The sequence below is a fragment of the Homo sapiens genome, chromosome 13, assembly GCF_000001405.40.
Source record: "Homo sapiens chromosome 13, GRCh38.p14 Primary Assembly".
In the NCBI taxonomy this organism is placed as follows: Eukaryota; Metazoa; Chordata; class Mammalia; order Primates; family Hominidae; genus Homo; species Homo sapiens.
Window position 1 is genome coordinate 61,997,469 of NC_000013.11, and position 72,089 is coordinate 62,069,557.

Consider the following 72,089-nt stretch of genomic DNA (forward strand, 5'->3'; position numbering starts at 1 on the left):
ACAAAGTTTAGTGATTAAGTCGATTTCACCAGAAATTACCTTACCACAATACTCACTGGACATTTTAAGATACCACCGTTAAGTACATTCTAGTACATAACCGTATGTAATGTTTTTCAAGCTTAAAAATTTTTTGCTCTATTTATGGAAGAAATTATAGTGTATTTTAGTAGTAAAACTTTTAATTCATCTAAAATTTCTTTCCTATAACCCAGTGGGAATTAAGGCTACTTCCATGAGTATAACTCTTTGTTCCAGGACATTCTTGCCCAGGAAGATACGTTTATAAAGAGTAAGTATTCTTTATGCTTATACAGAAAAGTCTTTCAATCTAATTGATTGGATCAAATAGTTTGCTCATCTGAGTAAATACCTCCATTCTCAGAAAAAATAACTTTCTCATTCAGGCATTCAGCTCATTTATCAACAGTGTTTAAGTTATCAAGACATATTTAAAGACCCTTGGCTTTCTGAGACCATAAGTTCTAACATTATGCCACAATATCAAATTTTCCCAATTTCATTTAGATATTCATACCAAAAGACTCAAATTAAATCTCTTGAACACAGACCCTCCTCCAAGCCTATGAATATCCACCCATGACTTACTTGAGACATTACTAAATCTCTGTCAAGATAGTGTTCTCTCTTCCTGCAATAGGCTTCATAAACAGCTTTATTTAATCAACCGTTGTCATTTTGGTAAGTACGCTGTCAGCCAACCCAGTGGACTCAGGTACAGATTGTCTTCAACTTAACAGTTGTTTGACTTAAGATTTTTTAAAAAATTTATGATGGGTTTATAGAGGCATTTTTGACTTACAATATTTTTTACTTAATTATGGGTCTCTCCCTTATTGTAAGTTGAATGGCAACTGTCCAATTGAAAGCCCATTTCTCTGGGGCTCAAGCAGCTTTACTTAAAACTCAGAATGCTCCTCTGAGATTCCTTTGGCCTTCTTCTTAGGAGTCCTTCAACTGAAACAATTATTGTGACTCTTTTGCTACTGTAGTTTGGTGATTGGAAGGGAGTGGTGCCCAACAACTTCTCCAGTCCCATTGTTTACCAAGTGGGAGGGAGGATTACACCTCTTTTACTTCCACTGCCTGCAGCTTGGTGAGCAGGAGGGGAGTGTTACAGGTCTTTCACCCCAGCAGTTTGGAAAGTTCTGGGTTATTGTCCCATGACCAAGAGAAATAAGGTAGGTGGACACCAGAGAGTGAGAAAGGCAGAGTAGAATTTTACTGAATGACAGAAATAAAGCTCTCAGCAAGGACAGGGGACCTGAAAGCAGATGCCATCTGTGAGGCTGCGTCTGGGGTTTTTATGGGCTTAGAATGGGAAAGGGCATGCTTGTTGGTCCATGAGTGGTCTTGGAAAAAGCACCATTTGATTGATTAAAAGGCATCATTCAGATAAAACCAACAGAGACAGTGGGTAAGATGTAGATAGAAGTTTTCACTCCAGTTGTGGACTCTATCTGGAACTGGCAGCAGCTCAGTTTTCAGGCTTCAAACTGTCATTGGCTTAAACAGCAGGTTTCAGTGGGGACCCATCCCTGTCTGCCTAGGAATTTGTTGGTTTCCTGTCACTATCACGATGAGATAAATCATTCAATGATTTGTGCTCTGATTTCATCTTGCCATGCTCTGAATTTTGACTTTATTTTGATTTATAAGGTTGATTTTTTTTTTTCTTTTTGAGATGGAGTTTCACTCTTGTTGCCCAGATTGGAGTGCAGTGGCACAATCACAGCTCATTGAAAACTCCCCCTTCTGGTTTCAAGTGATTCTCCTGCCCCAGCTTCCCGAGTAGCTGGGATTACAGGCGCCTGCCACCACAGCCAGCTAATTTTTGTATTTTTATTAGAGATGGGGTTTCATCATGCTGGCCAGGCTGATCTTGAACTCGTGACCTTGTGATCCACCCACCTCAGCCTCCCAAAGTACTGGGATTACAGGTGTGAGCCACTGTGCCCAGCCAGGATGAAAATATTTTTTAGTGTTTCTTTCATTAACTCCTCTGATTTGGAAGCTTTTATCCTTGATGCAAATCTACCTAATTACTAACAACACTATTCTTTCATTCTTTGATTGTCCTTATCCATTTTTGTGTGTCTTTAAGCAAATATTCACAGCTAAGAGAACATACATAGGATGGTAGCATCAAAAGTTCTCATCAGATTGGCCACCTTTTAAGACAAATTTTGCCTTGGGTCATCTATTAAAACTTATGAGTATTGAATTCAGACCTGTCTTATAATATCTGTAGGAATATGGCCTTGTAAAAAACCTCCTTGCCATATTTTTTATCTGCCAAGAATAGTAGATTTTTGGATGTTACTAGAAGAAATTATGCACCACTTGTTTCGACCCCAATAAAACCCAAGGTATAAAAGTAATATATCATACAAACTGTTGCCAAATTTTCATGAGTTTAACTGATTCTAAGTTTACTCACTCATGGATAGTCTCCTATGATCCTTTCTTAACCTGTGCTCTACCCGTCTTATATAACTATTTCTCTTCCCTGCAGGCCATTGAAATAATACTTCAAATGTATTACGGTTCATATTAAGCACTTGTCTTTTTCAAAGTGATGAAATACTGTTAGAGACTTTTTAATGGTTAGACAAGATACACAGACATTTAGAGATTATTTAGAATAGTTCCATTAACATATGATCTAAGGCTCTAAAATATTTATCCATTTGTTTATAGGTTAGTAGGGCCCTCAGATTAAAAAAAAATTAATGGAAAAATCAGAATGAAAAAATCCTGATAGTCACTTCAGAGGTCATGAATTCAAGAGACAACATCTTTTGGAGGCCATCCCCAATTCTTTCCTATGAAAACAAAGCTCTAATTCAGTTTTTAAAGTAGTAAAGGATGAATTCACAGGAGAGTTCAAGAGCAAACTCTAATGCCTTAATAGAGATTTGAAATAGATCCCTAAACAAATGATCCAGCTATCTCTTTACTTTTTAAAAAAATAAACTCAAACCAGAAATGTAAGATTTACCATAAGAAACAGTCCCATTCTCAAGTCTCCAAATCCTTGAAGATTCTGGAAGGGCTTTAGGACAAAAGCAGAAGAAACTGATGACCCAAGAGAAACAACTAGATTCTTACACTCCAGTGATCAGACATCAGTGGCGAGATTCACTTGATGAGGCCGTCTTTTGATATTATAAGCAAAAAGTATATTGAAAAAAACAATTGTCTTGCACTAGCTAAGAATCTGAAGAGAAAAACTACAGTAAATGATCAATGAACATCTTCTGAGGGAGAAAAAATGATCCAATTTTTCTTTTTACTTTTAAACTTAAAAAAATAAATTTCTCCAAATATAAAAAGTCAACTGTGATGGTTAAATTATTGTATCAACTTGATTGGGCCACAGGGTACCCGTATATTTAGTTAAACATCATTTCTGGCTATTTTTATGAGGGTGTTTCTGGATGAGATTAATATTTGAATGAATAGACTGAGTATAGCAGATTGCCCTCTCCAATATGGGTGGGCCTTATCTAAGCCATTGAAAGCCTGAATATAATAAAAGGCTGAGTTGGAAAGAATTCTTCCTCTCTTACTTGAACTCTGTCTCATACTTATATCATTGGCTCTCCTGGTCCTCAGGTTTTGGACTTGGACTGAAGCTATATCATCAGTCCTGATGGGTCTCCACCTTGCCAACTGCATATATTGGGGCTTCTCAGCCTCCAGAATTGCATAATCCAAATGCTTATAGCCATCTCTTCCTATATTCTCTATTCTGTATCTATATACCTATATCTATTATTTACCAATTAATCAATTTATCTGTCAGTCTGTTGATAATATATAGTTTTTCTGGAGAACACAGACTGGCAAATAGCTTTTTAAAATTTAATTTTGTAAATGTATAATTTAATTTCTAGGAACACTGCAGTAGTATCCTTAAGCCATAGTACAGTGCACAACATACCCCTCAATAAAATACTCAGTTGGTATCTCTAATAACCCTCAGTCATTACTATGTCCCACACCACAGATATTGTCACTGAATATTTCAACAAAATATATTATTTCATTTTTTTGATAACACTTTCAATAAATTGTAGGATATGATATTTGGAACAATTATAATTTATAAATCAAGTGTTTCTCTTACATATTTTTCCTTGGAATACTGATAATCAGTATTCGTAGCTAAACTGAACATTGTCTTTGATATACCTGTAACCATGTGTCTGACTCAAACCCTAAACAGATTTCTAGGTCACCACGACTTGAACTGTACAAATTATTGTGATATAGGCAAAAATAAGGCAACTGAACCCACTAAGCTTTAGATTGATCCATTTAATTTCTACTCAAATTTAAGCACTATCTCTAAAACCTAAAACTAAAGAAGGACTAAAGCTAATCATTGAAGTCTATGGGGAAAAGTATTCATCATATCTTATACCAGTTATTGTAATACTATTTTCTAAGATACCAAATAGATCTGGATATACATATATTTAGAAGTGATATGCTAAATAGCCATTCTTTGTCTCGCTGTATACAAACATAAATACTCTTTAATTTTGATGTCCCTGTTGTCTTCATGTTTTACAGTCATACATGCATGTTTTGCTTCTTTGTGATCAGTAAATCAAAATAGCCAATATCTGTTTTCCTTTTAGTGGGAAGGCCAACAATCTTCCATCTAGTTATGAATCATGGGTTTAGAGAAGCCTCGTCATATTTTTCAGAATTTATTAACTAGGACTTAAATGACCTTAAGTTTTCTTGTAATTTTTCTTTTAGTCAATATGTGGGTAATCTTTTGCTAGATACCAATAATAGTTGAGCTCTAAGATTGATTCCATTTGTCAGTTTGTATCTTTAGTCCATATAGGACATATATACCCAAAAAAATAAATAGCTTTGTTTAAACAAAGTGAATAATTTAGAAAATGATTTATTCCAGTGTAATTTCTTCATTCCTGACATGCAACTTCCTGCTTAAAACTTTAATGTCAATTATTGAAAGATGCAATTAATGAATTAGGAATTAACAGAATTAATAAATTCATATTAAATAAAAATTAAAATAAGCTTTTAAAATATGCTCAAATAACTAAAGGCATATCTAAATTGAGCCAGTTGAATTAAAGTATAGCAATGATTTCCACTAAAGAGAGAATATCAATAAATATATGTGTGTGTGTGTTCTTGTGTGTGTATACACACAGAACCAAATCGAAGTACAACTGAAAAATGTCTTAAATCTGTAGAAAAACTCAAAAGCATGTTTGCGATGATGAAATAATCAGCATCTGATCTGAGGAGCAGAAAGATAAAAAAGGATAAAGAAAACTTAGAGCCTCAGAGACCAAGAGGAAACCATCAAGCAAAATAACATGTGCATAACAGTAATCCAGTTGTTACTGTGGGAATAGTTTGAGAACTCTCATGACGCTTACTCCTCCAGAAAGAGATTATGTTCCTTTGTGTCATGTGCCCAGTATAACCAGAAATCAAGGCTTGCCTTAATTTAATTTCACAAAATGAGATGATTTTAAGCCTTGCTATAATATAGGCTCTAGTAAGAGCACTACCTACCTGTTACCCTTACTTATGGGGAAGTCTTTTGAGTCCTAACTTAAAATAAATGGAAAATTTACTAGCTGCCTTCAAACTGACAAGACTTGGGATTCCCTTTTTTTTTTTTTTTTTTTTTTTTATAAAAAAAAAAAAGCTCTAGCACCTTGAAGTTGTTAGTGGTGCTAAGCATCTCTGGTTCTTAGTGCCCTTTTCAGAGGATAAGAAAAGCAGTCCCTAATTCTAGGCTCAGTTCTACATGTTTATATCATCTCTTAAGTTTTAGTTCAGTAATTTGTCACTGACTTTTAAATTGTCAGATGCCTTTCAGCAGACATTTTAATGTTTGAAATAGTATGTTTAATGATGTTTACTGGCAAGATCAATAAAACAAACACACACACAAAGAAATAAAAACTAGCGACATTTCAAGGTAAAGTTTCATCATTAAAACAGGAGTAATGTCAAAGGCTAAGATGCAAGCATACAATATGAACTCATTTTATTGTTTAAATTATTTTACTATGCCAAAGTTATATTAAGATTTAAAACTCCTCTAATTTAGTATTGCAGCTTAGTCACTATGATCAATTCTCTCAAAGATAACAACAAAAAAAGGATGGATGAAAACTGCATGTTAAAACGGATCAAAGAGTTAATGATATAACAAGGGATTACTGAAAATCTACAAAAAAAATGCATTTCCAGCTTAGAATAAAGAAAAGTAAGCCTGGTATTTAAAATTGCTTTAGTCTAAAGATCAAAGAAAGTGGTAAATATGTGGATAAATCTGAGAAAATTTAACTTTATTATAGAGTATTATCAATATCATGGAGTCTTGGAATTACACAGCAAAGTAATCCATGCATTTGAATAGAACTAATCCTAAGAGAGGTTAATATTCTAAGATATTTGTAATGTTCAGGAGATGGGTAAACATATCTGTTAATATTAAGCTTGATGGAATGCAGAAAACTATTGTATATGTTTCTATTAGTGACTAATGAAAACAGTGTAAAACTTTTAAACTACTTGAGAGAAAAAAGAAATTATAATACATATTATATCCAAAAGAGTGTGGATTATCTTTTATCCCAGCTCTGGCTGTGACTCCCAAACTGGGTCATCCTCCAGGAAAATGGTCTCTCCAACCAACTGGGATCTGTAACTCCAATTCAGTCCTCATCTTTGTGGGTTGCCCCTTTCATCCTGTTCAGGCTCTGACTTGCTGAACTGAGCTGCCCCTTTAATGGACCCACTGTTCACCTGGCTCAAGCTCCAATCCTCCAGGCTGGAGAGCCATAACCCTCCACCACTGCATGTGAATATCCATCTCCTCCTGTTTGTAGTTCGACACCCACACAAGCTCAGCATTTTGTGAAGATCATCTCTTAACACTTCTTGGTCTCTAATATCCCACAAATGTCCGTTGGAATGGGAAGGCTGCCTCCACTGGACAACGTAGGCTGTCCTGTGAAACATCAAGTAAGGAATATGAAGATTTCACAATTTTTGTGAAGTTGAAAATAAATTATTCCCCAAATTAAGGAAGAATAGAATAAAATACGTAATCAGAGCCCCTTACTATCTGAAAGTATTCTTTTTAAACCTCTGCATGGCATTTGGGACTAGAGTCACGCTTTATTTTTACTGTCTAAAGAAAGCAATAGGCTAAGATACTATCAGTTTGGTTTTAGTTCATTGACCTTTTGAGGTGTGTAATTTACCCTATTTTTTCTAACTAATCATTTTGAGTTATATCAAGTTCATAGATAATTATTCATTTTAATGTTTCCCCTTTTCTTTCTCTGCTACTTTATCTTTCTCTCCCTTATTCTTTCTTACTCCTTTTCTCTCTTTTTTCCCTTCTTTATTTCCTCTGTTTGCCTATCAATTTTAGATTATTTGTTTGTGTTGCATTTAATACAGCTTTGTAAGCCACATTAAAATGTTTCTGGAAGATGATCAACTTTAAGTAAATAGATGAATTAAATAAATAACAGCATAAAGTATGATTTACATTGGAATCCATTTGGTTTCCTGTTTATACACTATATTAAAATTTTACATCAAAATTATATGGCAGTAAGAGGAAAATACCAAAGAGAAAAAAAAAATAAAGTTTGTAAATACATTTGAGAAGCATAAATAAAATAGAAATAAAAAACTGCGAATAGTTAAAGCCACCAGCCTATTGAACTCTATGCCTGGAGACCAATAGAGAGAACCACATCATGTTTTAATTACTACAGAATTAGGAAAGGTAGTCACGTAAAGGATTAGTTGCTTGAAAACAATGACTGGTGTAATCTGCTTGCTCCTAATATAAGGCTAAATATTACATTGTTGATTGCCTCCTTGGGATATAACTTAGATTTAAATGAAGTGATGTGAGAGATTTGAACACAGATTACACACACACACACACACACACACACATGCACACACACAAACACACATTATGAATGTTTATGTCCCCACCTCCCAATTTGTATGTTCAAATTCTACCACATTAGAATGAGGACATAGGGCCTTTGGAGGGATGATTAGATTATGAGGTCAGGGCCCTCAAGAACTGGATTAATATCCTTATAGGAGATCCAAAAGACATCCCTTTTGCCTTCTGCCATGTGAGAACATAACAAGAGAGCACATTTATTTTCTTATACCAGTCCAAAAGGACTAAAATATGTGGAATAATATGTACCTGTGTGTGTTCATTTGTGTTTGTGTATGTTCGTATAGTTCTCAAATCAAGAACTGACATATCCTACTGGCTTTTTGGCAGAATCCAAGATATCTTCACTATCACTCTGGGGCAAGGTATCTGAGTTCATCATACAAGCTTTAGTTCTAGACTGAAGGCCTCAGAGAACTGAGGGGAGACAACTATAAAACCAAAGATAAGCCATCCCACTCAAAATGATACTGCACACCAAAATTCTAAATTAGATATGTTAGAAAAATTATTCAACTCTCCCAAGGCAGCCATCACAAATAAACAACTAGATAATTAACAAATAACTTTAAAGAGTAATATCATAAAATAATTTAAGATACTTAAGTAAAAATATATTGAGATTACCCACAGAAGTAAATAGCAAGAAATAATGGAGCAAAATCACACAGAAATGAAAGAAATGAGGGCATAAAAACATAAATCATAGAATGAAGAACATAGTCATTGAATTAATAATATAATGAAACAAGTATATAATATTAATCCTTAACCAAACGAATTCTTATCTATATCAAAAGCAATCAATCTGGAAATTTAATATATTGAGATTAATATTCTTATTAATAACAAACATTATAGAGTTTATGGAAATAAATTGTGCAAATGTGCAAAACTTTTAGGAAGAAAATGATAAAGCAGCATTAAAAGATAAAAATCCATTAATAAATGGAAACAATATCACAATGAATTAGAAAACCCAACTTCATGAAGACAGGAATTTTACATGTGTTAATGGGTAAATTCAGTGATACTCCATTCAAAAATTTAATAGTTTTCCTTGTTTGTTCATAAAAATTGTCTAACATACTAAAATCCATAAGAAATATTAAATGGGACTTCTATTTCAACCTAAGATTCACTAACAGTGAGTTACGTTCCTTAATGAAACAAACAAAAAAAAATACCAAAACACTTTAACAGCAGATTTCAACACACTGAGCAGCACAAGGAAAGTGATTGTAAGAGATGAAAAGCAAATGAGGTTACACCTCTGATTGTCTAAGCTCCCTTCCTTTAGAGAGTTTCCAGGCCTTGGCACAGAAAGAAGGAATACAGGCAGAGCCGAAGAGACTTCCTAATTTTGAGGAGAGAGCTGAAAGGTCACTGACACCAAGGTGACAACAGTGGTTCACAAATCAGAGTAATAACGAGGAGGTAACATCCAGCAGAAATATGCATAGGGTTCCTCCTGAATAGTCAGCTGAATATTGATCAGTACATATGTGTGAGAAAAACACATGAGGCCAGGGAAAGATCTGCATTAAACAATTAGTGGCAATAATACCAGTGTCCTGAACTCACGGGGCATCTTTTCATTAGCCAGTTTGGAAAACTTCATGATTCACAGGGCACTGAGTGAGTACACAGAAGGGTGCAGTCTCAGTAGTGGGAAATAATTACCCCTAAACTGAGCGCTTCTCGGGTCCTACCTGACAAATCTTACAACTATCAGGTCAATTATCCCTCCAGGATGGTAAAGAAACTAAGAAACCTAAGGTAGCCTCATTTTGGAGGGCTAACCATAGCCACCTGTAAGTTAAATAATGGCATGATGGGTTGTTGTGTTTCCTTAACACTAAAGGTCTCTTATACACTAAGGTACAAGTGGCTATGTTTTCAGAAAAAGGATTTATTTTTATTTTTATTTTTTTACAAATATTAACAAAATCTTTTTTTAATTTTTTATATATATATATTATTATTATTATACTTTAAGTTTTAGGGTACATGTGCACAATGTGCAGGTTAGTTACATAAGTATACATGTGCCATGCTGGTGTGCTGCACCCATTAACTCATCATTTAGCATTAGGTATATCTCCTAATGCTATCCCTCCCCCCTCCCCCCACCCCACAACAGTCCCCAGAGTGTGATGTTCCCCTTCCTGTGTCCATGTGTTCTCATTGTTCAATTCGATGTTTTAATGACTGGCTTAAAATAAGTAATACAACCCAGTGGTCTGATATCCCCAGAAAGAAAAAGTGTTCATTGAAATTATTGGGACTCCCCTGTCCCCACACGCATACAAGGGAAATACATCAGTTAGTAGGTACAGGTTGACAGTGTGTCTAGTATGGTCTCCCAGCCACTTGGTAGGCCATAAGTTTCACAGTCCACTTTGAATAATCAAGTCAAGTTTTGTTTTTCAAGAACTGTCTAAGGGCAATAAGTTCAATCTGTCTTCTTGTCCTTGACATCAGCCAGGCAACAATCATCTATTACGTAGAATGACAAGTGACAGTAACAAGAATGGAGACGGAGAAAACATCCATAGTAGTTGACAGGTGTTTTGTATGAGAAGTGCAGGATCTGGGGACATCTCCTGTTGTTTCTGATAGATGAGAGTCATCTGGCCGACATGACATTTTCAAGATTGAGTCCAATTTAAAGGTCTTGCAATGGTGTGAAGACCTGAACCAGGGTGTCTTCCTTAATGAGAAAGGATTCAGAGGTGGCTTCAAAAGAGAAACACCACTAATGCCTCTCCCAGTCCCAGATGTCCTGTGTTCTAAGGTGATTCTTCTCTAGGGTACTTGAGTTGTTGCTCTCCCTCCACCACTACAAAAATCATGGTGTACCACTACAGTAGCTATACATTTTTCTTTTGCCCAGTAATCTTCTTCTCATACATAGATCTTTCTTCTGGAACATCAGATGTAAGAGGGACCAGGTAATTTTATATAACTTATAAAATCTCATTACATCTCTTACTTTGACTAAGTCTAAGGGGGACTGAGCAAGGAGTGTATTCAACAAATGGTAACTATCACTGTGGTTAGTTACCATGTAACCATAGTGGTTAGGACCATGTAAATCCAATAAGAAAATGCAAGTGATTGAAACAGATAAATTTGAATCACTTAAGTCATCATTTTTTTAAGAGTTTATTTTTAGAGTAGTTTTAGGCTCATAGCAAAGTCCAGAGAAAGATACAGAGATTTCTTTTATATCTCCTCCCCCAAGACTTGCATAGCCATCCCCATTATCAATATTCCCCATAAGAGCAGGTACATGTGTTATAATTGACAAACCTACATTGAACATCATAATCACCCAAAGCTCATTATATCCATTCTTGATATTTTATGTCCTACGAGTTTGTATAAATGTATAAAGACATGTATCACTGGGTGCAGTGGCTCACGCCTGTAATCCCAGCACTCTGGGAGGCCAAAGCGGGAGGATCACCTGAGGTCGGGAGTTCGAGACCAGCCTGACCAACATGGAGAAACCCCATCTCTACTAAAAATATAAAAAATTAGCCAGGCATGGTGGCACATGCCTATAATCCCAGTTACTCTGGAGGCTGAGGCAGGAGAATCGCTGTAACCCAGGAGGCAGAGGTTGCAGTGAGCCAAGATCGTGCCACTGCACTCCAGCCTAGGCAACAAGAGCAAAAGTCCATCTCAAAGAAACAAACAAACAAACAAAACAAACAAACAAGCAAACATGTATCTACTATTATAGTACTATACAGAGAAGTTTTCACTGCCATAAAAATTCTTTGTTTTTTGCTTACTTATCATTTCCCCCTACACAACTCCTGGCAACCGCTTGTTACTGTCTATATTTTGCCTTTTTTCAGAATGTCATACAGTTGGGATCATGCAATATATAGCCTTTTCAGATTAGCCCTAGGCCTTCTTTTAACTGTGTGACATTGTTAGGGCAGGACACGTTGATACCTGAAAGTTTTACTAACCACTTCAGACTTGGTTGCCATAGGTGAAAGAAGAAAATATAATGTCCAGGAGCAGTCAGGATGGAATTCCAAATTTCCAAAAAAGCCTATGTATTACCTATACCTTTATCTTCATCATTATCTAGACTGAGAGGAGATAATCACTTTCTGAAGGTAACACATTTAGAGACCAAATTGCCTTAGTAGGGTCAAAGAAGTCAACAAGATAGTCAGAATATTTGAATGCATTTTTAGGAGACCATTCAAGTGCTCAACAATACCAGTTATAAATGAATGGTGGAAATGTGGAAGTCCCATTAAATAACTTGACATGAGCATTCAGTGGCTTTTGAGATAAAAGGTGCACCACTGTTAGTTGGGAAATGACCTGAAAAGCTGGAATTATGATAAACAATAGTTTCAAGAGTTAATGTGATGCAGCCAAAATCAGCTGATCACCCTGCAGCAGCAGCAGCATCATAACCTGATAACCTGAGAAAGTATCATCACTGGTACCTCTCAGACAGGGCTCAAAAATCATATGCAGTCAATCTTCCAGTAACAGGTGGAACAATGACATCCCAATTAGGTCAACTTTTGTCAAATGTCTATATATATATATATATATATATATATATATATATATATATATGGCAAGCAGTGGTATATATATATGTGTATATATATATATCAAGGTAATTTATATAACTTATAAAATCTCTTGTCAATCTTTTTTATATAGTTTTTATAGATTGGCTTTTTATATATATTTGCTCTCTCTCTCTCTATATATATATAGCAAGCAGTTATAGTTGTACCCTCTGCATTGGAAATGCAGATTTACTTAGAGCCCAATCTGTGTGGACAATGTGTTTCCATGCCTGGTATGATGACGTATATAGGCAGAAATGTTGGGAACTTGGGTGTTATTTAATCAGCAATTTGTTTTCATTCAGCATCTTCAGAGAATGTTCCCTTACAGTTGTCACCTAAATGTGTAGCCCAGATGGTTTGTTCAAAGACTGCAATTTGTTCTATAGTAAGTGGTCCTACAGATGTGTCTTAAATCTACCAGCCTATAGTTTTCTGCATGCCAGATAAAGAGCCAGACCATTAGCAAAGACCCAAGGGTCAGTAGAAGGATAACAAATTTCATTAAGTATTGGGCAGAGCTATGAAAATGACCTTGAGGGAGACAACCATATCAATTTTTGGTTTGTCTTTGAGGATCAACAGCAATAGCAACCTCATGGACACCATCACGTTTCAGATTATGTAAATAATTGTTGAACCAGGCATGGAATTTAGTGGAATCTCTGTTAATTGAGAGTCCAGGTGATTCAACAGCTTTACATTAGGTAGCACAGTCAAGAGTAAATTTTCCTCTAAAGTGACAGCTCCTAAATTTTCATGCAAAGGTGAGATAATCTGTTGTCTGTATTCTTGAATATTTATACCCATTTAACAAGTAAGTCTTGTTGGATACTGCTTGACTTGCTAACTCTTGGGTTTAAGTTGATCCACCTCCAAATGACAGTATCATGTCAGAGAGTCACAGACCTCCATGTGTCAGAAGTTGAGTTTCAACAGGAACAAAATAGCAAGCTAACAGATTATTCTAAAAATTAGTACAATTAGTAACAACAAATGTATGGAAGACTAGCTCAAAACAAAAGGCGTTCCTCTAAACAGAAGCTGTTTCTCTTTGCCAGAAGCCCCAAATATCAGAATCATCATTCATAGAGACATGTGGTTCAAAGAAGTTACAAGTGTTGTGGTGCCCCAAATATAGAGTATATTACAGCTTGCTGGACAGTTTCTATTGGGTTATGTCTACTGATTTGGATGCTAACCAAAAAATTTAATGTGTGAGTTAGCTTAAGGACTAAGGAACAAGTAGAATACCCAAGTGAGGCACAAGCCTTTTCCAATAATAAAGAGCATAGTAGGTGGGAAGCTATTTTTATGTGGAGGGCAGCTGAGAAGTTGTTTCCTGACTGCCAGAGGAATTAATCACTGTGAATACACTGACATATTTCCAAGAAAGTTTACTTGCCAATCAGTGCTCTAACTTTTGTCAGGTTTTATCATTCCAACCTTCTGGAGGAGGTGTGATAGCGCCAAGGTCAGGGGCATTGAATCCGAGTCATTGCCATCCAACAGAACATTATCTGCATAGTCGAAGCTTTGACATCAGAAGGTAGAGGCACTCACACTAAATCTTGGCACACTCAAGGCTGGCTGGAAAGTTTAGATGGTCCTGTAGGAGTACTACAAAAATACATTGGAGCCTTTGTGACATGCATGTTAATGGATCTTGATCCTGATATTTCTGAGTACAATGGAACAGCCAGAGCCGTAGGAGCAACAACTTAATCCATTGCAAGCTTCCTATATCACTGGGAACAGAGGGCATATTGAGATATTGCATCTCATACTACTTTCTACTGCCTTTAAATCTTTAATTAAGCTAGTGATTTCTCCTTTCTCCTCCTGGCATTCTAAACTGATTATGTTGAATCCCCCAGGAGATTATAGGGAGGCATATTGGCTAGCCATGTATTTGTCTCATTAGCACTTCTATACATGTGGCTTTTTCTGATTGAGAGAATGCTCTCTGGCACTATGGGACGGGAGGCACAAGCATATGACATATTCATTTCCAGTAAACTTTATTATATAAAATCAATAATAATAAAATGAATTTACCCAAAGGACCCTGCCCACGGGGTCTTATTAGCTTTCTTACCTCACTGTGAATCCTGCCCAAACACTGATAGTTGAATAAGTGTACCTTTGTCTTCCACAGTTATGGGTAGGATGGCAAGTTTGGGTCTCATATCCAACAGAACTATAATTATTTAAATCTCTTCGTTCAAAATTCTGAAGCATAGTCAGATGGATACATATGGACTTTGATTCTCTTGATGTTAGTGTCTGCTTAGCCCAATCTTTATATCTTTCACCTTTTATCTTTCATCCCCACCTTATATCTTTCACTATAAAGTCCCAGCATTCTGGATATAAGGGAAATGATTGATAAGGGCACACAGAGGGAGTGAAGTCTCCAGTGAAAAGGGCTTTGCATTTACTTTGTGTACTGAGGGCATAGTAACAACTATGGCCTAACCAAATAAATGTTCCCATGTTTTCATCCAATGTTCCATATTAGACAGTGAGAATTTCATTGCTAAGACCATTTTAGCCTTTGGTATCCCTTGTCTCTTCTCCAGAAGAAGCCACTTATTCTACTTCCCAAGGCTGCTCAGTATGCAAACGTCTATGAAAAGATAGTTCAGAATAAAATCACTGCCTCGGTTTGCAAGATATGTAGTAATGTAAGTGATCCAACATGAATTCTCTTTCAGCAGTTGTAATAGCATAATTTTTTGATGTTTTTCTTCTTGTTTTCAGAAATAAAGTAAGAATTAAAACCATATTTAACTCTTTTTATGTTAAACAATTCTCAGCCAAACATGTATACCTGTCCCTGTCTAAATAATAATTTGATAAAGTATACTTAGCTGTGTTTGTACTAACCAACATTGGAATTAAGTAAAAATTGTTTTCATTCTGCAAAATAATTTCTTCTTAAGACTCGACTGTGAATCAACTAAAATAATTTCATTATCAAGACTTATACATGGCTCAACCATCAATACACACACATATCAAACAAGTGCCTCCCTATGCCCATCAATGCAAAATTATTAGATAATAAGCTACATTGAATCCTAAATAGATCCCCATATGGGAAAACCCTTCTTAAATTTATACAGACCAGAGCTAAAATTCATCTGAAACACTGTTTCCTCCTTGAAAGACATGATAGGCTCTGTCAAGGTGGTGTTGTTTTATGGCAGTAATATAATAAAGTTTGCTTTGTTTGATCAACAGGAAGAATGCTCAAGCTATAAATGAGAACAAAATAATTTTATATGGTTAACCTTTGCTATTAATGATTTTGAAACTTGATATTAATTGTCCTTAATGCATCATCACTTGACAAGACAATCTAACAGCATAAGTAGAGAGATATAAATATTCCATATTTGAACAAAGCAACCCTAAGAGTAATTGGACTAATACTGAAAACAGACACATTTCATTTCCAATATGAAATGCACTAATATTTTCTAAGGTAGAATAGTATTAATAGATTTAGATTTTAATTTATCTTGAGTACTGAAATGTACCTGAGCACATTACTAGTGCTCAAGTCCCCTCACGTCCTAGATAGTTATAATACAACTTGCAACTGGGATTCTCGCACTTTCTACCTGGCAAATTTGAATACAATTTTAGTGTGATTTGAGTTTTGCCATTGCTTATTTTTGCAAATCACATATATTTTAGAAAATTAAATATCTAAATAGTTAACCCCCCCAAATGTTGACACCTAAAATTTGTGTTATTTTCAACAAATATTTTAAGCATATATATGTATGCAATTTTATTCCTAGTAAACAAAGAATTTATGTGTTGTTTTCATGTTATCACTAAACAAAATGATTTTATTACATGAGTTTATAAAAAGTGTTGTATAGCAGTTCATTTTTACTTCACTCAAGTAACAAATATTTTAGCTCACAGCACACTTTTTAATTCTTCAAATTTCTACCAGCAAATTGAATAATATTGATCATAAAAAGTATAATTTATGCTATTAGAGTAAAATTGTATATATTGTGGAATAAAATTAAAATAAATTGCTTTGTAAAATCATCTCTTAATTTACCTTTTTATGTTATCGGCATTAATATAAAGAAACACAAGAAAAATAAGCATAACCACAAAATCTATTTTTAAACTTATCTTTGTTTTTTTTTTAATTTTTGAAATGTAAGCTTTTCAACAGTTCTTTAATAAACCCTGGGGATTCTAGGATGTACTTTTTGTTGGATATAACTGAGGCCCTTAATTAGTCCTAATATTATTCCAGTATTGTATTTTGTTTTGTCTTCAACGATCACTGTACAAGAAAAAATAAAAATTTTACCACTTGGTGGTGCTGGTGGATAATATAAAAACCAAACTATTCCTGGAGCATATGTTGAGAGAGCTGGTTACGGTGATTAAATAAAATTAAGGGAAGGACAGCTTCATTCACCTCTGTCATTCCCTAGTTTTCATTTCTCCTTTTGACATAAAGAGTGTAAATTAGACACAATGGTTGCTACCGATGGCTTGGGTCCTTGCTAAGTAGCAAAGAGAAACAAGATCTTTAACACAAATTTCATGGCATTGGAGACTGACGATGAGGCTATTATTTTCATTTTTAAATTATCTCTGCCTCAGTGTAAAAGATTACTTCAATTACACACATTATTTTTATTCTCTCAAAAAAACAAGTTTTTGTATGACCGTTCATGTTTTTACATGGCATGATGACCACTGAATTGTAACATTCTGTTCTTGGTGGAAATGCAAGTATTTTAACATGTAATTGATGTGTTTATACCAAAATTAATAGTAAATGCATCTACAAACATGAGTAACTGTTCAATTATATTTGATGTCACAATATTTTCAGATACTGATAAACAAATAGCTCAATGACATACATTATGTATAATAATTGTTAAAACTTTCCTTCAGAAGTATATTGCTCTCTCAAAAGAAAGCTCGCCTAAAGTGGTCACAGTTTTTCATATTTACTTGGCAGTGTTTTTTACTTAGCTCAGCTTCAGGTTTCCAATTTTAAAAATGTATAAATTATACAATTTTTATGAAGTATCCACCTACATATTTCTTCAGCCACATAAACACAAGAGATTATGTCACTGATATATATATATGTATATTTTATATATTATTTATTAACCGGGGGAAAGTCCATGAATTTCTTATGCCCAGAGTTAACATAGACTGTAGTGCTCTACAGGGGGTGTGATATGGCAAAATTATATGGGAAAGATTTTTAATGATAAAATGAAAGTTTTCAGTGTTTGCTTCAGTTCAAAGAAAATAACCCAGCCAATACATATTCTTTGTCACATTGGTAAGCAGATACATTATTAACATCTTTGACATGGAAGAAAGGCAGCCTAAGGGCCCCAAATTCTGCTTCTATACAGGTAAAAAAATAAGCATTTAATTCTTCTCCTGAACAACAACTGTTTTAAAGATAAGGCAAAGGATGACCCCAAATCCTATTTGTAACTGTACAAGCCCATTCAATCCCAGGGGTCATGTACTGCTTGATTTGAGTTTCCATTAATGCTTTTGATTATTTTAAATACATTTGGTAACAATGAAGGTGGTTAGTGAAAAACCGACCCACTTTGAAATGCATGCAATGATCATTATGAGAACCCGCAGTCTAAAAATTCACTGATAGAACTAAAACTCCATCATTCACCTTCTCTAATATAAAACATAATTACAGTGTGTGGGGTATGTTCATTAGCAGGATCTACTCAGAATCAATTAAAGAAAATTCTACTAGGCTGCCTAGTATAAGAATTTTTATCACAAATCTGTTACCATTAACTATGTTTTAGACCTACTGTACCTTAGGTTTGTTTTCCCAGTAATAAACTTTTGGATTGTTATTCTTATTCTTTGCAGATACAGCAAAAATAATTTCTTTATTTGATAAATTACTGATAGTTAGCTTTTTTATCCAGGTCAATTTTTGACTCTCCACTTCTTCTTCTTCTTAATTATTTTAAGGATAATAAACTAATTAAATAAACAAAACATAACAGATAACATGAAACAATTGAAAACTACTCCAACAGAAGAAGCTGGACATCATTTCTCCCACCTATTGCATACATGCTGTATCATTTTATTTGCCAGAGAGGATAGAAATACTGAATTGATTACATGTCAAAGAAAGTCTAATGCAATCATAGTTCAACCATTTACAATTTGGTCCATCACTTCAATTCTGGAATGCCATTTCTCACTTATAAAATGGCAAGATTTGGCTATCAAGAGCCAAAAATATGATTAGTCTGAACTGAAATGTATGTAAGTTTGAAATATAAAACAGATTTCAAAGAATTAGTATAGAAACAAGAATGTAAAGTACTTCATTAATAGTCATCATATATTGATTCCATGTTAAAAAGATAATATTTTGGATATTTTTGATTAAATGAAACATAATTAAGCCATTTTAATTTATTTCCTTTTGATGTTTTATATGACTATTTTAAAGTTTAAAATTACATTGGTTTACAATTTTGGCTTGCATTAGCTTTCTATGGGATAGTTCTAGGACATAAACTTTAAAAGATTTTTTTGGTTGTTTTTTTTGTTCATGACAGAACAATAGATCTCAATTTTTACCAGTTATTTTGAACATGATATACTTGCTATTTCAGAATAGTCTTTTCAGTTAGTTAGGAGGAATGTGTTCTGATATTCTGTTGCACAACAAGGTAGCTATAATTAATGTCAATATGTTGTATATTTCAAATTAGCTAAAAGGGGATTTTAAATGTTCTCATAAAAATACATAGGACATATTTGAGGTGATAGATATGCTTACTCTGATTTCATCATTTCACAATGTATATATGTATCAAAACATCACATTGTACTCCATAAACATATATAATTATTATTTGTCAATTAAAAATAAAATACAATTTAAAAATATTTATTCATGTTTAATTTATTATTTTTATGGTGGTGTGTTTTCTTAATAAAATTTTTTTTTAAGATTTCAGAACTGTATTATTATTTGTACACTCAAGGTTGACAATCCAACCAGGGTCAGTCTCTCAAAGAAAAAGAAAAAACATTCTTACCTGTGAGTTGATCTTTTTGCTAAAGGACATAATTTTGAGGGTAATTTTGGCAACTGTGAGAGAGGAAGGACACCTACTTGTTCAGTGAAAGCAGCCATCTCAAACCTACTTCTTAATTATCCAAAATCCTTACATGTCGTACTCTTTTCAGTCATGAAAATTAAATTGAGATGCTAATTGTACCATATTCTATCACAGTATTGCAAATTATGTAGTTTAGGCTTAAAAACATACCTAAGTTTTAAGAGATATCCTTTTATAGCTCATTTTGTGTGTGTGTGTGTGTGTGTGTGTGTGTGTATAGATTGATTGATTGATAGATAAAGATAAAAACACTTTCTCAAACATTCAATTTCTTTGTTAGCTTGCATCATTTTCAGAAACATAATCTATTCAACCTGCAGTAAAAGTTATTCTCTCTCTTATAAAAGTATGGTTTTATTTGTTAATGTATGTATTCTTTTAAAATATAATGCCAACTTCCTGCTCTCTGCAAGGCATTGAACGGTCTATGTACAGCACTGGAAAATAAAATAAAACCCACAAGATGGGAAACTATTTTCTTAATGGTAATTGTTTCAGATGATGAGTTTTGGTGCACCAAAGCCCAATTACATTTCTGTTTCTTCTTAAGTAAACAAAAACTACTGAAGAATGCTGATATTAAAAAAATCATTAAGAAACTCTGTAGTTTTCCAATTGAACTCTTTACTATAGAGCCATACTGGTTTATTTGCATATTTTATAATGAAAAAGAAGAATGACAACCAAAAAGAAAGAATTATTTTAATCATGATACAAAACTGAAATACTAGAACATTGTAAATAAACTATTTTTTGAAATATAAGTAAAAATCATATATAGTAAATATATCAAAAGGCATTTCAAAAACATGAATACTAGTTATTATCAATGCATATTATAAATCATTATTTTTCTTTACTTAGTTTTATAATATTAAAGTTCAATAAGGGAGTACAAGTGGAAAATTTACTATATAATATTGAATAATTATTACTGATTTTAGACTCAACTTTTCTGCCTTGTCTTACTTTTTAATAGAGAAGAATTGCTTATGGAGTGAATGAATATACATTTTTGTTTAAATACTATAAATTTAGTGAAAATATATGATGTACTATAATGTGTTTGATATGAGAGGTTCTCAGTGACATCTTAAGCACCATCCCATTAAGAGACCAATTATTATTATTATCATTATTATTGCTTGGTGGTGGTTTTTCATATTCTTTAGTGTAAATTTTTGCAGCACAGAAGTTAAATCATGTTGCTACAGGTATGGTGCATTTAATTGGTGGATTTATCATTCAATATGTGAAAAGGTAATCCATAATTTAACTATAATATTTGAATAACTCTTTATTTATATATTATTTTTTAAATGTCCTGATTAATAAATTTTTACTTTTCTTTGTTTCTTAAAGCAATTCCGATGGGAGTGTTTTTTTACCATGATGTGTAATGGTGAATGAAGAGAAGCATTTATAATCAACACTAATTTCATAGACATAATAATTTCTTTTTGCTTCTCACTGCAAAATTTATATAGTAAAATCTAGTTATGCTAAAAATATCTGGCTAGCTCTCTTTTAATGCTTAAAAGAAAATATAATCAAAATCAACAGGAAGTTACAAATCTAAAATGACCCATTATGTATTAGAAAATATATTTTCTTTCACACATAAAAGGTATCTTTCTTGGCATTGTCCTAAAGCAACTGAGTAGTTTGGAGCCAGAAACAAATTGAATCTGTAACCAATGCAGGCACGTACAATATATGTGACCTTGAACAAGTCTCATTATTGTTAGTGTTCTTTAGGATTTTTAAAGCAACCAAATAATACAACTTTGAAAAGCAAATGTTTTGATATTGTTTTTGCTTTAAAAAGAAATATATATATATTCTTTTTATATATATTTATTCTCTCTCTTACAAAAGAATACTCTCTTTCTCTCTCTCTCTCTCTACCTCTCTCTCTATATATATATATTCATATTAATTCACAATGCGGTAATATCATTCAGGTCTTTCTTACTTGGGCCATATTGTCCTTCTCCTTAGCAGTAATGTTGCCCTAGAATTTTGATGTATACAATTCCTGAAGTCTCTCTCTCTCTCTGTATATATATAATATATAATATATAATATATATAATATATATAATTTTATATATAATGTATATTATATATAATATATGTAATTATATGTAATATATAATTATATAATATAAATTATATATAATATAGAATATATATTCCTGATATATATTCCTGATATATAATATATATAATGTATAATATATAATATATATTCCTGAAGTCTCTCTCTATATATAATTATATATATAAATTATATATATAATATATATTATATATAATATAAATTATATGTAATATATAATTTATATTATATATAATATATAATATATAATTTATATTATATATTATATATAATAATATATAATATGTATAATTATATATATAATTATAAATATATAATAATATATAATATAATATATTATATATAGAGAGACTTCAGGAATATATATTATATATAATTATATATTATATTATATAATTATATATAATATAATATATAATATATAATATTACATATACACAGAGAGAGAGTGGATTTGGAGTACAATGAGCTTATTTATATTGACTGCTTAGTTGCTATTGATATTATAGAATAAGAATATCCAATATAAAGTACAGAGCAAACAGTCTTCCAGATAATGGAAGAATAGCTAATGATCATTATGGAAAACTATCTAAAGCTATTATTTAATGGTTTTAGACTTCAGGAATTGTATACATCAAAATTCTAGGGCAACATTACTGCTAAGGAGAAGGACAATATGGCCCAAGTAAGGAAGATCTGAATGATATTACAGCATTGTGAATGAATATGAATGGGTGAGTTAGTGTTAAAGATGATGCTACCTGCAAGTAGCATCTTGTTCTTCTCTGTGAGGAAAAGCATCTCTGAATACCTGAAATTTTGACTTAGCATTTGCAAAATATCTCTTTTTAATTGGATCACAGTTTTGTTGTTTGTAATTATAATCTTAATGGAAGCTTTTTGATTAATTCTCTTAGTTTCAAGTCCTTATTGTGGCCTCCAAATGAGCTGGCCCCTAGCTGTTTCTCCAACATTCCCAACTATATCCCCTTTCACTGTTCCTTATCCTCAGCAAACTAACACAGGAACAGAAAACCAAACACTGCATGTTCTCACTCATACGTGGGAGCTCAACAATAGACCCCATGGACACAGGGAGGGGAACCCCGCAAACCAGGGTTGGGGGACTGGAAGTGAGGAGAGGGAGAGCATCAGGACAAATAGTTAATGCATGCCGGGCTTAAAACCTAGGTGACAGGTCGTTATGTGCCACAAACCACGGTGGCACACGTAATCCTTATGTAACAAACCTTCACATTCTGCACATGTAAACCAGACCTTAAAGTTAAAAAAAAAAATGTGAATTACAGTTTTGCTTTATAGCATTTGAGGGTGTTTTGTACCTACAAATTTTCTTTTCCCCAAATATTTACATGGTTTCTTTCTTCACCTCTTTGTTCAACCTTCAGCAAAAGACAAAAGCCTTTACTAATTGTTTTATCTAGAATAGCATGGCCTTCCTCTACACAACCTCTTCTCTTAATTTTTACGTATCTATAACTACCTTTCAGTAAGTTACACATTTGCATTAGGGAGTGTAATGAACTCCAGCTTCTGTAACAATCTACACCGCTCCCCTACCCGCAAAAAAAAAAAAAAAAAAAAATCCTGGTTAAGTCCAGTAAAAGTAGATTTCTTGCTGACATTACACTTCTGACTCTTGTTAGAGGGTTCTGCTCCAAGCAGTGACTGTTGGCTCATAAATCCTTCAATTCTGTGCCCTGCCATTGCCATTTTTTAGAGCATCCTCAGCAGTAAGCCAGTAAATTAGTGAGGAGAGAGAGAGAGAGAGAGAGAGAGAGAGAGAGAGAGAGAAACAATGCAGGGCTTGTCATGGCTAGGTTTAGGAGTGGCATATATCAATTCTTTCCATTAGCCAAAATCCAGTCCCATTGTAACTCCCATTGTAACTGAAAGGAAGGCTGGAAAATGTAAGTCTCTATGCTGTGTACTCAGAACAGGGAAATGAAATTTGTGACCCTTTAACAAAGGTCGACCATAACATTTATTTGTCCAAGTGTTTATGTCTCTTGAGTTACTCATATATCTTGAGGGCAGAAACATTATTTGGTTTGTTTCCTGCTCTATTCCCATTATCTAAAACAGAGCTTTGCACATGGCAACTGCTCAATAAATATTTGTTAAATGAAAAAATAAATGCTGTCTTTTATTTTTCTCCAGACTGGCCTACAGGCTGATAACATACACTAGAGCCACAAGAATCTGCTAATATTCAATATTTCTGTGCTAACTGGCACTGATAAGTATAGTTGAAAGATAGCCGGTCTGTTTCACCCTTATGGTGAGCTCAGGTTTTTAATATGATTCATTTGGTAACATATTTGCATCAAGCTGTTTCATATGTGAAGTAACCTGACTTCCCCTAAATATTTAAATAAAACAATAGAATATTTAATTACATATAAAATTATATTACAAAATACAGTTTAAAATTTTGGTTGGAGTTTTAAACAGGAAAGTAGGCTAAATATTGCATTTAATTCATCAAAATACTGGATAATTTTTATAACATCTGCAAAGAACTTAACACTATAACTGTTCTTGATTTCTGTAGCAATATAAGAAAGCTAGTGTCTTAATTACTATATTTTACAGAAAATAAATATGGGGCTCAGAATGTCACTTCTGTAAGATCACAAATAAGTTTTAAACTGGTCATGAACAATTCGGTTTTAAACTGATGCTTATTCCACTGGACTAATACACACAAGCATTTATGAATAAAGCTCTCAGAATCTCCACAGCAATTTGCTCAGAAAAATTATCAGAGTTATTGATTTTTAGGTGCATTCTTTGATACCATTGACCACAGTTTTGTAATCTATTTGCTCTAAAAAAGCATTAATTCAAAGCTCACATGGACCCTTTTGTCTGATGGGATGAGACCTTCATGGTGGTTTATCTACCAGAAATAAGAATCAGCCAGAAAATGGAGAAGGGGAAGAAATGTTCAACTCTACAGAGGAAGATGTAAGCTCCAAAATGTGGTTTTCAAAATTTGGGTTTAATCACTTTGTATAGTTTGGTGACCTTCTGCTCTATGAGAACAGCAGTCTCAGAAGGCATACTCACCAAAGAGTGGTTTGGCAAGAATGTTCATTCATGTTAAATTAGAGTTCATGTTCAAGGCAAGCAATCAAATGCAAATTTTACTGTCCATGAAGGATGTAGAAGTTCACAAAATGAACTGTAGCTCAGGGTGGGTTACAGACACAATAGGAAATTAGATCAAATTGCAAACAAAATCCTAATATTGTAGATGAAAACAAAAATAAAATAAAGAACGGAGTACAGGTGGGATACTGCAGCATATGCCATAATGGGGCCTCTGTAAACTTGATGCTAGCACTTCAGATTACATGGCTAGGCTGCAGAATATTTTCAAGCCTTACCTGTCAGCAAGGATACAAATCTAAATACTTAGAATTTCTTGGTGCTTATTTGTCCAGGTCCTGGGCAAGGCTAAAGCCATGAGCTAATGGCTTCTGGATATCTGCTTTAGGGCAGGGAAGTTCTGAGGAAATCAGAACTAGAGGGATGACCAATGGCAATTTTAAACATCCTAAGAGGGTGTGCTACTGGAAGGCAGGAAGATTGATAAAATTCTATAGTATTATTTTTTAGAATTTGTTTGTTCCATATTTTCAACTCCTTCGTATGTATTTTGAAGAGAGAAATATTATGATGACATATAGAAAATAAATGTTGAAAGTACATGGAACTGTTTCTTTGTTGAGAGTATGTTTGCATAACAGCTATAAAATATTAAACAATGGAAAAGTCTTTCAATTAAGAACTTTTTTTTCTATGTCATATGCCCAGAATTTTTAAATTTCAAAGTCTTATTTGATAATAATTTAAATTTGCTTTAATACAAACTATAGTAAGATATTTATGTTTATGAATTGCCATATTGCAATTTTGTTGTAGACAGAATAAAATAAAAAACTGATAGGTCCATGCTTATTTCCTTTTTCTAAGGCAAAAGTAGATTTTAGTCATTTTGGTTTTGCATTCTTTGTTTTTTTAAATGATGTACTAGAGAAATTTTGTCACTGTCTTGGCTATTATTTGGGAACTGCCTGGGTAACCTTGGCTATGAATCAAAATTTTTGAAGCTGGATACAGTGGCTCACTCCTGTAGTTTCAGTTATTTAGGAGGCAGAGACAGGAGGATGGCTTGTGCCCAGGAGTTTGAGGCTGCAATGAGCTATGATCTTGCCACTGCACTCCAGCCTGGGATACAGAGAAAGACTCCATGTCTTAAAAATAATTGGAAATTTTTCATTCTTAAAAAAAATAATAATAATTGGAAATTTAATGGTTTAAATGAGTTTGATATGTAAACATTTTGGATATTAATATTTGCTAATTTTATGTGTTATACCATCTTCCAGGGTGTGTTTGCTTACAATTTCTTTATGACATTGCCTATTGTATAAAACCATACATTTTTTGTATCCTAATTGATCTAGTTTAACTCTTCCTTAATTACTTATAATACCTCTGCTGCCCTTTATCAAGTTTTCTATATATGGTTGGTCTAATTTAAAATGTAGTTTCTGTTGCATTGACTGATGTTTCTACCCCTCAGCAATACTGAACCATCTTCATTTTTATAATTTTATTGTATATTTCTGCTAGGAAAAGTCTTAACACTTTGGGAGATTAATCTAGGAGATGGGAGACTGTATTATCTCATTGTGTATTCCAGTCCATGAACGATAAGACTGCCTTTTATATCTTTTTATTATTTCGGAACCATCTCCTAAGAAGCTTTGTATGCCTTTTGTTAGGTTTATTCTTAGCTGTTATTGATTTTGTTATCCATTTTGAATGGGATCATTGTCTGTAATCAAAGAGCAATATTTATTTTATTTGATAATTTTTATCTAACAAATATGATTAATATTCTTATTAACTTAAATTGCTTATATATGGGAGTTTCAGGATTTTCTATGTAGTCAATCAAGTCAATTAAAATTAAATGTTTTTATTCATTTTTATGAATTATTGTGATTTTTACATTGTTTTTGATTTTATTGCATAGCCCAGGGCCTCTAATGAAAGTTTGAATATGCATGGTGAAAAGGGCTATTTTCTTCCTATTTTAATTTCAGTTCACTTCGATGCTAAATATACTGTTTATTTTCAATTTATGTCATTTCTTAAGTTAAAGATATTTTATTTCTTTTTCCTACATTCTCCTTAAATCACAAATTAATGTTGACATGTGTTAACTATTTTTAAGCATCTACTTGTGAGGATCATAGTTTTTCACTTTCCAATTAATTGCTCAATATAACATATTTAATTGGTTTTCAGACTGGACCCCTTAAAAATGTTCAAAAACTTTCCAGGGACTGTACAGGCTTGAACGATTTTAAGAGAATCAATTTAAATTGTGTTTTTTCTTAATATAGATGTGTCTGAAAATAGGCACACATTCCCCTTTCCCAATTGTTCTTCTTGCACGTAACCAAAGGAAATCTTAATTTTAATCTTTCTGGAATATAATGAGTTGACACTGGTTATAAAATACCCTAGAACAGAAAATTAGGGGGAAAATTAAACATACTTGTGTCATTTAGTCAAGGTGCCCTTAAGCCAAGAAAGACATTATGTCATTCCTCATCCTATGCATGTTTTGCTTAAGGGTGGGTAATGTGATATAGGAATGTGACATTCTGAATCCAGAAATGGTGTAACAATGTGGGAGAGATGACCACCTTCATTTAATAACCTCATCTATTTACCTCCACTATTATTCTAAAAGAATGCTTCACTGCTAATGGAGAATCCAACAAGAGAAAAGTCCTTAAATAAAAATGAGTGCTATTTAAGTGGCATTTATTTTGTTCAGGTTAAATATTTATGGCAAGCCTTTCTACCGTATCTGTCTTTTAGAGATTATATTATGGTTTCCTACCTTTTACCCCTTTCTTGGAAAATGAATGAACATCCAATGCCTTTGTCATATGGCATTGCTTTGGCTTCCATTAGAGTCACCTGAGTATTTATTGCTGGTCGCTTCACTTGGGGTTTAGCCTTCTTAGACCAATGGAATATGAAAGAAAGAAAAGTGGCAGTATAAGTGTTTCAGGCTTATGTTTTAAGAAACATCAAAAGCTTCTACTGAACTTTTTGAATGCTCACCTTCCACCATGAGAAAAACACATTGCAAAAGTGATACTGCTTCTTAAGTCTGGGTCCCAGAAGGAGAACAGGTAGAGCAGACGTAAATGGCCTAAGGCCTAGCCTACGTTCAAATAAAAACCAAGAAGGCGAACCTGAAAACACTCAACACTGAAAGAGTGAGGGCTGAACAATCATGTTATCTGTGTTACACAAGACAGATATCTAAGATAGTGAGGAAAATTAACAACTAAAATACTTGTATTCACATGTGTATTTGTGTGATGTTTAGTAACTATGAAAAACCCTCCTTTTAATCATTGTGAATAGTGAACACTGTTCTATGTAAAATTAGGAATTACTTTTTTTGCACTTGCTATTCTCTTTGCTCTGTGAGTCAAAACAGGGCAGGCAGCTCTAGATTTTCCCATGAACACACATAGGAACACTTGAAAAAATATAACACAACATAAACCCACAAGGCATGTAGAGTTATTTTATGTGAATAAATGTGGATAAATGTATTATGTTCCATTATTCTTTTAAAGAATAAACTCATCTTCAGTGTTATTATAAACTGTGCCTAAATTTAAGGGACAAAAATCATAACATAGTGAATTCCTAAATGAAGATCTATTCAGTGACAGGGAGAACCATCACACTGTGAAGAATAACAAGATTTTAAAAAAAGGCTTATGTGAAAGCTAATATTTCTCTGCAAAGGACTTGGCTGAAATGGAACACTGAGGATTATATTTAGATACTGGTATTCTTGCACTCAGAGGATGCACAGGAGAAAATAGAAATGATTGAGACTGATGTATGTGTTATAAATTCTAGTTCCGGAATTATAAATATCCAAGGAACAACCTGGATCATATGGAAGGATAAATTTAGGGCAATCAAATATTGCTTCAGGTTTTCATTAAAATTTATTATATACATACAATACAGGAAACCTTACAAACTGTATGAGAACTCACAAAAGAATTAAAGCAGCAGGGCATATGTATACTAAATGCTTTTGTCAACATTTATTTTTTTGAGAACTACAATCCAGGATGCATATTTCTCTAGGTTCATAGATATCCATTGAACATATTTTGTTGTCAAGGAGATTATCACAGAACCTCTTTTACAACTTTGTCTAGCAACGTCTTCAACAGAAATGAGAGAAAAAAAGATTAATTGTTTAAAGATCCAATAGCTACTAATGCTATTTTGGAACTATGTATATATTCAGAATCATACTGGTCATTGCACTGGTCAAAACAAAGCAGTTATTAATTAAGGTAATTAAATAACATTATTGGGTTGGGGGGAAACTAGGAAAAACAGAATTGTAGGCCACAACCCTCAATTATTTAGAAATATCCCTGGGGAGAGAAAAAACAAAATGGTTGGTCACAAAGAAAAGCAAGGTAGCATTTGATAATTTATGATTGTACCTAAAATATCAGTATAAGAAATGGTGGAAAATCAGATAATGCATGGCTTAGATACAAATCTTCCTTAACTTCCTCTTCTCCTCAGCTCACACTCAAAACTAATGATTATCGAAGGCCTGAGAAGGAAATATCTCAGATCACAGGAGAGAATAGAGGGGTCTGCGACCCTCTATCAAAAAAGAGTATAAATCTGGCCAGGCGCCGTGGCTCAGGCTTGTAATCCCAGCATTTTGGGAGGCCGAGGTGGATGGATCACTTGAGGACAGAAGTTCGAGAGCAGCCTGGCCTACATGGTGAAAGCCCTTCTCTGCTAAAAATACAAAACTTAGCCAGCCATGGTGGCACACGCCTGTAATCCCAGCTACTCAAGAGTCTGAGGCATGAGAATCACTTGAACCCGGGAGGTGGAGGTTGCAGTGAGCAGAGATCACACCACTGCACTCCAGCCTGGGTGACAGAGTTAGACTCCTTCTCAAAAAAAAACAAAAACAAAATCATAAGTTCATTTTTCACTTATGAAGTTTGTGAGCAAAAGAGATAAGATTTCATGGGTCAAATTATTTTATAAGGATCCAGATGATGAAGGGGGCACAATGTTTGTTCTAGTCTTCCATTTAGATCAGGGTAAGATAAGAAAATGATAAAGAAAGTAGTGAGTAAGCATAAATGTATGTTTGTCAAAATCATGTTTACTGATGATTTTGATAAATACTCACCTTAAAAAACAACAAAAGAAACAGTGTGCTATTTATTTTCTGAAGGTACTGGAAAGTCAACAGTAACTTGGTATTTCTAGTGTTCTCTGGGACTTTGAAAGGACAAAGAAATAGTTCAGGTCTAATAAGAAGTTGCCAAGAAAATTCATGGCTTCGTAATCATGAATTAATAAAATAAAGATATAAAGAAGACATATGTGATAAAAACCAACATGGTTATAGCAACCATGCTGTAATAGATCACAATAGATGGTTGGTGAAGAAGAGGAGGCTGTCTTTGAATAGAAACACTTAGCAAATAAATGTACATGACTAAAACAAAACATTATGTAAAGGTTAAGCCAAATGTGACTCAAACTTTACAAAATTTTAAGGAAAAATTAATGATTTTAACTATATCCAGAATATATATCTTGACTAGAATAATCTTTAAACCATAAGATAAAGAACAGAAATATTTATGAGACATGAAAGTCCTGTGTCAGGCTGGGCGCTGTGGCTCACGCCTGTAATCCCAGCACTTTGGGAGGCTGAGGCAGGCAGATCACCTGACATGAGGTATTTGAGATCAGCCTGGCCAAACACCTCACTGCAGGCAAAACTCTGTCTCTACCAAAAAAAAAAATACAAAAATCAGCCAGGCGTGGTGGTGAGCACCTGTAGTCCCAGCTACTAGGAAGGCTGAGGCAGGAGAATCACTTGAACCTAGGAGGTGGAGGTTGCAATGAGCCAAGATTGCGCCACTTTGCCTGGGTGACAAAGCAAGACTCAGAGAAAAAAAAGAAGGAAGGACAGAAAGTAGGGAGAGAGAGAGGGAGGGAGGGACGGAGGGAGGGAGGGAGGGAGGAAGGAAGGAAGGAAGTCCTATGTCAGTAAAGAGTTATTCAAATGAAATCAGTTTCTGACAAATATTATCTAAAAACAATAAAAACAAAGGGAGAAAGAGAATCCTTACTTCAAAAAATGTAACCTCCAAAACTTAAGAACTCAAGACAAATTAGAAAAGTGCAGGTAGGGAATATTTTTCTCAACAAGATCATAGTGAGCAGTCAGTAAACTTTTGTGAATGATTATAAGAATCACTGCAATACATCGGCAGAAATGGAATGAGAATGGAAAGCAAGGAGCAGGTACATATGAAAGATATTGTAGGGGTATGGGTACAATTATCAAAATCTGTTCATCGCCCAAATGTCATAGCATTAAAGACTAAGAATTCAACACTTATGTTTCAAGCCTTGATAAGTAGAAACAGTACATATACCTATAAACTAGAATATATTAGAAAACCTGAAGGAGGGTTACTTTAATTTGTGCTCGTGTAAGTTGATTATCATTGTTGTTAAATGCACTGAATTTGCAAAGCTGTAGCTATAATTAGGTACATTATTCATTTTCTTATGAAGCCTTTATATAACATTTACGGAGAACATATTATGTACGAAGAACCCATGTGTATATCAGAGTAGAGAAAATACTGAAGCTATGAGAGTTTAAACACTTACCAAAGGTCACAGGGTTAGCAAGGGTAGAATCAAAACACCTGCCTATTTGACTCTAAATCCCATGTTCTTTTCTTTAACCTAAACATATTTGGAAAATAAAGTAAAAAATAACAAAATGAGAGCAAAATGTCTACTTATTCATTGTTTCATTTCTAAATCCTAAGCTTTTGTCCTGGCAGTCATAGAGTTAACTCAGTTTTTCAAGCAGTTATGTTTTCTGAGCCTTCAAAGCTGTAGGTGGAATTAGATTCAGTCAGATGTGGGTTTGAAGCTAGACTCCCTATTAACTAGGTGTGTGACCTTGAGTGAGTGCCTTAACCTCCCTGAGGTTGAACAAAGCTGTTAATGAGCTCACAAAGCTGGTTGCCTAGAGTAGTCCTCACAAAGTGCAATTAGGAGAAGGAAGCAGGCCAATTAGTAATCCGAAACAGGAATTGATTCAAATACGCATCAGGAATGCATAGTGCTGGGTTATATCAATCAACCGATCGATCAGTCTGGGTTAAGAAAGGAGAAGTGACAGATAGCTTGGAGATATATATACTAATTCTGACTTCTTTTATATCTTAACTCCGTGTCACCTCTTTTTAAAGGGCTATTCATCAGAGAAGCAATGAGCAGTTTGAAAAACTAGAGCACTAAACTCAGACGAAACAATTTAGTTTAAGATTATTATTTGCTCATTGCCAATATTATGGCTTAGATTATAAAAATAAGAACTAAGGAGATTAGATCCCCAGTACTTATTTTTTAGGAATATACTGTTGACCTTTACTGCCAGTCTTTGACTGTATCTCTGAACCCTAATTATCTACCTGTGAAATGAAAGTTAAGGAATAAATAATATGATATGTTTTTGATATGAAAGTTCTCGAATTCTATTGCTTGAATTTTAACAAAAGTAACAGAGAAAGAAAAGAAAGCTACAAAAAATTAAAGCTATGTACATATTAAATATAAACTGTGATTGAAAAGAAAATGTCCCACATTAAGAAAATGTTTTTCAGTTAATGCATCCTGCAATCAATCATACTATTGGATTTAAAGGGTGATTACATATAATATACACATAAGTATATAAAATATATGTATATAAATATACGTAAGTATATAAAATAATATTAATTGGGTAAATATAAGAATATTTGAGTAAAATGTAAATATAAGAATATTTGAGTAAAATGTAAATTTGTAGTAGAAATGGAAGGAGTAAAAGCAACTATTGAATCCTACCAAATAAAAAAAATAATGGAGGATTGCCGTGTTATAATTTAAATTAAAAAAATCTAAATATTACATGTAAAATAATAATATACATGCATATGACCTATCACATTTAATTGAAAAGGAGAAAGCTTTTGTCCATTAAAAGAAGGAAAAACAGTAGGTCAAAGATGTAAAATTTTAGCTAAGTATTTAGTGAAATTTCAATGGGACATTTTATGGTACTAAAAAATTGTCAGTTTCCTCATTTTTATGAGATAACTATAAGAATTAAAAAAAACAAGTGTACTGTCTTTCACCTCATTGTTTTTATCATTTCATGAATCACAGAATGCCCAAACAGTAGGTCAAAGATGTAAAATTTTAGCTAAGTATTTAGTGAAATTTCAATGGGACATTTTATGGTACTAAAAAATTGTCAGTTTCCTCATTTTTATGAGATAACTATAAGAATTAAAAAAAACAAGTGTACTGTCTTTCACCTCATTGTTTTTATCATTTCATGAATCACAGAATGCCCAAACACTGTAGAGGCTTATATTCTACGATCGTAAGATATTGACAATGAACTACCTTGCCGCCTGGTCTGATTCCATTATTCAATGTCTTTTTATTTGCTATACATGGGATTTTTCTATCATCCTTATTTAATTCATCCAGAGAGGGCTGTTAAAAGTGCTGTGCTTGTTGTTCTTGCATCCAACCAGCACGGTTGGCCATGAAACATGGTTTGAAATTGAATTTCATTAATAGCTCAGCAGCCTATTAGTATCCCTTCTGTATGAATGCATGTCAGATTCATAGAGAACAAGCAGGGACCTGTCTTAGTTTGATCTCACAGACATCATCCCTTCTAAAATAAGGTAAAATGCTTAATCAAACCACAGGCCTTGATGCCTCCTCATTTCTGAAGACCCATACCCCAGGCATATGGGTTTGTCTCATTTTTAGATACACATAATAAAATGGTCATTCTGAAAGTTCATTCATGTGGGCCTGATACAACTGCTGACACAGTGGGCTTGTATTCTTTTAGAACATGGGGCACAGTGGGTGTTTGCAACAGGCTCTATTTGCTAGTCAGCTCTCACAATGGATCACAGTCTAAGTCCTTTCACCCCAGGCTTCAAAATTGAAACATGAACCCTCTGAGAAATCTTTCATGTATTTCCTTTAAACTAGGCTGCAAAAATAATGAGCAATTAGCTCTTGTAATGATGCACTGCTGTTTAGATGAACGACTTGTAGATATTTCAAGTAGCCCATTTGGATCCTGGAGAAAAGAAAAGAAGTCTACCTAGGAAGAGCCTTCCTATTTAGTCTTCAAAGTCGTAGGTTGCTCACCACCAAGCTGAGCTTCTGAATAAAATGGTTGCTTTTAGCCTCTATAAAATGTTGGCACCCTGTCAGAATCATGTTTTTCAAGTTTCATTTCCTAGTGCCAAATTTTCATGCTATGTAACTTTTTAGGTAGCCTCCAAGAAAAGTCAAAACTTTAATATCAAAAACTATCTTCCTGTTCTACAGATTTAGTTTGATTAAACAGGTTTGTAGCTTTTAAAGTATGTAGGATTTTCATTAAAAAAAAAAAATTGAAACTCAACCCTTGATCCCTTTCTCTGAAAGCTAGTCAAGGGTACATCTGTTAGCTGATTATTTTTGTTTGTGTGTTTGTTTGTTTTCCTACCAACATGAAAAAAAACCCACAATACATCTAGATCATATTAGATTTAATACATCTGAAATATCTGAAACACGTTTTCCCAGTTCATAGAGTTTGGTTATCCATGATTAATGGATCAAGTTTACTTTGATTTTTTTTTCCATTTTGTAAATGGTGGGAACTCTTCTAGAAAGCTCTAAAATTCCAATATGAGCTTTTAACCAGTATAAAGTCTCAGAGTGGAAATATTTTTCAGGCATAAATAGTCTTATTGCCAGAAACCAATTCCTTATGGTGAGTAAAGATTATTCACCTCTAATGTTGGATAAATAGTGCTTCAAAATAAGGTTTTACGACAAAAGGGCAAAGAGTTAAAAATGCTTTCTCTACTGACTCTGTAACTTCAACACATTACTTAACCTCTTTAAGTTACATAATTAAATAATTAAATTAACTTGGTGAGGCAAACATTGGTACAATTATTTATTAACACCTTGGATCAGATTAGTTTATCAGATCCCTAAGACTATTATAGAAAAAATAAAACGGGACACTGATAAGAAAATCTTAAAGGAAAAAGGGAAAAAAATGCTTAGAACATGGGGCATAAGAGACCAACTCTGAATGATGTACCCTAACAGATTATTAGTAACTAGAAAGCAGAGGCTCTCATGAGGCATCAAGCTTCTTTTCATCAGAATCTATGTGTTTTCAACTTTACCTAACACATGATACATCATTCAATTGCAAGCACCTAGCATTTAGCAAGAACTCAAACTTTACTGAATAAAAATTTATGACATTTTGTCTATGGAGTCATGAGTACACTGAGTAATATTAGGTACAGAAAGTAGAATAAGATGCTATAGACAGAGTTTTCATATATTTTTTCCATCATATTCCTTCACACATTCTGGTTTATGGCTTCCTTTCTGTGAGTGTATAAAAAAGGCCAGTCTTTAGTATCTGCCAAATTCTCCCTAGAATCTTATTCTGCTTGGACCAGAAACCAGTTTAGTACTCGCCGCCCCTAAATTGCTGATGAGAGCAGAACGTCCAGGGTAGAAAGTCCTGTTTGAAGCCCTGTACCACGCCAGGATAGTAGGGAAGGCACAATCTAGAAATGTTAATGGCTCAAAGATACAACATAGGAATTGGAGGAGAGAAGTTCCCTACATACCAGGCTCTATGTTTTTTGTAAATCTATTTTATCCTCTCCAGGGGATGATTCAGTATGAATGACATAATTCTCATTTCTGCAAAGCAGGAATATATTTCTAGTGAAGGATTAAGGACTAAGAAAATTAGAAACACTCCAGGAGCTGAAGAGGGTGGGAAGTTAATAGATGGCTGGTAATGGAGAGATCAGAACAAAAGGCCTGGGGGGATTATGAGTCTAAAGACCACTTCATCAAAAATTTGAAGTGAGGAGAATCTATCAAGTAGGAAGGCAACAGAACCATTTATTCAGCTCATAAAAGAGACTTTAGATGATTCTTGTTGAGATTTTCTAAGCAAAAAACTTGTAGTGAGGGCACAGCAAAAACTGTACACATGGGGAATCAAACAGAATAGTAAATCCACCATTTTTGTGCATGGCAGGGCTTTAATGTTAGCAAATTTCCTGAAAAAGAGGGTACAAGGCCCACAGGCTCCTTTTTCTGCCCCTAGTAATGATCTCATGCATGCCAGAGCTACAGGCGCTTAGAAGCACAGAATGCTTACACCTGGAAAATAAGTTTCTGGGTTCTCTAAGTTTTAAGTAGTGCATATCTTTCTTATTTTAGGTATGTTTGTTGGTGTCAAAATATTCATTTTTAAAGCCAAGTTCCCTGAGCAGTTTCAGTGCTATTTCCGTCCAACTGCTTACAAAATTTTTAATTTTTTTTGTTTTTGTTTGTAATTTCAGCAAAGCAGCCACTTGAATGCCTCATTTTATCTAAACAAAAACTCTTTAGAGTGAGCAGGCGGGAGCTGGACAGCGGCTTGCCCAGCTGTCACAAGCAGGCAGCTTCTCTGTGGAGCTCCGACTCTTCAGTCTCTCTGACAGCCTGTGATCCAAAGCTCTTTCCTGCTCAAATGGAGTTCCAATTCAAAGGGGAGCATATAACACTAAAACTATGGGATTATGGCAGAAAAAATACAAGTGGATAAATCTTCTCACCTGTCTCACAAATTTCTATTGTTTTCTACATTTCCAGAGGATGAAATGAGTAAGACAGAAGCAAACTGAATGCTTTTCCGTTTTTTTCTTTTCCTGAACTACATACGTAGACAATATTTTGGGGGGAATGAAAGTACGAAACTCTTACTCTTTTTTTTCTTTTTTTTTTTTTTTAAGGAGTATCACTCTGTTGCCCAGGCTGGAGTACAATGGTGCAATCTCGGCTCACTGCAACCTCCGCCTCCCGGGTTCAAACGATTCTCCTGCCTCAGCCTCCCGAGTAGCTGGGATTACAGGCATGCGCCACCACGCTGGGCTAATTTTTTTTTTTTTTTAATTTTTAGTAGAGACGGGGTTTCACCATATTGGACAGGCTTGTCTTGAACCCCTGACCTTGTGATCCACCCGCCGCAGCCTCCCAAAATACTGGGATTACAGGCATAAGCCACCGTGCCTGGCCAAAAGTGTGAAACTCTTATACCCTACCCTTGAACCTTGCTCCTGCTGAACTCTGAACATTTAGCTTTCACCCGTCTTTGACCATCTTGCCTAGGACCCTGCATTCCTATTGAATGTCATATGAAAATAAAATGTGTATTTTCCATTTCAAACATGAATACCTTTGACAACTGAGGCACACCAATTTTTTTTTTTCTTGTTTCTTCATATGTAAACAAGAAAACAATAATGGTGATATGAGAAAGGTGATATCTTTGGGGTGATATCTTGAAAATTAAATTCACAGAAGTTACTCTTAAAAGGAAGTTAAGGCACTGTTTTTTTAAAATGAGTGAGAAAGAAGTCTCATTTTATTTCATTAAAATTATATTAGCCTTTCTTCATTTAATTAGAGTCCATCATAAAAGGGAAGCCATCTGACCTCTGAGAGGACTACCTGGAAAGAGAAATCACTTTCCAACTACCATTGAAGACATATTCTATAAGCTCAATTATTGGAAATTTTCTTTAAAAGAGAAAGTCTAAGTCAATCAAATTTCTCTAATTGCCTCCTCAATGGTCTCTACTAGCAACAGATGAAAAAACAGATGAAGTTGACGTATTAAAAAGAGAAATGTCTGTTTTGTCCTTTCAAATCTGCTTTCGACAATTTCACATTGAGTACTGTTTCACTTTGAGAGCAAGTGTCTAAAATGGCAGGTGTGACATTGAGACACCCACCGTAGGAGCTGACTGATGACAAAGACTGTACAACATAGAATTTTTATTTTTTTCATTTTTCTGCCAGTCTGAAGTCAGATTGACCTTTTATCCCTCTGGTTTTTACCCTTAAACTTTTTTGTCTCATTAAAGAAGTTATTCTAATTTTAATGATTAAGCCTTTTTATAAAGTTAAACATGTTTACAGGAAAGGGATCTTGAATTCCAAATGAGAATGTCTCAGACCTAAGGAGAAAGAGGTCAAATTCTGAAATCAGATTAGAATCATCCTATCTATCACAGTGTTCTCTTTATCCTTCTACACTGTTGTCCAGTCTCTAAGCAGAATGAGCTCTGCCTAATAAAAATCCTCCAAGGGGCACTGCAACAGGAACTTGATTAAAAATACAGGCTGAGATTTCAATTACACATGGGCCACTAATTAGTAAAACGTTCTTTACTTTTGTGTTTTAATGTTAATATTTATTAAACCTCTTTAATATTTTAATTTTTTTATTTTTCTCTGTTCTATTGTACTCATGAGGGTCTTATTTATTTGCTAAATCTTGTCCTTTTTATATTTTAGAATACTGGGAAATCCTAAGATATAAAAGTTAAACACTCAGCTCATATGTCATCTTCTTCAGTTGGCTCTCTTCCCTTATCTGCTCACAGACAGGGAACAACAGTCGTTTGGCTTCCTTGATAAGTGCTTTCACTCATGACAAGGAGGTGGTTATTAGCAGAATTTTCAGAGTTCAAGTGCCTAGGCTCAACTTGTAGATTGCCCAATCACAGGTTGCATTGTGTGATAGTGAGCAAATCCATTTATCTCCACCTGTTTTCTTTATTACTAATTTACGTGTAATAATAATAAAGTGTATCTCACAGGGATGTTGTGATAATGAGCTAAGATATTCTAATTAAAGCACTTAGTGTAGTGTGTCACACCTGTGAAGTACTAAAACTGGATTTTGTTAATTAGCTTGAAGTGTGGGTAAATGGTATTGATACAGACTTGGGGATCTCAAGTGCAGTGTGTGCTCTATAAATATGTAATCAATTAAAGGTAATTCAACTCATGCGGTAGAGCAAGCCTAGAAAATGAGGCATTGGGCAACCACCTGGTGCCCAAAGTGTCTGTGTAGGAAGTTTGTATCACGTGCTTTGGAAATAATACACTGTGAAAAATAAGACTCAAAAAGGTGGAAGATAAAAATTATTTACCAAGTTCAGTTTTGTTGTAGGGGTAATGGATGACAATATTTTGTGATACAAATAAATGATTAAACATGCTATAAGAGTAAATTATATTTATTGTTTTCTTATTAGGTTCCAGATATGTTTAAAATACACTATAATTTTAATAAAATTATTACAGGTATTGTGTTAGGGTTCTCTAGAGGGACAGAACTAATAGGATAGATGTATGCATAAACGGGAGTTTATTAAGGAGTATTGACTCTCACAATCAGAAGGTGAAGTCCCACAATAAGCCATCTACAAGCTGAGGAGCAAGGAAGTCAGTCTGAGTCCCAAAACCTCAAAAGCAGGGAAGCTAACAGTGCAGCCTTCAGTCTGTGGTCCAAGGTCCAAGAGCCCTTGGCAAACCTACTTTTCACACTAGTGTAAGTCTCCGCTGAAGAACTTGGAGTCTGATGTTCGACGACAGGAAGCATCCAGCATGGGAGAAAGATGAAGGCCGGAAGACTCAGCCACTCTAGTCCTTCCACATTCCTCTACCTGCTTTTATTCTAGCAGAACTGGCAGTTGATTACATGGTGCCCACCCAGATTGAGGGTGGGTCTGCCTCTCCCAGTCCACTGAATGGAATGTTAATCTCCTTTTGCAACACCGTCACAGACACACCCAGAAACAATACTTTGCATCCCTCAATCCAATCAAGTTGACATTCAATATTAACCATCACAGGTATAAAAATTATTTCTTCACGCACTTAAATAATCTGAGAGAGATATCCTGATTATAGGTAAAGATTCTATGACACAGGGTGTCTAAGGTAGCGAGTCTAATATCATGAAACTAGTGGTTAGTTGTTATTGAAATTTGAGTCAAGGTGGTAGAATGTCTGATTCGATTAATCAGCAAAGCAATGCTTCACCTAACAGGTGATATTTTAAAAATCTATATGAATTGATTTTTTAAATATTTATTTGATATTTACTATTGGTATGTGCACGTTCACCATTTATACACAGGATTATATTCTTAAATAATTTACCATGCAAGGGGAAAATGCTAGGTACATCATTAAGTTTAATGCAAGGTATAGTACACTGAAATAATTAAAATTGCTATGCATGTTAAGAGGGCAAGAAGTTAAAGTGACTAAAATTTTTGGAGTATCTCACTTGGCATAAATTGCATGATCATGTGAATGATCACATCAGTTCTGATGGGTAAATTTTATTATTCTCTTTTCTAGATGAGATCACTGAGAGTGAGAACTGCTAAAGTTGGCCCAAAGTCACACAGCTGGTGTGAGGCAGAGCTGTATCTAAATTTACTGGTCTAACTTAAAAGCTTGGGTTCTTATAAACTTTTGAATCAACTTCCACATCCAGGCACTGGAAGAATTAAAGGGCTGATGACACTGGTAGCATTTATAATGATTTATTAAAAATGGATAGATTTTTTATAGAACCATAGAATTTCATAGATGAACAGGGATTTTTGGTGTTTTCTATTTCCACCCCTTTGTTTTACCAATGAGATCAAGAGAATTTTGACAAGCAGATATTTGTAGAAAGATGAGTCAAAAAGTGTATTTTATGCAGGGGAAGTAGCATAAACAATTGCACAGATCTATTAGAGAAGGTTGGTATTTTGAAGTAAAATTGGGTAGATCAATTTGACTCAAATATGGCCTATATATATGTAATTAGTGGAATATAAGACTGGAAATGATGGTTGTGGCTAGAAATTGAAGAGTCTGAAAATGACTGGCTGAGGAGTTTAGAAATGACTCAGTAGGCAAAAACCACAATTCCTTTTGCACAACCTATTAGGTTGTAATCACTGAGAGTTTAGAATTTAGGAGAAGCGTAAAGCTAAATATATTGTTTTGTGAATTGGTAAATACAGGTGCTATTTGAAGTTCAAGCTGTTGATAAGAAGTGGAAACAGTCCTAGAAGAGAAGAAAGCAAGGAAATGCACTTATAGGAATGCTTTTATTTGAAGAAGAAAAAGAAATTGGAGAAAAAGAATAGAAAGAGGAAGAATAACATAAAATCCTGTGACAAGGTGAGAAAGAGCAACATGAGAAATATATGGGGAATTAGAGAAAAAGAAATTGTCTTACAAAGTAAAAATATGAAAAGTACTATTTGCAAATCTAGATTACTATCATATGCATAGTCTACATCCTTTATTATTATTCTACATTTTGTGATATATTTAAATGAAGTGTTAACAGCTATGTAGCTTGTAAGTTCAACTAAATAAACTAATATAACTTTTAACTTAGCATGTGTCAGAGTCTGTGGTGAAATCTGGAGCTAAGAGGCTGAATATGGCGCAATTTCAAACCTCTACTTATTCACTCTACACTATCTACCTAGGGAAACAGACAATAACGCATCATAGCTGTTCATTTCAAATGGAAATGCTATAGCAGAAGTCTGTAAAGGATTTGTGTAAAAGTGAGATTATCCATGCAGTCTGCAAGACATACGTTCATGGAATGATAACCACAGATACCATTCAGAAGATAGTTCAGAGGAGATCATAATGAAGAGGTGGGCTTTTGAGAAAGTGAATTTTATTGCAGACAGATATAAGTTCTGCAGCGTATTGCAGGAAATTTTATGACTCAAGAATAGGAAAGTAGTAAACGTGAAGCTAGAAAAACAGACAAGAGCTGGAAAATTAGGGAGATTTTGAGTTATATTCAGAATTCAGCTTTAATTCTATATAGAAAAGGGTATTATAGAATGGATTTAAATAGAACTTGACATAAGCAAATTGACATTTTTAGAAAGACCATTTTACAGGTAGAGTTCGGTCAGATTATACACAAATGATACCAGAACTATAGAGGCAGGGCAGCTGCTCAAGCAGTCGTAGTGGTCACTGGGTGAGGGAGGTAGAAATTCAGAACTACAGCAATGACAGTGGAATTTAGAAGCAAAATATTTATCGTAGTTAGAGAACAGAAGTTTTATATTTATAAAAGATAGACTTCTGTCTGAGTCATCCAAACATAATAACTTGCAAGAGTGAGTGTGGTTACATATTCTAGACATTTATATTGTGGGGGAAATATTTGTCAGAAGTGAAGGTTAAATCTCAATCTAGGACATGTATTTAAGATGTTTATCTGTAACACTGTGAACATTATTTTTGGAGAAAATACATCAACTTCTCCAAGAAATGCTATCAAGTGACTTGTAACTCTCTGGACATGTTAGATGTGTTACTGGACCAGAGTGCTGTTTGATCATGGAAGACTGAGCCTCCCTGCCTATAGTTAAATCTGTCTCTCTCTCTCTCTCTCTGAACGGAAGAGAACATAGAATTGATTAAACTAACTTATTGCACAAATACCATATATTGTTATAGTGCATTTAAAATTATTCATAGCAATAGATGGTATCAACATAATATGAATAATGAATGCATGCTAAATGCAAGTCTTTTTTTACTAAAGTTAGCAGCTTCCTGAAGGTCAGTTTTACATACCAAAGTCAGCGCATGTGATTCAATTTAATAAAAACTCATTGATCTCTTTCTATGTGCCAATCATTACACTAATACTGGGACTGTAGAGGGGTCACAGAAAAAGACAGACTCAGCAAATTATGGCCAGGATGTAAACCAATCCATTAAATTAAAACCGATTGGGGAGATATATAGTATACCTCTCTTTACAGGAAAACGATGCCAATTATGAACTCTAGAGATGATTCCAAAATCTAATTATGAATTAGGATTAATAATTGTATTAATATATCAGAACTTCCTAACAGTCAGAGATTCTAATAGAAAATATTCACATTTGTCGAATTAGAAATATATGTTATTTGCTGTGCTGAATGAATGTGGACATATTAACATTCCAAAACATAAGCTTGCTGTGGTATATATATTGAGACTGAATATTACCTTTTAGCCATATTCATGCTCTCATATTTTGCTTTTAATGTTTATAAGTTAAGATTAATTCATCATTCCAATACTCAGAAAGGAGAATAAGTGCAATACATAGAGTTTAGAAGTGTAACCACTGAAATAACCCACGGCTTTACTCTGAGTTGTCAGGTCTCCATGAGTCTTGTTTAGCTTATTTTTTCCCTCTGATTTTAAAGGGATCTAAAAAATCCACAGAAGTACTTACACAAATAGATATAGAATTCTGATTTGCGACACTTTGGCCTGTCAAGGAGATCAAATCCATTCAGTTAACCTGCCATTTCTCAATGATAAAAAGGGGGTAAATATTTGTTTTTAAGTTTTAATTCATGCTAGCACAATGCAAACAAAACAAAACAAAACACAAACATTCTTAGTCCTTAGCAAACAACAGTAAAATTTCAACAGTGTAGAGCGGAGCAGCATGCCCACATCATACTTCAGCAGCAATTACTGTGGATGATGGTGTTGGCTCTCCCCAGGAAATGTCACTAAAGAGACTGGCAAGAACAAGCTTTACCTATTTGTGGCAAAAATAAAACCAGAGGTGGTGGTGGTAATGGGGGAGATTTAAAGCTTCAATCATACTAAAAATACGCTTGCTCATTTTAACTACATTCTTCCTCTGAGTAAAGAAAAATCAATTAACATGTACCTGGTCTTATAAGAATTTGTATTTGTATTTTTCATTAAGGATGGCCATTTAATTTACATTGACTGATATATTGCTGCTGAAAAGAGAAGTCCTTGATTGTTATATACTGAAATGAAAGCATTTTCTTTGTTTTGAAGAGAAGCCATATATATTTATTAAAGCCTCATGGCAAGGGTTTGCTCATGAGGTCTTAAGCATATGATTTTCATGTCTTTATTTCATTGAATATAAAAGAACATATAGAAATTATATAAAATTATAAATATATATTTACTTGGCGAAGCTGAAATTTTAGCTACTCCACTTAATAGATCAAAATCTTTAAAACATGTATAATTCAGATCTATTAAAGAGATTGCAGATTTTAACTTTAAGGTTTCATTCATATTTTGTAAATATTTGAGTTTTATTTAATGTTGACATTAAATATTGTCATGAAAGTAGCATGTGTGCTATTGATTACAATACAATTGTCAGAATCAGATATTATACTTCTGTTTTCCATTATTACAAAATTAATTTTACCTGATCAACTTAATCTTTTTTAAAAATTAGAAACAGCCTCACTGTTCTTTTTAATGTCTCAGAAAATGTTGTTAATTCATTGATACTTAACCAAGTTAGACATATCTAAAGGCAGCTGAATTTTATAAAGTACAAAATTATTTAATGTCATACTATATCTATGTTTTTCAGTACTGTACATCAGCACCTATCATACTGCTTTTAATTTTTTTTATTTTATTATTATTTTTTGAGACAAGGTCTCCTTATGTTGCTTGGCTGGTCTCGAACTCCTGAGCTTAAGTGACCCTCCTGCCTCAGCCTCCCAAAACACTAGGATTACAGGAGTGAGCCACAATGCCCAGCCTGTTATATTGCTTAACGCATGATGTGGGGACTCAGTAAATATTTGTGTATAAAATAAATGAATAAATGAATCAGCTAGAAAATCAGCTTTATGAAAGTTGAAACCCATTAATTTCTGACTCACAATTTTCATATAAGCCAAAGAAAAAAAATATTGTGAAGGAAACGTTTTTTCCAAATAAAATTATTTGCAAAGACAATTATATTGTCTAGGGGAACGCATCACCTCATCTGACTCCTTCATTATTATTCACATCAATTCCTTTTTCAAATGGAGGAAACTAGGCTCAAAGTAACTAATATGAGAAATTTCTTTTGTTAAGCATAAGAAAAATCTTGACAACTTATAAGGATTTTTGTTTTTGTTTTTCATCAATGTAATTATTTTAGATATGAATAAATAATTTGGTATTTAATAAACCCTCTAATGTATCAATATCATGATATAATACTTCATAAGTATATAGTATTCTACAGTGATTAAAAATAACTATTTTCACTAATCAAAAATTATCGGTATGTTATGTTTTTAATTTTATCTCGATAAATTCATATGTATAGGTATCATATATATAAGATAGTATAGCTAAGATGAGATAGAAATTACTGTATCTTTACAGTGAAATTTATTATAGGTGTGCATAGGTGAGTTTAATTTAGGCAACTATGATCATATGTTTTTGGAGACAGAAATATTAAGTGTGTGAAATATCTAAATAGAGCGGACAAGAAAACATATTTAAATAGAGTGCTCAAGCCGGTTTATGCAGGTGAGCTGACGTGAGGTGGAAAACAGAAAATCGTGTTCCATTTATTAAATTCAAATTCTGAAAGCCCTGTAATGGTTTGAGCATTTCACAAAGTAGTGTGCAATTCGCGTTCTAATGTACAATACAGATTTTTCGTATTACTTGGCGGCTAATATTTTTAATCACTTTAAGAAACTTCAATCTGTTTCAATGTCAGATGAAAAACCAACTGTTGAAACTAATAGGTTTCTTAATGGTTGGCTTAAGTGACTTTTAGATAGACTGCTTATGCGAATTCACTTTACCTCCTGTATGTAGAGCTTAATCTCCACATTTTTACTTGGCATCAATGTATTTATAATTTCTAAGAAACTTTCTAAGGTGAATTTTTATAATTATAAGATACTTACAAAATAAGACAGTATGATGCAGTTTTTGTCTTTGAAGAAAATATCACGATTGTGCTGAGATGCAAAAAGAGAAAATTATTCCAAGTAGCATCTTGATTATCAATGAACAAATTACCATAGCACTCTCCAGATTTCTTTTCACCACCCTGACAAATTTGAGAAACGTTCCACAGTGCCCACATGGAAGGGATTTCCAGATAGGAATGAAGTACGCTGAAATTAACATTGGAACATGAAAGAGACAGGGAACTATCACTTGGGAAAAAAGAAAGCATTCACAAGTGATTCTTTTATATTTTCTTGAGAGCTCTCATAAGAATCATTCCCATTAGAGACTGGCGGGCGTGCTACACAATTATAATTCACACTTACATGCACACATGTACACACACATGTTCAGGGAAGAAGAATGTCAGTAAGGAAGAAAAGGGACATGACGCAATTAGAGGCAAGAAAGCCCATAAATCAAATACTGAATATAGGTTTGTCTAGTAGTAACTTGTTTACATCATCTCCCTCATCTTGCTCAGGTACTTCATGAAAATGTCTGGAATGATGAGATTTATGATAGATTCTTAGTTGGAGACCTTAGGCATAAGGATGTAAAATTGACTATGTGGCCCTGGCCTCTTTAGTGCTGTCTCCCAGTAATTGAACTGCCCAGCCAGGCACATTCCATATTAAATACTTTTTAATACATATACTTTTATATGTATATAATGTAATTGCAATAAAATACATGAAAAGCTTCTTACTATTGGGCAAATGGATAAAGACCAAACTAAAAACTCTCCAGACTTAAATGCAGATGATAAATCCATGAATAACAAACAATAAATACAAAACAAAAGACTATGCGTAAGATAATGGTGGCTTTTTCTTTTATTGCTTTAGCATTCAAATCTTAGACATATTTGATGTTACTTTTAAGTTGTATTTATTGACTGCTTTATTCACAATAAAAGATACCAGAATACTATAATAAACAAATCTATAAATTTAAAATTAATTCCAAGAAATAATGTCCAAGACAGCCTTAACATTTCTCTTAGCTTCTTGCTGCCTCTGGGCACCTGACCTTCCTCTCACCCTGGCCCTTACAACATCCAGATTGCCCAATCACAGAGGTCTCTTCCCTCCCTTTTCTTAAAGCATTGACATTAGAAAATTTGTCATTGTCAATTCTTTCTTTGCCTCTTTGAGATGTAGGTAAAACCTTTGTATAAGCCTCTTGTAAGTATTACAACTTAGGAATGTGCCTCTCCAAAACCTGAGAAACATCTCTTCGAAATGTAATCATCAAGGAAGATAGCACCCCTATCTCTCGTGTTTTTCTGAGTGAGTAGGGGCCTTAGGCCCTCTCTCAAAGTAGAAAAACTTTCTCTTGTCATGAGATATAAGGAAATCTACTTTTCGTATGGGTTGGGCCAGTTAGCAAACAGATGGCCCAAAGAACCCTCTACCCCATCTCTTAAAATCTATCCTGCTCCTTGTTTCAATGCAATTCAGTTCACTCTGGTTTCTCTCCACAACTACAATAGCCTTGAATAAAGTCATTACCTGCTTAACTGTTCCAGAGCAATTTTTGACTTGGCAGTCATTATGAAGGATTATAGAATATTTTAACATGTTAAAGGCTGAAAATAAATTTAAAATTATACTGACCTTTGAATTCCACTGAGAAAAATCATTTATTTGAAATTCCTTAATGATGGTCAGGCGCGGTGGCTCATGCCTGTAACATTAGCATTTTGGGAAACCGAAGAAGGCGGATCACCTGAGGCCAGGAGTTCCAGACCAGCCTGGCCAACATGGCAAAACCCCATCTCTACAAAAATTAGCAGGACATGGCGGTGCATGCCTGGAATCCCAACTACATGGAAGGCAAAGGCATAAGAATTGCTTGAACCAGGGAGGCAGAGTTTGCAGTGAGCTGAGATCGCGCCACTGCACTCCAGCCTGAGTGACAAGATTGAGAGCTTGTTTGAAAACCAAAAACAAATAAAAATCCTTAATTTTATGGTATTCATATATTCATATTATAATTATATTCATCCCTGATTATTTAAAAACAAATCTTCTGTGAATCTTCGAATACTATACAGTGTCATTGAATATGAGTGTGTCCGAAACTGGTGAGTTCTTGGTCTCACTGACTTCAAGAATGAAGCCATGGACCGTGGCGGTGTGTGTTACAGTTCTTAAAGGTGGTGTGTCCGTTGTTTGTTCCTTCTGATGTTCAGACCTGTTCAGAGTCTTTTTCCTTCTGTTGGGTTCTTGGTCTTGCCGTCTTCAGGAGTGAAGCTACAGACCTCTGGGGTGAGCGTTACAGCTCTTAAGTCGGTGCGTCTGCAGTTGTTCCCTCCTCCCATTCGGAGTTGTTCATTTCTCCCAGCGGGTTCATGGTCTCGCTGGCCTCAAGAGTGAAACTGCAGACCTTCTCAGTGAGTGTTACAGCTCATAAACGCAGTGTGGACCCAAGCAGTGAACAGCAGCAAGATTTATTGCAAACAGCAAAAGAACAAATCTCCCATGCTATTCAAACACACCTAAGCCGGTTGCTGCTGCTGGCTCCTGCAGTCTACTTTTATTCCCTCATCTGACCCCACCCACATCCTGCTGATTGGCCCATTTTACAGAGAGCTGATTGGTCCGTTTTACAGAGAGCTGATTGGTCCGTTTTACAGAACGCTGATTGGTCCGTTTTGACAGGGTGCTGATTGTGCAGGGATTTACAATCCCTGAGCTAGACACAGAGTGCTGATTGTGCAGGGATTTACAATCCCTGAGCTAGACACAGAGTGCTGATTGGTGTATTTATAATCCTCTAGCTAGAGGTAAAAGTTCTCCAAGTCCCCACTAGATTAGCTAGACACAGAGCACTGATTGGTGCGTTTACAAACCTTGAGCTAGACACAAGGTGCTGATTGGTGCGTTTACCAACCTTGAGCTAGACACAGGGTGCTGATTGGTGCATTTACAATCCTTTAGCTAGACATAAAAGTTCTCCAAGTCCCCACCAGATTAGCTAGATACAGAGTGCTTATTTGGTGCTTCCATGATCCCCGAGCTAGATACAGAGTGATGATTGGTGTATATACAATCCTCCGGCTAGACAGAAAAGTTCTCCAAGTGCCCACCTGACTCAGGGGCCCAGCTGGCTTTGCTTAGTGGATCCCACCCCAGGGCCACAGGCTGAGCTGCCAACCAGTCCCGCACAGTGTGCCTGCACTCATCAGCCCTTGGGCGGTGTATGGGACCAGGTCCTGCAGAGCAGGGGAGGGTGGGTGCCTGACGGGGAGGCTTAGGCCACGTGGGAGCCCACGGCTGGGCTGGGGAGTGCTCAGGCATGGCGGGCTGCAGGTCCTGAGCCCTGCCCGGCAGGGAGGCAGCTGAGGCCAGGTGAGAATTCGAGCATGGTGCAGGCAGGCTGGCAGTGCTGGGGTACCCGGCGCCCCCTCTGCAGCTGCTGGCCCAGGTGCTAAGCCCCTCACTGCCTGTGGCTGGAGGTGCCAGCCAGCCCCTCTGAGTGCAGGGCCCGCTGAGCCTGCTCCCACCTGGAACTCGCACTGGCCTGCCAGCACTGCACGCAGCCCCAGTTCCCACCCATCTCTCTCCCTCCACACCTCCCCACAAGCAGAGGGAGCCAGCTCCAGCCTCTGCCAGCCCAGAGAGGGGCTCCCACAGTGCAGCGGTGGGCTGAAGGGCTCCTCAAGCGAGGCCAAGGAGGTGCTGAGAGCCAGCAAGTGCTGCTAGCACATTATCACCTCTCATGAGTATCTACATAACAAGTGATAATAGGAAATAAGATTTAATAAACAATTTATTCTGCAACAGAAATTGTGATTAATGGTTTCCAAGTATTGCCAAATGGAATCTTTGTATAACCCTCTAAGGGAGATAATGTTATCATTTTTATAGGAAATTGAGGCTTAGAGTAGTTAATTTAACTATTTCTGATTAAAATCATCCAAGTTAAAAACATTTGTAAAGTATGACAGTCTACTTTCCATTTAATCTAGATATATAGTACTGATATTATTTTAATATTTCAATGATATATAATTTTTGAAGTATATAGAATCATTTTTCCTCATGCTAAATGGGTCCAAATTGCTTATCTTGCTTTTGCTGCACAGATTAATGTATTCCATATTTCTTCTTTTGGGGTTTCATAAAAGCCATCAAACACAATGTTCCAGCTTTGAGCTTATCGTTTAAAACTGAAGTAAAATTGAAAAAGCCAAATAGCAATTTTTTTGTGTGTGCAAAGTGTAACCCTAAATTAAACAGAATATTAAGTTAATGCCTCTGGTTTCAAATAATCTATGGATTTTTCTTTGGTAAAAATATATTTTTTCTAGCTCTCAAATTTTTATAAGTTATACCTTTGTGTACTTCACAGTATTATAGATACCATATGAACTTTGGAGTCAGATGGAATTGGGTTTTCATTCAGTCTATTGGGCATAGTTTCACGGATCACATAATTTCTCAGATACAAAAGAATCTTCTGTACTATATAATGGGAATAGTAATAATAAAATGTTTATACAATGAGATTAAGATGAATTTAAAATACAATACTATTTTCTATTTGTTTTTATCTTAACTGAGTTTCTTCTGCTTTTCCTTCACTCTGAATTTATATGATAATCAATTATATCTTGTATAACCAGACCTATTTCAATTCCAATTAATGGAAATCTAAGTAGTTAAAACAACAGAAGAAAATTATATTTCTTAATTTAAAAAATTATGCCAGCCTTAGAAATAGCCAAGGATTTTAATGAAATCAGAGACTTTATCCTCTTATCTCTTTTATTCTTTGATGACTTTATGATCTCAGTCTAGCTGGATTCATGGCTCTCTCTTCATTCAGGCTTGCAAACTTCTACTTCTATGAGCACACAGGAAGAAGCTATGTCATACTCAAAACAATTTGGAAGTTTCTACGAAAGGACACACACAGGCCTGGATCACATCCATTGTCTACACCTTGAACCAATGTCATTGTTGAAGAAGTGGCACTTTTTCACCTCTGTGACAGAGATGAGATATTATGAATGGATGGCTGATGTGTGATTGCAGGTAACTGGTGAGTCAAAAATAATATCGCAGGTTTTTCATGCCCTAGTAACAGAAATAACTGACTAGGGCATATGTCAAACAGCTGAGTTTGAAATTTCCTCTGAAAATTATGCTGTGCTTAATTTCTACGTTTTTAAATCAAGAATTAACATTTTATATACAGCATTGTTAATTGCAAATAAAATAACATATAACACCACTGAGCAATATAAATGCCATAGGCTAGCTTCATTAATGAGCCAATGACTCCAACCTTGATGTCTCTTCTAATTATGCACAATGCACTGTTTCTTTCAAAAGAAAACGTCTAATTAATTAGATACAAATGTCATCTATAGGTCATTAACAGCTAATGCGATCACTGATGATTCAGTTTTGTCCAAGGCAACTTAATACTCCTCTGGGATTTCCAGAAAATGTCACCTTTGAGTCAGAAAGTTCTTCTGCAGCTGAAGGATTACAGAAAAGAAAAATAAATCTCCAAATCCTAAACTTTTTCATATGGAGTAACTCTTGTCTTAACCAAGTGATAACTACAACTTTTTTCAGACACACATATGTGAAGATCTCCTGTTAGTCATATAAAGTAATTAGGTGTTTGAATTAAAGCATGTTCTTGAACAAGAAAATATTTGTCTTTTCCAATATTTAAAATGTCATTCTTCTTCAGGAGAAGAAATATTATCAAATTCATATTTGGACCACCACATCATCATGGCAAAATAATCCTTCACAAATTTTGGTTATGTTCACCCACAAATGTATTAAACATAAAGTAATTTATCACTTGATAACTTGGGGAATACCTGTTAAATATGTATTATTTTAAGTCAAAATCTCAAAATAATTATTTTAAGTCAAAAACTTATTTTAAGTAACAAAATAGTAGTACTTCAAGTGAATGATTGAAAGTGGAATAAAAATTGTTGTGAACAACCCACGGAATATCTAAAAACTTGTATTATTTTAAAGAACTCATGAAAATACTAAAATCAGAAATGGAATGAGTGTTTCATTTTATGCCCAACATTTATACGAATTGTACAAATTGCGTGACTTCAACTTGTAAACATAATTATTAAAATCATAGTTCACTTACAGACTATTAACAAAAGTTTTTACATTCTAGCTTTTATGGCATCTTGCTAGCTTTGAAAAGTAAATGACTCTTTAAAAGTACTCATTTCAGGCCGGGAGCGGTGGCTCATGCCTGTAATCCCAGCACTTTGGGAGGCCGAGACAGGCAGATCACGAGGTCAGGAGATTGAGACCATCCTAGCTAACACGGTGAAAACCCATCTCTACTAAAAATACAAAAAATGTAGCCAGGCATGGTGGTGGAAGCCTGTAGTCCCAGCTACTTGGGAGGCTGAGGCAGGAGAATAGCATGAACCCGGGAGGCGGAGGTTGCAGTGAGCCGAGATCGCGCCACTGCACTCCAGCCTGGGAGAGAGAGTGAGACTTCATCTCAAAAAAAAAAAAAAAAAATCCTACTAATTTCAAAAATGAAATTTAACCCAAATACATTTATTTATAAAAGTCAAACTTCACATATGATATTTGGCATAATATATTGAGTTATGGAAAAGGAAAATTTTTACTTTTTCTCAATGTTTTATAATTCTATAAGAACAAAGTCTTATGCTATTTGTAGACTTAAATTCTTAAAATTAGAAGAAGTAAATTTATACATATATATTTTTATGCTTATTTTAATAATTCTCATTTAATAAAGCTATGATAGAATTACGTATCTGTTTTACTAAAATATAACTAAATTTTGTTGTTCTGGTTATATGTTCATTCAAATGTTCATTCATGTTTCTTCTATATACCTTTATAATGGATGATTTCCAACAAAACATTCCTACAAGAAAACATTGCTACATATGTTAGCTGAGTAGATTCTTCAGGGCTTTGTGGATTCTAGCTACCATTGTCTAGCATTTATTGTTTACACGGATTTTTGTTAAGCATCTACAGGTCTGTATAAAAAAGATTAAGATGATATGTTCTTAAAAGTAATCTGGGATAAATAAGAATATTTTTTGAAAGACTATCAGAGAAGTTATAATCTAAAAGAGGTACTCTGTGATATGATTTGGCTGTGTCACTGCTCACATCTTATCTTGAATTGTGGCTCCCATAATTCCCACGTCATAGGAGGGATCTGGTCGGAAGTCATTGAATCATGGGGGCAGGTCTTTCCGATGCTGTTCTTTGATAGCAAATAAGTCTCATGAGATCCTACGGTTTTATAAAGGGGAGTTCCCCCCAACTCTCCCTTCTACCTGCTGCCATGAAAGACAAGACTTGGCTCTTCCTTTGCTGTCCACCATGATTGTGAGGCCTCACAAACCATGTGGAACTGTGACCCAATTAAACCTCTTTCCTTTACATAAATTGTCCAGTCTTGAATATGTCTTTATTAGCAGTGTGAGAAAAGACTAATACAGTCACTTGGTACCAGTAGAGTTGGGTGCTGCTGTAAAAATACTCAAAATGCGGAAGTGACTTTGGAACTGAGTCACAGGCAGAGGTTGGAACAATTTGGATGGCTCAGAAGAAGACAGGACAATCTGGGAAGATTTGGAACTTCCTAGAGATTGGAGGGCTCAGAAGACTGGAAGATGTGGGAAAGTTTGGAACTTCCTAGAGACTTATTGAATGGCTTTGACCAAAATGCTGATAGTGACATGGACGATAAAGTCTAGGCTGAGGTGGTCTCAGTTGGAGATTAGAAATTTGTTGAGAACTAGACTAAAGGCCACTCTTACTATGCAAAGAGACTGATGGTATTGTGCCCCTGCCCTAGAGACCTGTGTAACTTTGAACTAGAGAGAGATGATTTAGGGTTTCTGGCAGAAGAAATTTCTAACCATCAGCGTGTTCATGAGGAAGCAGGGTATAAAAGTTTGAAAACTTTGCACCCTGATGACGCAGTAGAAAAGAAAAACCCATTTTCTGGGGAGAAATTCAAGCCAGCTGCAGAAATTTATATAAATAACAAGAAGCTGAATGTTAATCACCAAGACAATAGGGAAAGTGTCTCCAGGGCATGTCAGAGATCTTTGCAGCAGCCCTCCCATTATAGGCCTAGAAACCTAGGAGGAAAAAATGATTTTCTGGGCTGGTCCCAGGGCCTCCTTGCTGTATGTAGCCTAGGGACTTGGTGCCCTCCTTCGCAGCTGCTCCAGAGGCCAAGGTACAGCTCGGGCCATGGCTTCAGAGGGTGCAAACCCCAAGCCTTGGCAACTTCCATGTGATGTTGAGCCTGTGGGTGCACAGAAGTCAAGAATTGAGGTTTGGGAACCTCCAACTGGGTTTCAGAGGATATATGGAAACACCTGGATGTCCAGGCAGAAGTTTGCTGTAGGGGCAGGGCTCCCATGAAGAACCTCTGCTAGGGCAGTGCAGAAGGGAAATTTGGGATGTGAGCCCCCACACAGAGTCCTCACTGGGGCATTGTCTAGTGGGCTGTGAGAAGAGGGCCATCGTGCTTCAGATGCATGAATGGTAGCGCCACTGACAGCTTGCACCGTGCACCTGTAAAGGTCGCAGACACTCAACAGCAGCCCATGAATGCAGCCAGAAAGGGGTCTGTACCCAGCAAAGCCACAGGTGCAGAGCTGCCCAAGAACATGGAATCCAACCTCTTGCATCAGCGTGATGTGGATGTGAGACATGGAGTCAAAAGAGAACATTTTGGAGCTTTAAGATTTGACTGCCCCACTGGATTTCAAGACTTACATGGAGCCTGTGGCCCCTTTCTTTTGGCCAATTTCTTACATTTGGAAAAAGGTGTATTTAACCAATGTCTGTACCCCATTGTATCTAGGAAGTAATTAACTTGCTTTTGATTTTATACGCTCTTAGGTAGAAGGGACTTGCCTTGTCTTCGATGAGACTTTGGACTGTGGACTTTTGAGTTAATGCTGAAATGAGTTAAGATTTGGGTGGAGGGGGGCTGCTGGGAAGGCATGATTGGTTTTGAAATGTGAGAATATGAGATTTGTGGGGGTCAGGGCTAGAATCATATGGTTTGGCTGTGTCCCCACCCAAATCTCATCTTGAATTGTAGCTCCCATAATTCCCATGTATTGTAGGAAGGATGTGGTGGGAGGAAACTGAGTCATGTGGCCAGGTCTTTCCAGTGCTCTTCTCTTGATAGTGAATATATCTCACAAGATCTGATGGTTTTACAAAGGGAAGTTCTCCTGCACACGCTCTCTTGCCTGCCCCCATTTAAGACGTGACTTTGCTCCTCCTTCATCATCCACCATGATTGTGAGGCCTCCCCAGCCACGTGGAACTGTGAGTCAACTAAACCTCTTTCTTTTATAAAATTGCCCAGTCTCAAGTATGTCTTTATTAGCAGTGTGAGAACAAATTAATACACTATGCATAAATCTAAATAATTAAAATGCCAGAAAGAAGTGTTTAGTTTAAAAATATTATGAATATTGCTAGCTCCTAGAATCAGGGAAGAAATGATCAAGAAATAAAGTGCAATTTTCATGAGCCTTGATGAGAGGCTATTATCATTGTTACAGCATGGAGAGAATAATTTAGTTAGAGACTTGGAACCTGAAGTAAAGTCATAAAATGCAAATGAGAAGTGACGTTTCTAGTAAATGGCAAGCATTACAGAGTTTCACTGGTATCTAGAATGCATAAATGGGATGATATAAGAGAAAATATTTCAAAATATGTGGGAGCTAAAGTAATAATAATTTAACAGCCCTATAAATGGCTGTTTAAAAGTTTGTCTTTGTTTTGGTCAAATAGTTTTCACAAAGTAAAAAACTCATCCAGAAACTTTCAGAGATTAACCTCACAGCACCTCAGAGAATAAATTAGAGTAAAAAAAACACATGTGGTAATTTTAAACTGTTTAAATGTGTGCTTCTCCATTTTAATTATTATAAACACCCATGGATTTCTTTCTATTATACCACTAAACTTTAATTTATTTGAAATAACAGGAAATGGGCAAAATTGCATATACATAAAAGCTGAACTTTTAACTAATAATTACAGAACTTACTACTCTGTAATAATTGAGATCCCTTTAAAATTCTACTCCAATCTACAAGACTTTTACTTATTTGAACAATTTAACTAGAGTTTTTATAATTTAATTTGCTATATATACTATTTAATATATATGTATATACATATACACATTCGTGTGTGTAAGTTATATCTCAGGATAACAATCTTAGGGAAGATGTTATTCAAAAGGGAGTATAAACAGTAAAATTATTAAATGATGTTCTGTTTATATTTATGCTCAAAAATGTTTAAATTACAAGTTTTGATTTTACTAAGAAATTAATGATTTTGAAATACCACAAATTAAATTCTACTTTGAATTTCATATCAAGAACTATCTAAATAAATTCTGCCCATTCAATTATTGAGCAGTATGTTAATGCATTGGTGGTAATTGATAGCCAGAATTATTGCTTTCTTTGAGATTATAAACTTGGCTGACATTTATTACATAAAAAAACCCTGAACAATATCATTAAAGAGAAAATGTTAAAGAATATTAGAAATACATATCAGAACGCTTTGATCTACTCTAAGAGGCCAGGGAAAACTTCTGTGATAAAGTCCTATTTAAGCCTAAAACTAAAGAAGTGGTTCTCAAAGTGTGGTCCTCTAGGCAGCATCTGGGAACTTGTAAGAAATGTAATTTCTAGAGTCCCTCCTTTCCCAGGCCTACTAAATCAGAAACTCTGAGTGATGAGATCCAGCAACTTGTGCCTTAAGAGGCCATCCAGGCAACTTTAATGTGCAGTTAAGTTTGAGGATGAATGACCCATTGTCCTAGAGGAAGAGAAGGAACTGAGAAGAAGAGGGACAGGAGTAGATTGTTCCAGGCAATATGCATCAAGGATAAAGAGGAGGGTCTGTGGAAGAGATGTTCTGCTCAAAGGACTTGAAGACAAGGGCAAACCCAGTAAAGGTAAATGAGGGGAAATGAGGCTAGGTATGTGGTCAGGAGCTCACTTGTATAGAACTTTATTTGTACTTCATTTTAAAAAGGATTTTATTACACATTCAGTGTATGTTATTTTATAAAATGTCACAAATTTTCATTCCTTACAATATCAATAAAATTAAATAATCTGATTAAGGAGTTTATATATCATTCTTATTATGTCACAAAAAAAGTGGTGTCTTTTTTTTCTTTTGTTAAACTCTCCTTTGGTACTTTCTCACTTTTATGTGTTACTAATAAAAGCAATGAAACCCAGTTGATAAGAGCTACAAAATCACTGGATTTTCAACTGTATTGTAACTTTAAGGAAACAAATATGTATAGAAATAAACTAGAAAATAAAATAATTCTTTCCATACTTATAATACTCTATAATATCAATCACTTTAGACTTCAGAAGGCACTTTTGCACAAATTATTGAATTAACAATTTCTATATCCTTTATAAGATCTATTTTATAACTACAAATTTTTAAACCTTTATCCAAGATTCCATACTAATTAACATCCATACTGAAGCATGAGTGCAACAAAGTTAAATATGTTTAATCTGTTGCCTTTACTGACATACCTCAAGCAAGCATCTAGAAGAGGGCATGAATCATAGTAGGTACTACGTGAATATGTTGGTTCAATGAGTATTTTAAAAAGTAATTGAGTCACTATAGCATTATCAGATATCAGTATTTATCGATTTAATATGTCAAACATTTCTTTGGTCATATAATTTTAAAATTTTCCATTAGATTTTAAATCAATTTGTGGAATGATTTGACATATGCACATTCTTCATTTAAACAGGCATGTGGAACATACATCTGTTTTTTCCATTTCTTATCAACTGACCCTCTACAAGTTTTATCTGGAAGAGATGAAATAGCATTCATTTTTTTCTTAATAGCTACTGTATATATATATAAATCTGGTTTGTTTTGCGCAGTCATGCAAAGTAGAAGAATCATCTGTCTTATGCATAAAATCAAGCAGTGAGTAGTCATTGTGACAATATATAGAAGCAGCTATTTGTTCACCCTTTCAACCATGGCAAAAAGATGGATTAAAAAGAGAAGAGCAAAGATGCACATTTTTCCATTATGTGTTTTTATATAGCCCAAAATAAGATTGTTACAGCTAGAAGTTTACAAAAATGTATTTTCCCAATATGCTTCCCTTATATTAAAATGCATGACAGACTTGGCAACCTTCTACATATTTATATCCCACTTCCACTGGGCTTACAAAATGCAGGTTAAAAGAAATCTCTGTAATGCAATGGATGAAGTTAGTGAACAGGAGTAATTTTCTAAGTTTGTACCACATCAGGTACATTTGCACAATTTATTTCTGTTTTTTTTGTCCTAAAATAAAATGTATATATGTAACTGGAAAGGATGATAAAAAATCAGTATGTAAAACTGATATATAGGAAAATTATTTGATTACTGAAAAACAAATTTATATTTGGTAACATTTTTCATAAATGCTAAACAAATTCAGCCCCTCAAATTATGTAAATACTTCTCCCACCACACACACATACACACACACACTGACACACACATGCACACACATACATACATACATACATCATCTCCACAGGATACCCAAATATTTTTTGTCATGAAATAAGCTTTCAAAAAACAAAAAAGGAAATGTATACACTTATGCAAACTACAACGTGCTTCCATTGTTTTGACTCTCCAATTTAGTACCATGGTGGAAAATGTGTATGGACCATCAGATAGCTTCCATAATAAGCAAATATTATGGAAGCACCTTTACTTATAAGATCTGATTTATTCCTTAGCAGTAGCAATTCTTAAGCCTAATGGTAGAAAGTATGGCTCTAAATCACATTTCCCTTAGTACAATGCTAAACTTTGACATGCTCCCAGCTGACTTAGAGAAAGCAAAAACTTCTTTCAATTTGGAATGTGGTACTCTGAGGAACAAATAAGATATGACATAATGTACTTCGGTCAGGTACGTGTTGAAAAACATGTGCCATCTTTGGCATTAAATATAGAATAAGAACAATATTTAAGGTATACTGTAGTTTAATTTTATTTTTAAAATCCATGAGATCCACCATTATTGTTTTTGTGATCATCTTTAAATTATATCAAATTCATTGTTATTTTTGATAATATGTGAAACATTTATCTCTAAAGTAAAAATAAATTTGTAGGATTTTTATTGTATTAGTGTAGAAAATACCATAGTGTAAATCTCTATAAATTATTTTTTTTGTCTTTTATATCTTGATTCTTCTGTTCTCATTTTACTACCCTCTGGAAAACCATATATTTCAATTATTTTGAAAAATTCAGATTCTTTATATTTTCTAATTCTAGTCCTGATCTTACAAGACTGTGGTCACTGTTGAGCACAATAAGATACAAATTATATAATGTGTTGTCATAATACTGAAAATCTATCTAAATCTTGGTTTTTAATGCTTTAAATTATTCATTTATATTTTTTATTTTTTTATAATCTGTTAGTTGTTTTCCATGTTTTTGTCTGTTTTGTTATGCACATATTTGTTGTCCAAATGAATATTTTTGTATTTATATTCTTTTGTTTCTATTCACCTTGGGGCCCTATTAATGGTAGAACCCATGGCAATTGGCTTTGTGATTCCTCCTTTCTCTGTTTACCTCTGCAGGATAGAGTAATGCCCTAAGTTTCTAAAAGAAAAGTTATTGCTTTGTAAATGTTTAAAATACATATTTCTGATGATATGAAGTAGAAATACTTACTGGAGGTATAAATGGGCTTCTGGTGATCTTTGTGACATTTGCTAAAAATTGAATCATGTTGTGAATTTTATTGATTAGGTTCAAGTGAGATCAGTGAATAAGTTGTAGAAAACTGCACTTTATATTTTGTAATCTTTGAAATGAATGCACTGACCAATTTCAAGGTTTAGAAGAAAAGAATCAGAAACGATGCTGTATTTGTTTAGAAATGTGCAGAATGTGTTAGATAAACCAATCAATATCTAATTACTAGTCTGCAGCCTTCTCTATTTTAATGCTTAGGCTTTCACAGAGATAAACCACCTGCTGTGTGACCTGATGTATTTGTTCTGACAGCACATTTAAAGGGACTGCTCAAAACCTGGCAATAACTACATTATTCCAAGAGAAATAATTTTCCAAGAGACTTATTTCCACGCATGTTCAAATAAACATAGAAAGTCAAAGAAACTCAAGAGCAAATAAATGTACAAAGCCAAAAATCTCCTGTTCTATATAAAATAAGCAAAATACTTTTTTTTAAAAAAAGCATGTCCTTTATACAATAATGAATATACAAAGTTCAAAGATATTAGTTATAATGTACATGTCTATCTGCAACTGTATGTAGGCTGGGTGTTGGAATGAAAAACAATTCTAACTGTTATGGTTTCTCAAACCTCAGTATTTGTTGACACAGCACTGAAGGCTCTTAGTGGTTCTCTCAGTGATTACACCAAAATATAATTTTTTAAAAAAACAAAAATGAAACAGTTTAAAGATCTTATTTAATGTTATTCATACATTATTATTCATCCCAAGAAAGACTCAGTGCTAAACTCTGAAAAGAATCCATGTACTTGTAATCTATGGCCCTTATAATCTATTACACAAGATAAATAGGTAGCCAGAGTATTTGATCACAAGATAGCGTCTTCCTTTGCCTTAAAATCCAAAAAAGGAGGAATCCTCAGCTAAAGAATTCTTAGGAGGAAGGTGAAGATTCATGAGAGGAATGTTTTTTTCTTTTAGAATACTTTAAACATATTTTTATTTAGTTAATGTAATTAAGATGCATTACATGAATAAATTTGAAATTAGAATATATTCCATCTAGATCTTATATCCAAATCTTGAGCTATATCTAATTTTTAAAATTACCCTGAAAATCCAGATGTATTCTTAATGGTTCATGTCACAACTATGTTAGTATTTAATACTGGTTTGTATTTTTTCTTGGTAGTTAATACAATATTTGTTATGCATTTATTTTTAAAAGGAAATGTTATCCACATGTTATATCTTAATAATGTTACCATTTCTAGAATTTTTCCCATTTATTTGTCCTTTACTTCTGAGAGAAGTTTGCATTTCTTAGCAGTAATTACAATTTTCACAATGTTAGTTTTGTCATCAATTGTTCAAATATAAAATTTAATATTAATACATCATTTTGGATTTCCACAGAAAATGTTTTTTTATGAATTCGCATAAGTTCATTTTTAATTCAGTCAATTTCAGCCTGTTTTATGCAGTAGCACCTTGCTCTAGCCCAGAAATTTCACATAGCCTAACGCCTATTAAGGATGTGAATGCTCCTTGAATGCTCATTCTGTTTAGTGGAGCCATTCTATTGAATGGTGACTTTCCTCTGTGTATCCCCTTGTTATAAAGAAATGTTCTATGAAGTCATGTTGCTTTTTTGTTTCATTTTATTTATTTTTGAATGAGGATAGATTTAACTAGACCCAGTGTTTAAAAACTTGCAGATGATGAGGAAGGGGCTTTTTGGTGCTTTTAGAGTTTATTTCTCAGAGTGTAAACCGAAGTGGAGATTGGATTCTTCAGCTTCTGGTGGTTTGCAGGACTTGCAAACTTTGATCTTATGTCAGTTTGGTGGAGCATGGTGAAATGAGCTCTGTCAGCTCCTTTTCTTTGATTAATTTTGAAATTGATATGGAATAGGTAGGTATTTTATTGGAGCAGAATTTACAACACTATTCCAGTCCTATAACCAACACACCAAGATGAATACTCCCTCCGAATTCTTCCCATCACCATCAATATTTGCAATTAATTTTTAAGACAAAAGGGGTGCTTGCCTATTCTAAGTTATCAGAACTAAAACCTACACTTTTCTACTCCACAGCTGTTTTTAAATCTGCAAGCTATAGCTATATATAATCAATAATTAGGAGACTGGTTCTATGAATACAATGTCCTTAACCACTATAGATAATATTTTAATACAGCATGCAGAAATGTTTGTGTGTCAGGTGTGTGTGTGTATGTTTCAGGATGTCATATACTTATTTAATATAACCATGTACTTTTGATAATATGTGTATGTTATTTATGAGTACTCCTATTTAGCTAATACATTTAGTTAGCACACTCATCCATATGTGTGTGCATCTATATGCATATACATGCAGGCATAGTTACATGCACTTTTGCTAAGTGATATATCTGTACATATAATCCATATTATATATGTAGACATGAATTTTGTGCAAATAGTATGTGTGTGCATATATGCGTGTGTGTAAAAATGTATGCCCTATCACAATGATAGAATGCATATTGTGGGTGTGCATACACACATATACACAAGCATATGCTCTTGTATATTATTAGACTTGCAAGATATGTGCATAGAGGTTGTGTTTCTCTGTTATTGCTGTGAATACAGCAAATACAGTTGTCTCTCATTTCTATTTTTTCTATTTTTTTCATAAAACCTATTTCTCTGAATTATAAATATGATATATACTCCATGTTGGAATAAATGTGAGGAATTGATGTTTGTTTTAAATCAAGAATAGGGGTTTCATGGACTATTTTTGTAATTGCTTTCAGTCAGTTTCATATCCCAGTAATCACAATGTAATATATTCCTAAATATACTGCTCAATCCTGATATATTAAATGCTTTGTCACTGTTATGCCTCTCTCTTAATTTAATAGTGGCCATCTCGTTGTCATTAGGATTAGGCAGGAAGGGCAAACCGTTAATCTGAACTTTGTTTCAAGGATGAGTTCTTAATGGGTTTTTGTCACCCAAAGGCTTTTTCAATCATATTTCATTTGGATTCCTGGAGAAGTTATTTGAACAACCAACATCCCATATTCCTGAATTTTCTCTATTCCTATACTTATGCTTGCAAATCACTTAATTTGTCCTTTTCCATCTCCCTTATTATAAAATCCTTCTATAAGCAGCCAATAGTGTCCAACCCATGCAATCAGCCCCATTCTGTCTCGCCACTTCACCTAGAACATCAGGCATAGTTCCACATGGGCCTCCCTTCAAGTAACTGCAGGCCAACAGTTTACAAGTGTTTTTCCATAGGAAATCACAGTTGTCCAGTCTTCCTTCTTTTTGTTTCTGTTGCCTTACTGCCTGTCACCTTAACACTATGCTAAGGACATGTGCTTAATGTATTTGTATGCCAATATTCCCACTTAATAATAAAGTTTTGTATTAAAACAGAGTACTTGAGGCATGCAACATAAAACAGAAATTTATTCCTACCTGTTATGACAATTCAATGAGTGTTCAACAGGCAGCTTCCCAACCCATAATTTGGTTAGCAATCTTCTCTCGATCTTCCAGCTCCACTATCCTCTATGACCTGGGAGTTCTCTCTTTCTCTCTGTGCAAATAGGGAAAGAGAATGTGGATACTATGTGAAAGATTTGTATGGGGCAGCCCCGGAAAGGGCATCAATCATATTGTAACTGTCTTATTGGCTAGAACTCAGTGAGGTGGTCAAGACTCACTGAAAGAGAGTCTTCATCAAAGAGTGGCCTGGTTGCATCCAAGGAGGAAAGAAAAGTATATATACATAAAATTTATCATATATTATATATAATAATATATTATAATATATGATATATTATATTATATATATTATATATAAATATATAATATATAATATAATATATAATATATAATATATAATATATAATATAATATATATTATGTTATAACATATATTATATATTTTATGTATATATATTATAACATATATTATATATTTTATGTATATATATAATATTATAACATATATTATAAATTTTATGTATGTATACTTTTCTAGATCTATATATAAATATATAATATATAATATATGATATATAATATATATCATATATTATATATTATATATTTATATGATATATAATATATTATATATTTATATGATATATAATATATTATATATTTATATGATATATAATATATTATATATTATATTTATATGATATATAATATATTATATATTATATTTATATGATATATAATGTATTTATTATTATTAAAATATGTATTAAAATATATATTAAAAATAATATATATAAATATATAAATATATATTATTATTAATATATAATAATATATTAATTATATCTAATATATATTATATTATAACATATATATTTTATGTATATATTATAAAGTATATTATATATTTTATGTATATATATATTATAACATATATTATAAATGTATTATACATATTATATATAACATATGTTATAACATATATTATAAATGTATTATATATATTATATAAAATGTTATATATAATATATTATATATTTCATCCTCATTGAAATTAGGGAGTCCATTCCATGGAATTATAGCTCTTTCTCTGCTAGCTTACAAACACAAATACAAAATGTTTTTTCAATAATGGTAATGCTCCCCTCACCAATATATACCTCAGTTCTACTATATAAAGTTTATCTATTGTACTTTATTATGAAATAAAGGTTACATTTTATACTTCTTTATAAAATAAATTTATTATGAAATATGTTTTATTATAAACTCATGTCAGAATTAAACATGATAAATCTACTCAAATTTTATATAAACCTAAATGTTTTAATTTTTAACATCAAAAGGGTTTTTTTTAAACCGTGTTTATTCCATGTTTCTATTGAATCCAGGTTTCAACCAATCAAATATATAAGTGGAATAATTTTTAGTAATGCAGCCGTAAATATTACAGTCAGAATCTCTGAAAGTTTCAATTTGGTTGATAGTTATTACTTAGTCACTGAACACAGAATGTGAGAGGAGCTTACAATAATTTGAAAATATCTAGGCCTTTGGAATTCCACAGTAATGGATTTGAATGCAGTCTCTAATACTTATTTGGTCTGTTATATGAGGTAGGTTATTGAATCTTTATTAGCATTATTATCATGAAAAGAAAAATCTTTTGAGAAGTTTGTGTCCATATCATTTGCCCATTTTTTGGTGGGGTTGTTTTTTTCTTGTAAATTTGTTCAAGTTCCTTGTAAATTCTGGTATTAAAACTTTGTCAGATGGGTAGATTGCAAAAATTTTCTCACATTCTGTAAGTTGCCTGTTCATGCTGATGATAGTTTCCTTTGCTGTGCAGAAGCTCTTTAGTTTAATTAGATCCCATTTGTCAATTTTGGCTTTTGTTGCAATTGCTTTTGGCATTTTTTGTCATGAAGTCTTTGCCCAAAGGCCTTCGATAAAATTCAACATCCCTTTATGCTAAAAACTCTCAATAAACTAGGTATTGATGGGACATATCACAAAATAATAGGGGCTATTTATGACAAACCCAAAGCCAATATCTTATTGAATGGGCAAAGCTGAAAGCATTCCCTTTGAAAACCGGTACAAGAGAAGGATGCCCTCTCTCACCACTCCTATTCAACATAGTATTGGAAGTTCTGGCCAGGGCAATCAGGAAAGAGAAAGAATTAAAGGATATTTCAAATAGAAAGAGAGGAAGTCGAATTGTCTCTGTTTGCAGATGACATGATTTTATATGTAGAAAACTCCATCATCTCAGCCCCAAAATTCCTTAAACTGATAAGTAACTTCAGCAAAGTCTCAGGATACAAAATCAATGTGCAAAAATCGCAAGCATTCCTTCACACCAACTATAGACAAGCAGAGAGCCAAATCATGAATGAACTCCCATTCACAATCGCTACAAAGAGAATAAAATACCTAGGAATACAGCTAACAAGGGATGTGAAGGACCTCTTCAAGGAGAACTACAAAACACTTCTCAAGGAAATAAGAGAGGACACAAACAAATGGAAAAATATTCTATCATCATAGATAGGTAGAATCAATATTGTGAAAATGTTCATACTGCCCAAATAAATTTATAGATTCAATGCTACTTCCATCAAACTACCATTGACATTCTTCACGGAATTAGAAAACAATATTTTAAATTTTATATGGAATCAAAGAAGACCTCATATAGCCAAGACAATCCTAAACAAAAAGAAAAAAAAGCTGGAGGCATCATACTACCTGATCCCAAACTATACTACAAGGCTACAGTAACCAAAACATTATGATACTGGTACCAAAACAGACATATAGTCCAGTGGAACAGAACAGAGACCATAGAACTAATTCTGATCTTCAATAAATCTGACAAAAACAAGCAATAGGGAAAGGATCTCCTATTCAGTAAATGGTGCTGGGAAAATTGGCTAGCCACATGCAGAAAAGTGAAACTGGACCCCTTCCTTACACATCATACAAACATTAACTCAAGATGGATTAAATACTTAAATGTAAAACCCAAAACGATAAAAACCCTAGAAAAAAACCTAGGCAATACCATTCGGGACATAGGCATGGGCAAAGACTTCATGACAAAACTCCACAAGACATTTACATGGCCAAAACACATATGAAGAAAAGCTCAACATCACTGATCATCAGAGAAATGCAAATCAAAAACACAATGAGATACCATCTCTCGCCAGTCAGAATGGCAATTATTAAAAAGTTAGGAAACAATAGATGCTAGCAAAGCTATGGAGAAATAAGAACACTTTTACACCGTTGGAGGGAATGCAAATTAGTTCAACCATTGTGGAAGACAGTATGGCAATTCCTCAAGGATCCAGAACCAGAAATAGCATTTGACCCAGCAATCCTATTACTGGGTATATACCCAAAGGAATATAAATCATTCTACTATAAAGACACATGCACACATGTGTTTATTGCAGCACTATTTACAATAGCAAAGACAAGGAGCCAACCCAAATGCCCATCAATGATAGACTGTATAAAAACAAATGTGGTACATATATGCCATGGAATACTATGCAGCCATAAAAAGGAATGAGATCATGTCCTCTGCGGGGACATGGATGAAACTGGAAGCCATTATCTTCAGCAAACTAACTCAGGAACAGAAAACCAAACACCACATGTTCTCACTCATAAGAGGGAGTTGACCAATGAGAACACATGAACACAGAGAGGAACAACACACACCAGGGCCTGTTGGGTGTGGGGAATGAGGGGACAGAACTGAGAGCACCAGTCAAGAGGTGCAGCAAATCACCAGGGCACACGTATACCTGTGTAACAAACCTGCACATTCTGCACATGTATCTTGGTTGTTTTTTTTTTTTCAGAAGAAATAAAAATAAATAAAAGAAAAATCAATATTATATTTATGATACAATTCATAAAACTTTATTTCATAGAAGGTCATTTTGAGGATTAAATGAGATGAGTTTATAATAAATTGTAATGTTACAAAGCAACCAATTGTTAAAATAGGGTAAGAATAAGTAAAATAAAATAGTTTTAGTTCAATTTAAGTTTTCACTTTTTCTACCACATGACTACACAGTGTATAACTAGATGCAATGAAACTGGGCATATGATTTTTTAAAAATTATATGATAGTAAAACTCTCCTGTCTAAACCATGCATGTGCTTTTATTGTTAGTCGTAAGTAGTGGCTTAACTGCTTCTAAAACTGGGTTTAAAAATATATATACTGAAACAGTGCAGGTACACTGGCAATAGAAACAGTACTCTTTAACTTGAATTACTGCACACAAAACCATGTTGAAGGTAACTATTATTTATGAGAAGATGATATATTACTTTTAGTTCTCCTGACAATCTTTATGTATATTTCTTTTACCCAAGACAGTTGCAATTTAACAGTGCATTAAAAGACCATATGCTATACCATTTGTCATATGCTATATTTATATAAACTATGCTATTTCCTGGTTGAATCCTAATTAATCTAGCAAACACCTCATTGCCTTTGAAAAAATCTGACTCTATTTTAAGGTTAATTAATAAACTATTGCAACATTACTGACACATTAAGTACACATATATATTTTTCTTGATATCCAGAAAACTCACAGGGTACTGGGGAAACTTTCTTTATAGTATCACTTTAGTCATGTTTAATTGTAGCCTTTCTTTATGCTTTCAGCATTACATTAAGTTAACACCGTATTTGCTTTTTTAATATAGTATCAACTAGTAATTGAAAGATAAGAATTTGTGGTGCCTAATGAAAGGGCAGCCATATAAAGAATTGTAAAAAGGCAACTGTGTGAGTGTGTGTGTGTGTGTGTGTGTGTTTTCTTTATCACACAAAAGCTCTCAGATCATCCTGACACCAATATCTCGTCGTACATTGAAAAGAGTGTACCCTCCTACCCTCAGGATGTCTTCCTAATATTTCTCACAAATGCATAGACTCTGACTAAGCACTTTCCAGGTTCAAAACACAAAATACAAATTACCCCCCCAGCATATTCCTAATTGTAAACTGCAAGACCGGGTATACCGAAAGTCATTTTCACAAGCATGCTATCTCAAAATTTCACAGAGAAAACAAACATAATCAAAAGCAATCAAATTAATCAACAAACACAACCAATGATTCGATCTAAATCATTGATTCTAACCTTTAGTTAAAAATAATTAACAAATTGTCTGAGTCCTCATTTTATGAAAATGAGACTCTGATGAGACAGTGGGGATAAAGCCCAAAAATCTACATATTCAATAATCTAAGACAGGGGTTCCTTGCATACATATTGAAAAATACAGCACGCTATTCCTTTTTTGGGGGGGGGTATCTATTATAGCAAATAAATGGAAATACTCCTTGTTTTACATATTTATAAAACATATTTGATTTTTACTTAAGAATAACATTTTGGAAACTTACTATTTTATTGCTTCCAATTAACTTTCTTACTACAATTTGGAGGAAACCCAGCACTTTTTTGCCCTTTAGAACAAGTGGATTTCTTTAAAATAAAAAAGATAAAGAATGAATCATTCATTTATCCCATGTGCACAAATGACAGCAAATGACAGTTTGGAAAGTACACACATGTACAACAATAAATAGGGCTGAAAAGAAAGCCACAAAATAGTCAAAAGTAGAATGATTGAATATGTAGTTCCTGGCAATATGAGACTTAGACATATGTTGTCATTTGGGTAATAATTGGTTTCCTGTGCATTAAGAACTAAAACCTGAAATGTCAGTAGCTCATGAATTACCAGCTAGTAGTGTCCTATGATGGGCTTTCTTACTAGAGTTCAATTTTAAGCCGTAATAGAATTTCATAAAAGCACTTCTACTTGTATTTAATTTAGACTTTCAATAAGTGTTTTATTTCAGGTAGAAAAAAAAATGTTTCTAAATGCAGAATCTTAAGGTCGTGTTAGTCCTGCTTGAGACAAAACCCTTTGCTAGCACAACTATCTAGGACACAGAAAAATATAAAGTGTTTCATTGTCAGTTAAGAAAAAAAAAAGCCTAGTGAAATTGGTTGTGTCTCGCTATATAAACAATATTACTTGGTATTTTGGGGGTCTTTACAGTTTGCTTTATTAATACATACAAAAAATATTAAACGAATTCTCATTTGTGCCCAAGAATCATGTAAATTACTAAAGTAATAGGCATAATTAAGCCCTTGATCCATCCTTGCCCTTGATAAAGCAACAGTCTGAAAAGTTATTTTTAGTGAGAATGAGTCTAAAATAATGGATTTACAAAGGTATAAATCAGAGGCTAAAATGATGAATAACAGAGATTACCTACATTTATATATTAACTAAATGAAAACAAGAAAAAAAATCTGAGCTCATTACAAGTACTATACAAATAAAAATTGTATAGATTCCATGGTTGCCACCTGGGGCCTTACATATTAACTAGAAGTAATAAATAAGAAGATAAATTTATAAACATCTCACTCAAAAATATCTCATTGAGAACTGAAAAAGGAAAATAGATTAAACCAGGATCACACGTAAGAGCTAGATTTTTTAACGAACATGTACATTGGGTTTAAAATAAAACATTAATGTATATGGTAACAGGAATAACTAAATTAAAAAAAAATACAAAACTATCTTACTCCCTGTCCATTAAGCAAGGACCATGAAAGAATAGTCAACCCAAATAGCCCTTAGGAAGCAGTAAGAACACAATGAAATCCAAGAGAAAAGTACACATCATAAGTAATCAGCATAAATTGAGATGTGAAGTAAGAATTAATAAAATGTAAGGTAGACATATTAAAAATAATCATGAGGCTAAGATAGAGTATATGATGCTTATTATCTTAAAACATCATCTTTAATACATTAATTATTATTGCATAACAGAGAAGCTCGATGTTTTTCTTCACTTGGAATGTGGTTGAGATTTCTGCCTTATTCTTTGGGAAGGTAGATAATATAATTTAATTTTAAATATAAATATTTATTTATTCATTTGAGACAGCATCTTGCTGTGTCATCCAGTAGAGTGCAGCGGTGCAAACCTAACTTGGTGAAGCCTCAAACTACTGAGTTCGTGATTCTCCCGTCCCAGCCTCCTAAAATACTAGGATTACAGGCATGAGTCACTGTGTTCAGCCTAATTTTAATTTTAGAATAACGTAAATAATTCTAGGGGTGTAGTAATTATATTTAAAAGGTAACTGAGAAGTTGCAGCAATAATGGTAGAGATAAGTTAATGATTTGCCTGTGGTAACGAAAACTTGACAATCTCCCCTACCCCGATGAAGGATTTACTAGATACATGACAAAATCAGACATTGTAGAAAATGTCAGGAGTTTTCAGTAGTTACAAGTTAAAGGAGGAAGATAAATCATTAAAGATTTCAAGATTTGGAGGACAGCCAATTATTTGAACAGCGACAGTAGAGAAGCTGGTTGAAGCTGCTGGTCACCAGGGGTAGTTAACAGAGAGCAGTACCCTGTATTGAGAACTTTTTCTTTTTGCTTTGTTCTCGTTTTCAAAGAAAATTGTGGACTACATAGAATGAAGACAGTGAACAAGTGAAGGTGGTATAACAGGATGATAAGAATGAACCAGAAGAAGCGAACCACACATCTAAAGCCACCAAAGATGAGGGTAAACTGTCTTCTTCCTAAACATTGGATACTTGAGTGTGGAAGAAAGGATATCCATTTATTGGACTACTCAGTGAAGAAGGCCTGATATTGACAAACATGAAACTTGAAGGAAAGAAAATAATGCATGCAGCACTGACGTTGGAGGTAGATGTAAGGGTTAACTGGAAAAAGGAAGATAATTATGAGGCGGGGGAATGTAGAGAAGCAAAGTAAGGAAAAAGATTAAAAGATCTGCTGGTGCCAGCAGTGGTTTGGACTGTGGCACGGGGTGGAGGAAGCAGGGGGAACTTGAGGTGGTGATCAGAGAGAAAACTACATTGGTTGATGGAACACAGCCTACAGCGAACAAGCTTTTTCTTGCTCTTTAGCATTCTAATGATCTATGAAACAACGTGAAAGCTAATTAGAATGTTCACAAGAAAATTTTTAAATCTATGCAACATGCTTTATGCTATTCAGAGGAATTCACAGAATTGGCTACAAGTTAATAGCAACAAAATTATTGGGAAAATCCCTTGAAGAAAACACATATTTACACATTACAATACATTCCAGGTACATTTCTCTCATTTCCTATTCATTCTCTAAATTCTTTTCTGTCACTCAATTTGAAATAGAAACAATAGATGAAGTAGTACAGTTTTAGTTAGCCCATCTACACTTCAAACTATAATTGCCTACTGATGGATATGAAATTTCTCTAATGTATTCTATCCAGATAGTTCAGAGACAACTGCTTTTCAAGAGTTTTAGTACATTTTCTGACACTGAGTTCTAGAATATTTTGACATTGATTTAAAATTTAAAAAAAAGATTTGCTTGGAAAATTACTATACTATGAAATATAGTTTTACAGCTTATGAAATTGGAAAAATAAAATTCTATTTTTAACTCTTTTCAAATTCCACTGGCAGTTGTCTTAATGTTTCTTTGAAATACACCTAATTTACATTAAGTCAAAAATGTTATAATTTTGATTTTCTCTTCATAGTTCCACTTCATATTTAGTTTGCAACTACCTTTTAGATCATGTACTTCAGGGTATGAAATACTTAATCAACAATATTTAAAATAAAAGTTTTCTAAAATAAAATTTACAGACTCTTTTTGTGGAGACATTTAAAGTTTCATTTCATAGTTTGCACTCTTTCTATATCATTAGCGCCCTCTTTCTTGGCTAC

General features: G+C 34.0%; 1 long non-coding RNA gene across 1 annotated transcript; it reads right to left on the minus strand.

The window, feature by feature from the left end:
- Positions 1–6,056: 6,056 nt before the first annotated feature.
- On the minus strand, positions 6,057–32,080 carry LINC00358 (long intergenic non-protein coding RNA 358). The gene is made up of 2 exons (NR_046995.1): positions 31,791–32,080; positions 6,057–7,042 (listed from the first exon to the last, which is right to left on the minus strand). It is a non-coding gene; the product is annotated as a long intergenic non-protein coding RNA 358 (long non-coding RNA).
- Between the last annotated feature and the right edge of the window lie 40,009 nt (positions 32,081–72,089).